At 44.1% G+C, this 71,161-nt stretch overlaps 3 protein-coding genes across 4 annotated transcripts; all 3 read left to right on the forward strand.

The window, feature by feature from the left end:
• The first annotated feature begins 11,275 nt into the window (after positions 1–11,275).
• Positions 11,276–24,661, forward strand: LOC114907971. 2 transcript variants are annotated; one of them, XR_003796828.1, is made up of 2 exons: positions 11,276–14,359; positions 21,844–22,294. XR_003796828.1 is itself a non-coding variant. In XM_029244144.1 (2 exons), exons 1-2 carry the CDS (start codon positions 14,257–14,259, stop codon positions 24,572–24,574), a joined length of 627 nt encoding a protein of 208 aa, XP_029099977.1. In that variant the 5' UTR covers positions 11,276–14,256; the 3' UTR covers positions 24,575–24,661. The 2 variants fall into 2 exon arrangements, 1 of the variants encoding a protein (XP_029099977.1); XM_029244144.1 differs by lacking the exon at positions 21,844–22,294 and adding an exon at positions 24,051–24,661.
• Positions 24,662–26,121: 1,460 nt separating this feature from the next.
• On the forward strand, positions 26,122–34,812 carry LOC114907941 (zinc finger protein 551-like). The gene is made up of 3 exons (XM_029244082.1): positions 26,122–26,824; positions 30,253–30,376; positions 31,769–34,812. The coding sequence occupies exons 1-3, from the start codon at positions 26,795–26,797 to the stop codon at positions 33,673–33,675; spliced, it is 2,061 nt and encodes a 686-aa protein (XP_029099915.1). The 5' UTR covers positions 26,122–26,794; the 3' UTR covers positions 33,676–34,812.
• Positions 34,813–59,378: 24,566 nt separating this feature from the next.
• LOC114907962 (zinc finger protein 154-like) lies at positions 59,379–66,250 on the forward strand. Its single transcript, XM_029244115.1, has 3 exons — positions 59,379–60,122; positions 61,637–61,763; positions 63,133–66,250. The coding sequence occupies exons 1-3, from the start codon at positions 60,090–60,092 to the stop codon at positions 64,464–64,466; spliced, it is 1,494 nt and encodes a 497-aa protein (XP_029099948.1). The 5' UTR covers positions 59,379–60,089; the 3' UTR covers positions 64,467–66,250.
• Positions 66,251–71,161: the final 4,911 nt, after the last annotated feature.

Consider the following 71,161-nt stretch of genomic DNA (forward strand, 5'->3'; position numbering starts at 1 on the left):
CCATGCTCTGTCTAGTGGAGTGTGTTTCTCTCTAAATAAATCCACTTCTTACCTATCACTTTGTCTATCACTGAATTCTTTCTGCGATTAGACATCAAGAACCTGAGCTTCATTAAGTCTTGAAGCCAGGTGTGCGATCTCAGTTGGAAGACTGTGGGTTTTGGCCAGGTTCAAGTCCCAGCACTTGGGTTCAAGTCCCAATCTGGGGTGCATGGTTTCAAGATGGCGGATCAGAGTCTTTGCCATCCTCCATTGCATGCAGGCTCGTGGACTTCTTGTGATCTTCCCCTAGATGTTATCTTGTTCACACAGTTTGTTTGTGAGATCATTGAAGGGGAATCTAGGGAAGAGATCTGGTCATCTATTAATTACTTATTTTTCATTTCTGCTTCTTTGATCTACAGAAAGAAATGACAAGTTAGGCAAGGTATTCTGTGATTAAAAGACTTGAAAGGTGTGCTTGGGCCGGAGATTAGTAGAGCATGGGTGTGCCTGGTTTAAAAGTTTGTTACGATATAACTTTGCTAAAATGACAAGAAAAGGGTCTTCCTGCTGAGGGCCTTGTCACTGGCAACTGGGCTAGTGGCTAAGATTCAGTGGTCTTGCTGCTGCAGCCTAACTGAATTCATTCTCTGGCCAGGGAAGGGAAATCCTGTTTCAAGCCACTGCGGGCCGTGGCCACCAGAGATCATAAGGATCAATAAAGTTTGCAGAAACACTTACTTAAAAAGCCCAAATTCCTCAATGGTTTTCTGGGAAGAATTTTTATAGGCAAAATCTGGGGGTGGGCTGCAGGGTGTGTAACCCTCCTCTGATTGGTTGGTGATGAGATAACAGGGTGGTCTTTCAGGAATCTCAGTCATCAGCCTTCTGGTTCCAGCCAGTCTGGGGTCCATGTGCTTGTGTTCAGCCAGAAGCTACAATCCTCCACATGGGTGGAGGCCTCAGATCCTGCAGAAGAACTCAAAAATATATTGTTATGTATATCCCTTGAGGTGGAACCAGGACCCTGCTTTATCCCTGCACTATTGTTTTCTTGACCTCTCCTCCTTTGTTTCTGCATTCCCTCCCTTCCCTAATTAGTAACTATGGATATGCCGTTTGGAACTCAGAAAAGGTCTAGGAGGCTGAAGCTTTTTTTTTTTTAGCCACTAGGCATGTAGGATTCTAGTTGCCCCGACCAGGGATAGAAGCCTTGCCCCCTCCAGTGGAAGCATGGAGTCTTAACCACTGGACCACCAGGGAATCCAACAAACATAAGGAAGAGTTTTGTACCTCAGAGGGCCCTGCAGGGTCCTGCTCGGTTTCGTTATTAGCATTTCTCACAGCAACCTACCTGGAGAATCAGATTTCTGGGGGAAATGCAGGGTCAGAGAAGTGAAGTGTTTTCCTGTATGATCAGGCCCAGCCGGATGGCTGCTCTCTTGCTCTCTGTACATCCCCTGCCCGATCAGTCCCTGCCTCACCTACACCCCACTCACCTGACTGACCTCCCTCTTAATCATAAAGCCTAATCAGTAAATGCCTACATACTCCCCCCACCCCACACCCCATCACCTCAGCTTGCAGGACTTTAGTTCCCCGACCAGGGCCACGATAGTGAAAGCGTGGAGTCTTAACCACTGGACCACAGGGAAGTCCCTGTTCTAATCTTTAGATTAGGACTATCTCCACTGTGACAGTTTATCAAAGGGACTGTGAGGGGAGTGCTCCTCTGCCAGTTTTCCTGGCAACCTGTGAACCAACCTGATGTCAGTTCTTCCCGGAACAGGCAACCTCCCTCTTCCCTGTGAGAAATGGAATATTTCCTGCCATGTCAATAAAGGATGTCACAGTCATCAGTGATTGCAGCCACAGCCTATGGTGAGCTGGTGAGCCCCGAGGGAACTCAGGAAGGAAACAGAGAATACCTGCCATCTAGCAGCCATCAGACTGCAGCCATTCCCCACGGTGAGCCCTGAGGGAACTCAGGTGGGAAAACACAGGACACTGGCCTTGGGTAGCTAAGGTGCATATCAAAGGAATGATTGCAATGAGCCCAGACTCTTGCATCTTCCCATACACAGAAAAGCGCTAAATTCCTTAACTTGAGATTTCTAATTTTCTTTTCTTTTTTTAATTTTTATTTTAAAATATATTTATTTATGGCTGCATCGGGTCTTTGTCGCTGGCGCGGACTTTCTCTAGTTGCGGCGAGCGGGGGCTACTCTTCCTTGAGATGCGTGGGCTTCTCATTGCGGTGGCCTCTCTTGTTGCAGAGCACGGGCTCTAGGCGCGAGGGCTTCAGTAGTTGCGGCATGTGGGCTCAGTAGTTATGGCGCACGGTCTTTGTTGCTCCGTGGCATGTGGGATCTTCCCGGACCAGGGCTCGAACTCGTGTCCCCTGCATTGGCAGGCGAATTCTTAACCACTGTGCCACCAGGGAAGTCCCTAGTTTTCTTAACAGTAATCTTTTGTTCCTACCACCTGCCCTTTGTTGCAAAACTCCTGTATATACTAGCTCCCCCCTCGCCTCCTCGGAGCAGTTCTTTCAAGGTTACTTGAGATGCTGCCACCCGGGCTTCAAGTTCGAAAAATTTCCACTGCATAAAACATAACTCTCAACTTTTAGGTTGTATGTATTTTTTTAGTCGACACCTGGTAGCGAAGACAGCTGCCCTGTCCTGCCCGCCATCTGCTGCACACAGTGGGGTGTGGCACCAAGAACTTTATGCTTCAGGTGGGTGAGATCCCCCCACATATTAGACATGTCTCTGCTGCTGACCTCAGGCATTCCTCAGTCTTGAGGCTGGGCAAGTACAGGGCTTGCAGGACTGCTGGATGCAGCCCAACACTTCCCCAAGGTCACACAGCAGGAAAGTTTTGGGGTCTAGAGGCTGAATACAAACTCCCAAGACTGACCACAGAGCTGGGTTTAAACATTTTATCAGGGCACGTGAAGCGCTTCACGCCCCACCAGGGCTGGTGGCAGACAGCAAGGACCCAGGGAGGCCCAGCTGCTGCTGCTGCTGCTGCTTTTTGCGTTGTTTGAATTCTAATCATGACCGTTTTCCCTCATTCCTCTGAATCCCAGAGCACTCACTGTCTGCCTGCACAGTCCTCAAGGGGACGCCATCGTCTGTCAGCTCCTCGGGCCACTCCCATGGGAGGCGTTTCTCTCAGCCACAATTTCATTATGTCCAAAGGCTGCGTCAGCCTCCACCTTGAGCCCAGCACACAGTCGGCTGACCAAGAAACTGGTCTGAAAGAGAACTAAATGAAAAGCAGAGAGCTCTTCACACGCATGTTGACTGAAAAAAAATGCACAACCTAAAAGTTGAGAATTCTGTTTTATTTGGCGGGTTTTCTGAGGACTTCAAGCCCGGGAGACAGCCTCTCAGATAGTTGAAAAGGTCAGGGAGGAGCCAGGATCTAGAGGAGTTTTTGCAACAAAGACCGTGTAGTCGGAACATCAAAAGATTTTTGTTAATTAAAGAAAAGCAGGACTTCCCTGGTGGCGCAGTGATTAAGAATCCGCCTGCCAATGCAGGGGACTTGGGTTCGAGCCCTGGTCCGGGAAGATCTCACTTGCCGCAGAGCAACTAAGCCCGTGCGCCCCAACTACTGAGCCTGCGCTCTAGAGCCCGCGTGCCGCAACTACTGAAGCCTGTACACCTAGAACCCGTACTTCACCACAAGAGAAGCCACCACGAGGAACCCGTGCATCTGCAAAGATAGAGCAGCCCCCGCTTGGCACAACTAGAGAAAGTCCTCATGCAGCAGTGAAGACCCAACACAGCCAAAAATAAATTTAAAAAATAAAGAAAAGCAGATATCTCAAGTTAAGGAATTTAGCGCTTTTCTATATATGGGAATAAGCAGGAGTCTGGGCCCATTGAAATCATTCCCTTAATCTGCACCTTAACTACCCAGGGCCAGTATCCTGAGTGCCTGAGTGGGGGGCGGGGGCGGGTCTGCTTCCTGCAAAAACAACTTAGGAATGTGTGTCAGGCCTTTATATCTTACGTGGCGGATTTACAGCCCCGCTTTTGTCCTTTGGAAACTATGTACATACATCAGTGGAACAGAGATAGAGCTACTCTTTTAGTCCTATGGGTCTCTGGTTATTGACTCAAAGACCAGAGCCTTGGGGAATTCCCTGGCAGTCCAGTGGTTAAGACTCCGCACTTCCACTTCAGGGGGCCCAGGTTCCGAAGGCGGCGTGGTGAAGCACCCCCCCACCCCGCAAAAAAAACAAAAAAACCCGAAGTCTTCAGGTGTTGGGCCTGTTTGCTCAAGGCCATCCCCCAGTCATTTTCCAAGATGGCCATGCTCTTGTCTTCCTGTCTCGATTATACATATATGTCTGTTTCTTATTAAGATATTTAATATGTCAAAGTGCTGCATTTGGGGATAGCATGTATAGGGAGTGTGAGTTATGCATGTCTCACCTGGATGGACTCTGACCTTTTGACCTGATGAAGTCATAGAGAACACCTGTCAGAAACTCAAGCTATTTATCTGACTCTTACCCTAAAATAACTCGGGATTCCTTAAGGACAAATATTTTCTGAGTGAGAGTCAATTACAATTCTCAACCAGGCAACTTTAAAAACCTCAGGGCTTTTTGCTTTATAAGCCCCTGACTCTTTTTCTTCCCTGAACACTCTTTAGGGGTTACCTGTATCTGTGTCTCCTGAATTGCAAGTCTTAAGACTCCAAATAAACTCTTTTTAAAATTTGAAGCCTCTTGCATTGTATGTATATATATATATTTTTTTAATTTATTAATTTATTTTTGGCTGCATTGGGTCTTTGTTGCTGCACGTGGGCTTTCTCTAGCTGCGGCGAGCAGGGGCTATTCATCGTTGCAGTGCGCAGGCTTCTCATCGTGTTGGCTTCTCGTTGTGATGCACAGGCTCTAGGCGTGGGGCCTTCAGCAGTTGTAACGCATGGGCTTCAGTAGCGCAGGCTCAGTAGTTGTGGCACAAGGGCTTAGTTGCTCCGCTGCGTGTGGGATCTTCCTGGACCACGGCTCAAACCCGTGTCCCCTGCATTGGCAGGCAGATTCTTAACCATAGTGCCACCAGGGAAGTCCCTTGCATTATATTTTTTGCTACAGGCATGTAACAGGCATTCTACTGTAAAAAGCAATTCGATAATGTCGATGAAATACTGGTAGTCAGTTTAAGAAAGAAATAGAGGGATTTCCCTGGTGGTTCAGTGGTTAAGACTCTGAGCTCCCAGTGCTGGAGCCCAGGACCCCTGGTCAGGGAACTAGATCCCGCATGCATGACACAACTAAGTGTTCGCACGACTCAACTAAATATCCCTCACGCTGCAACGAAGATCCTGCGTGCCACAACTAAGACCCTATGCAGCCAAATAAATAAATAAATATTTTAAAAAAAAGTAGAATATTGTGGGCAGTCTTGTGGGCATGACTGGCCCATAGACTAGTTGGTTGTCAGGCCCTGGCTTGTTTGGAGGCTGCCGTCTGCTGGTGGGTGGGACACCTAACCTCTACACAGCTAAGGGCCTGGGCAGAGGAAGGGTTGAGCTTGTGGGCAAAGATGGGCAAGATAAGAATTTTGAGAATGACCACTGCTCTGCTAGATCAGAGAAGGTTGCAGGACAGGCTGGGAACTGAGAACATCACTAGATTTACCTTTGTAGTTGCCATGTGTTTAACAGCAAGAGGAACTGGATTGTAATAATCTATTTTCCTGTTTAAGACAATTACTTATATTTGGAAAGTGAATCAATTAAATTGTTCAATGATGATAATATGTAGAAATGTCCCTTTGGATGTAAATGCCCAGGAAGCCCTGTGTTTCTCTCATTGTAGCCATATCATTGTCAGGACTTGAATATTTTATTCATTTGTCATCCACATGGCTTCCTTCCTCACTTCACTCTAGACTCATTCTGTATTCCCTCCTCTGAGAGGCCTTCCCAGGCTGCCCCTTCTAAAGTTGCCCCAGGGAATTCCCTGGTGGTCCAGTGGTTAAGACTCCATACTCTCACTGCCAAGGGCCCAGGTTCAACCCCTAGTCGGGGAACTAAGATCCCGCAAGCCGTGAGGTGTGGGGTCAGGGGAGGGGGAACTGCCCCAAACTCTCTAGTCTCTTCTGTTTTATTTTTGCTTTACTTCAGAATCCTTAGGACCAGTTTACATTTTCTTGATTGATTGATTGATTGATTGATGTGGGATCTTAGTTCCTTGACCAGGGATCGAACCCCTTTCCTTCTGCATTGAGAGCACGGAGTCTTAACCACTGCACCACCAGGAAAGTCCATTTATTTATTTATTTAAAATTGAAGTATAGTTGATTTACAGTGTTGTGTTAATTTCTGCTGTTAAGGACAGTGATTCAGTTATACATATATATACATTCTTTTTCATATTCTTTTCCATTATGGTTCATTACAGGATATTGGATATAGTTCCCTGTGCTATACAGTAGGACCTTGTGATTTATCCACTCTCTATATAATTTTTTGCATCTGATAATCCCGCACTCACACTCCTTCCTTCCCCCATCCCCCCTCTCCCTTGGCAGTTACAAGTCTGTTCTCTATGTCTGGTAGTCTTTTTCTCTTTCGTAGATAGGTTCAGTTGTGTCATATTTTATTTTATTTTATTTTATTTTTATTTTTTATTTTTTTGCCATATGTGGGCCTCTCACTGTTGTGGTCTCTCCCGTTGCGGAGCACAGGCTCCGGACGCGCAGGCTCAGTGGCCATGGCTCACGGACCAAGCCACTCTGCGGCATGTGGGATCTTCCCGGACCGGGGCATGAACCTGTGTCCCCTGCATCGGCAGGCAGACTCTCAACCACTGCACCACCAGGGAAGCCCAGTTGTGTCATATTTTAGATTCCACATATAAGTGATAGCATATGGTATTTGCCTTTCTCTTTCTGATTTACTTAGTATGATAATCTCTGGGTCCATCCATGTTGCTGCAAATGGCATTATTTCATTCTTTTTTATGGCTGAGTAGTATTCCATTGTATATACATGCCACATCTTCTTTATCCATTCATCTGTTGATGGACATTTAGGTTGTTTCCATGTCTTGACTATTGTGAATAATGCTTCTGTGAACATAGGGGTGCATGTACCTTTTTTATTTTTTATTTTTGTGGTACGCGGGCCTCTCACTGTTGTGGCCTCTCCTGTTGCAGAGCACAGGCTCCGGAGGCGCAAGCTCAGTGGCCATGGCTCACAGGCCTAGCTGCTCCTCAGCATGTGGGATCTTCCTGGACCGGGGCACGAACCTGTGTCCCCTGCATTGGCAGGCGGACTCTCAACCACTGTGCCACCAGGGAAGCCCAGGGGTGCGTGTATCTTTTTGAACTATAGTTTTGTCCGGATATATGCCCCAGGAGTGGGATTGCAGGATCATATAGTAGTTCTATATTTAGTTTTTTGAGGAACCACTATACTGTTTTCCATTGTGGCTGCACCAACTTACATTCCCACCAACAGTGTAGGAGGGTTCCCTTTTCTCTACACCCTTTCCAGCATTTATTATTTGTAGACATTTTAATGATGGTCATTCTGACTGGTGTGAGGTGGTACCTCATCGTAGTTTTGATTTGTATTTCTCTCATAACTAAGGATGTTGTGCATCTTTTCATTTGTCTATTGGCCATGTGTATTGGGTTGGCCAAGAATTCCTTTGGATTTTAAGTAAAAATAAAGGACATTTTTCATGTTCAAGAACTTTATTGAACAGTGTATTCACCCTTTTGTTCCACTACCTTCTGCCATTTTTCAGGCAACTTCATAATTCCACCTTCTCAAAACTTTTTATCTTTTTGAGCAAAGAACTGTTCCAGGTGCCTTTTACAGTCTTCAGGGAACTGAATTTTTTTCCATTAATAGAATTTTGTAAAGACTGAAATAAATGGAAATCCAAAGATTCAATGTCTGTTGAATATGGCGGATGAATCAGAACTTCCCAGCCAGGCTATAACAGTTTCTGCCTGGTCATCAAAGAAACATGTGGTCTTGTGTTATCCTGATGGAAGATTATGTATTTTCTGTTGACTAATTCCGTACACCTTCGTCGAGTGCTGCTTTCAGTTGGTCTAATTGGGAGCAGTACTTGTTGGAAATAATCATTTGGTTTTCTGAAAAGTGCTCATAATAGAGAACTGCCTTCCAATCCCACCATATACACGTCACCTTCTTTGGTCAAAGACCGGGCTTTGGTGTGGTTGGTGGTGGTTCATTTTGCTCGCCCCATGATCTCTTCCATTCCACATTATTATACAGTATCCACTTTTCATTGACCATCACAATTTGTTTTAAAAACAGAATGTTTTCATTACATTTCAGTAGAGAATCATGTGAGGAAGTATGGTCAAGAAGGTTTTTTTCACTCAACTTATGTGGAACCCAAACATCAAAGCGATTAACATAACCAAGCTGGTGCAAATGACTTTCAGCACTTGATTTGGATATTTCGAGTATGTCAGCTATCTCCTGCATGGTATAATGTTGATTGTTCTCGATATCTCAGTTTGATCGCTATCACGTTTAAGTGTTCTACCTGATCATGGAACATCATCCAGCGAGAAATCTCCAGCACGAAACTTTGCAAACCACTTTTGACACATTTGATCAGTCACAGCACTTTCTCCATACACTGCACACATCTTTCCTTTCTGTGTTTCATTTGCGTTTTTACCTTTCTTGAAATAATAAAGCATAATATGCCGAAAATGTTGCTTTTTTCTTCCATCTTCAATATTAAAATGGCTGCAAAACAATTCACCAATTTTGATGTTTTTTTCTTTAAATGCACTCTGATACGACAGCTCTCATTATACAATCTAACAAAATTGTTTCGAATGAAGTTAAAGACAACTAAGCACAATAAGAGCCATCTTAAGGAAAATACCGAACGAATTTTTTGGCCAGCCCAATTTTTTTTTTCCCCCTTTGGAGAAATGTCTATTTAGGTCTTTTGCCCATTCCTATTGATCACTTATTTAGTTTCTTTGTGAGAATATGACTCCATCCCTGAAACATGACCTCCTTTTCATTTCACCCAAAAATATGCCTTTTTGACATATTTATTTTGAACTAAAGAAAATTAAGAAGCAGTTAATGCAAGAAAGGCACTGTGTTCTCCTCCTATTTGCCTAAGAGCAGGACGTAAATTTACAAAGGACAAAAATTAATCACGAGAGACAACTTTAGACCCTTATTAGCCTGGAGACAACACAAGAGGATTTACATAACAAACTTTGCTAACTAGTGGCAAAAAACAAAATTCATCTGATTAAATTTGAAGATCTAATTGGCTCTATTGAATGATTCATGTATCAGGGACCATCCCATCTAGCGATTAGAAAGGAGTTCCAAAGGGCTATAGAAAGGGAAAGGTTTTTAAGGGCAGAGAGGGGGGTGAGACAAGGAGGTCATAAAGAACGAATTTGTGAATATTGATAAAGGGAAACCTCACTAATATGTGGTCAAGAGGCCAGAAGGGGAGCTCTCAGGAAGTATCACTGAACATCAACTACAGGAAGAATTGTCAATTATAAACTCCAACAGAAGAATCATCAACAGGAAAGAATCATCAGTTACATGCCCCAACAGAAAAAGATGTACATCGCATCTCCTACAAGAAACCTAGTACCCCAGCAACTCCACCAATGAGAAACACTCATTACCCTAAACTCTCGCTTTTCTCCAATAGACTTTCTTTCAAAATAATGCCTCCTGACTTCCTCCCTTTTTCTGTAAAATAACATCCCTCTCCTTTGTTGGACTTGCCTATGGTTTTTGCCATTGCTTACTTGTTCTGATTTATAATTCTCTGCTATTTCTGAATAAACCCATTTCTGCTGGTAAAATAACTGTTTTATTTTATTTTTTTAAAAAAAATTAATTAATTTATTTTTGGCTGCGTTGGGTCTTTGTTGCTGTGTGCTGGTTTTCTCTAGTTGCGGTGAGCAGGGGCTACTCTTCACTGTGGTGCACGGACTTCTCATTGTGGTGGCTTCTCTTGTTGCAGAGCACGGGCTCTAGGTGCCTGGGCTTCAGTAGCTGTGGCACGTTGGCTCAGTAGTTGTGGCTCACGGGCTCTAGAGAGCAGGCTCAGTAGTTGTGGTGCACGGGCTTAGTTGCTCCGTGGCATGTGGGGTCTTCCCAGAGCAAGGCTTGAACCCGTGTACCCTGCACTGGCAGACAGATCCTTAACCACTGCACCATGAGGGAAGCCCCTAACTATTTTATTTTTAAGGTCAACAGATTATTTCACGAAGGGCACTCTCCTTTGGGAGATAAAAAGCGTCTAGCCGGCAGATTACCTCACTAGTGCTGGCCAGGAAATTCAGACTGACTGGTTAAGATTACATTCTTAGGAGAAGCTAAAACTGCAGTTAGGTTCGATATTAAGTCTTGCTATGCTGACATGCGTTTAGCACAAGTGACTCCATTTGGGGCCAGTTGTCTCTTTTTTTTTAACATTAGCTCTTACCCAACGTTACTTTCCCACATTATTTGGCATCCCTAGCGACTCAAGTACTTTTTCCTTTCTTTGTTACACCTCAAATGTATTGTTCTTTGTCGAAGGTATTATATAAGATTGAATTCTAAGCCACTTCTTTTTCTTTTTTTAATGTCCTAAATTATTTATTAGGTAAGAATTTTACAAACATTACTTATATTAGCGGTAACAGTGGAGCCGGAGAGTAACTGCACCTTCTCCAAACTTGCGGCCCTTTCTAAGGCCGCGGTTCTTTCTGCCTGCAGATGTCAGCCCTCACATCTCCCTGTGTCTAACTCAATTCTTTGAGTTACTCAACCCTGTCTCTCTCATGTATGTATAAACATGTCAATAAAATCCTGTTTGTTTTTCTCTTGTTATTGCCTTTTGTTACAGAGCTTGAGCTGAAAAGGTAAAAACTGGGTAGAGGAAAGTTTCCCCACCTACATCTCTAAATACTTTACAGTGCTGAAGAACTGCAGACAACACTCCCCTGCAGTCCGCCTTCGGCCCCTTTAAGAGGAAAGGAAGCCCCTCCCTTCACTCTTGAAGCCTGGACGCCTTTTCCCAGCGTCCCTCGAAGTGCCTAGGGCTTTTGCTCCGCGGGAGCGGATGAGGAGTGCCCCTTCCCGCAGGCCTGTGGAGTTATGGGAACTACATTGCCCAGAACACACTGCACCAGAAGAAGGGCAGTGTTGCTCCAATGAAAGACCAGGACAGGGGCATTTCCGGTCTTAGGAAGCGTGTCAGGGCTGGACTTCCGGCTACTTCCTGGTTGAGGCCACTTTTGTTTCCCTCGGACTTGTTTACCGTGTCAGAGGCTGTATATCTCTGAGTAGAGGTAGGGACTGCTGCTCCCGGCCCCGCTCTGCCCACAGAGTCCGATGGCGGCAGCGGCGCTGAGGGACCCGCCTCAGGTAAACGCTCGTCCTGCGGGCCCTCACCGCCCTCCCCCCACCAGACACGGAAGACCCGAGTGCGGGGCGCCTGCTCACGTGCCCGCAGCCCAGGCCGCGGTGTCCAGGAAGATGGGGTTCCTATTTCTCACAGAGAGTGCGATGGCGCGTGGGAGAGGGTTACAGGCGGAGGTACCGGCATGTGTAAAGGCTTTGAGGTAAGACTGAGCCGGGAGGCTTCTGAAAACTTGGGGTCCAGCCTTTGTTTTTAGGGGACAATGAGTGTGAGGGAGAGTCACGCCTGGATTGGCAAACAGAGGGACCTGGGAGCCATGGAGAGTTGTGAATGGAAGAGGGACACAGTCTGTATTAGGGTTTTATTTATTTATTTATTTTTTGGTCGCACCACTCGGCATGTGGGATCTTAGTTCCCCAACCAGGGATAGAAACCAAGTCCCCTGCAGTGGAAGCGCAGAATCTTAACCACGGGACTGCCAGGGAAACCCCTATATTAGGGTTTTAAAAGTTTACCAAAAAGCTGCTCAGAGAGGGAGCAGTCGGAAATGTGCGTGATGAGAATAGTGAGGCACAGATAAGTAGAGTCCTTGTCCAGGGTCAGAGATCTGGTAATAGGCAGCTCTGAAGACTGAAACACAGAGGTTAGTAAATTAATCCGAAGTCACCTGGTTCCAGGGCTGGGTGGGGATACGGGGGAGTCCTGTGCACATGGAACCCAGCCATGGTTCCTTCCTCTTCCCACATATTCTGGAGGTTAAAAAAGAACTTAGGGAATTTACACAAGGAAAGAGAGTATGTCCCAGGTCCTCACTAGTCCTGACATCAGCGGTATAGTGTCTGAAATTTGGTGTCTTGAGGTACTTCGCGTGCTGATTTCCTGTCTCTTGCCTGTGGGGACCCTGGCAGTACCCCAATGCAGGCCAATCGGTAACATAGTGGTGTTCCTATTTCTGGCAACCAGTGTAAACATATGGTGTGGGAGTTATCTCAGGAACATATAGCAGCATGAGCAAATGTTCAGTGTGACTGAGTTGGGAACAGGGTACAGTAGGTCTCCATTCTTTCTGTTAAGAACAAAGAGCAAGGAATCAAGAATCAGGCCTGTAATGTGGCTGCCTGAGAATCTGGGCATCTATTATGGAGATAATGGGAGATTTGTATAAGAGAAAGGAGTTGGTCTTATTTAGGTTTAAAAGGCTCCACCTGGCTACACAGTGGAGAAGAGATTATGGGGTTAAGGCAGGTGGCAGGGAATTCAGGAGGAGGTTACTGCTATAATCCAGATGAGTGTTGATGGACCAGAGTTATGACCATGGAGGTGGGAGAAAAGGTTGGATTCCAGGTCCATTTTTAATGAAAGAGCTGAGTAGACTTTGGATGGTGTAGGTGAGGGAGAAAAAGGAGGAGCCAGAGATGATCCTAGAGTTTTTCATCCTATCAGCTGAAAGGATGGAAGCTCCAACAAACTGGGATGGGAAAGTTGGTGGTAGGTTAATTTTCCTTGGGAACATCAGAAGTTTTGTTTTGGTCTTGTTAAGACTCTGAAAAGTTTCAGAGAACAGTTAGTGGAGTGGGCAGTTGGACACACAGGTCTGGAAATCTGGAGAAGGCTTTCAGGAGGGAGACTTCCAAAAGTGGTGGATATTATGTAGACCAGGGTGGAGCTGTGGATGTTGTTTAGGAAGGGAATGCAGGTTTTAGTGACAACGCTATTGGAGAGTCAGAAGGACTAGTTTGCATACTAAGGAGTAGTTTTCTTCCTTGACACTATTGGGGTTGCTGGACCTCACAAAAAGAGACTAGGGAGAGGGGTGATAGTGGAAATGGTGTGGGTTGATCTAGCAAGTAGCCAAGGCTTCCATGGGATGAATGGACTGGAGATAGCTGCTCCTATGTCCAGGAGGCATAGGAGTAATTGAGACAAGATGACACTGAGACAGGGCTCCTGCTAATTCAGTACTGTATGAATTCAACAGGATTTGGTGGTGAGCTTTGATGGGTTGTAGGATGTTTCATTCTTGCTAGTGAATAAGGTCTGGGGCGAATATGGGCTTGGGAGAGTCACTGTGCCGGGCATGTGAGACTGGGCTTTTAATGAAGTTTGGGTGGAGAGCAGAAGGTTGTGGTGGCTGAATGGACAGCAAGTGCAGCATGGAAGTGGAAGAGGGTCATGGATATCTGAAATTCACATGTGGCTCTGGGTGGTTAATACTGAAACAAAGATCACAGGCAACATCAATCATCAAAGCAGCATTGAGAATTTACCTGGCTGTGGGATCCATCAGAGGATTGGGGTTGTACTAAATCATGTTAGTAATTTTCAAGCACTCTTCTGGATGCTGTTTGCCAAGTACATGGGTGAGTCCAGGGAGATGTCTGTGGTGTGGGGCAGGAAGGTGGCAGAGCTGGGGAAGTGCAACTGTGGGGTCTGAAGATGTGAGAGATGTGTCTACACAATGATGTGCACAAGGGGAGAATTGTGAGCTGACGGTCCACAGGTCCTGGAGTTGGGGCCTTAAGGGTGAAACATGAGCCCAAATTTGTGTCTTGGAGGCACAATCTGGGAGGCCCCAAGGGAATTGCTTGGCAGGCCCAGAGCTTAGATGGCATTTATGTGCTGCTGCCGCCCCCCGCCCCTCCATCTTTTGTTGCTGAGCACAGTAATCAATGGAACCCTGAGGAGAGCATGGGCATCAGTGGCACCAGGGCCTGGTATCTCCTTTGAGGTGGGGAGCTTTGAAAGAGGATGATCGTGGAGATGTGTGAGGAGTTGGATTGTGGGTTCTCAGAGAATATTCGTAGTTTCATTTGTACTAATCATGACAGGGTGGTGTGACCTTTCAGGACATTGCCATGTACTTCTCCTGGGAGGAATGGGGCCTCCTTGATGAGGCTCAGAGATGCCTGTACCTCGAAGTGATGCTGGAGAACTCTGCACTTGTATCCTCGCTGAAGAGTAAGTCCCTTACTCTTTTTTTTTTTCCCCTTACTCTTCCCAGTGACCTGGACTAGGCTCTTTCTTTCCTCCCTTCCTTTTCTTCAGAGGATGTTGTCTTATTCTCACATGTGGACCATGGGAACTGCTTCCTTGCTTAGCTTTCTGAGTAGTTGCTGTCATAGCCAGGGCTGGGTTGCTTACACTGCTTTCTCCTTTCTTTTGTAGCTTAATATCTGCTGTACTGATCTCTAATAGGTAATGATTTGAGGTATATAATCTTGTAGTGAGCCTAATGAAGTCTACCTTATTAGTGAAGAGCATTTTTCATATAACTGTGGGCTGTTTGTATGTATTCTCTTCACGTCCGTTGCCCATTTTTTAACTCTATTTTTTTTGTTATTAAGTCTTTTGAATACCTTGTATATTTTGGATGGTAACATCTTATCAGATACATGGCTTGCAAATATTTCCTCCCATTCTGTAGATTGCCTTTTTTTGTTGTTGATTGTTACGTTGTTATGCAGAAGTATCTTCATTTGGTGTAGTCCTAGTTGTTTATTTTTGCTTTCATTGCCTGTGCTTTGGTGATATCCAGAAAAATCATCACTAGGACTAATTTCACAGAACTTTTTCCTTAGTTTGTCTTTAAGGGATTTTACGTTTTTAGGTCTTACATTTAAGTCTTTAATCTATTTCAAGTTAGTTTTTATAAGTGGTATAAGACAGGGGTCCAGTTTCATTTTTTTTTTACCTGTGGATATCCAGTTTTCCTGACACCATTCAGAATTTACTCTTCCTGCCACCACCACATTTTATGTTTTTGATGTCACAGTTCACATGTTCTTATATTGTGTATCCATTAACAAATTATTGTGGCTATAATCTAATCCTTTTCTTTTAATCCTTTTGTTTTTAACTTTTATACTTGAGTGATTTAAACACCACCAACACAGTATTATAGTAATCTGAATTTTACTACATACTCAGTTTTACCAGTGAGTTTTGTATTTTCCTATGTTTTCATGTTTCTATTTATTATCCTTTCATTTCTGCCTGAAGAACTCCCTTTGGCTTCTTTTTATTTTTTTTCAAGTTTCAGATATTTATTAATCACTGTAAACCCCAACACAAAACAACAATGTGATTTCATGCATTTAGAGGGGAAATATTTCCTGGTTAAGTGGAAAATTGTGCACATGGCTTCTGGAAGACCTTCATTCTAAGAAGCATTATAGTGAAACATTTCATTTAGAAATCTGGAACTTCTTTCTTCAGTTTGCTGTAATCGACATTCACTGAGTAGAACTTGTATTGATCATTGGGACCCAGTTTGTTCCAGGGTTCTGGGTTATTCTTTCTTTTTTTCCTCATTGGCCATGCTGAGTGGCTTGTGGGATCTTAGTTCCTAGACCAGGGATTGAACCCCAGCCACAGAAGTGAAAATGCCAAGTCCTAACCACTGGACTGCCAGGGAACTCTCTGGGTTATTCTTTCTGTCCCAGCTAACATCTGGATTGAACAATTCCAGGTGCAAGACATACAATGCTGCTCCAGTACCTCCCACTCTAATAAATACAAAGAGGGGGATCAAGCTAGGATGCTTCTTGGCCTGACCAGTGATCTGGTGGAGCATGGTTGCAACAGAGGCCTTGAGTTCAGATGGAGAGAAAGAAAAATGTGCAAGGCCCAGGACTAAGTAGTCTCTTTTCCCTTTGGCATTTCTTAGAAGTCAGGCTGAGTGTCAATGAACTCCCTCAGCTTTTGTTTGTCTAAAGTCTTTCCTTAATTGTGCAGGACAGCTTTGTTAGGTAAAGTATTCTTGTTTGGCAGTTTTTTTCTTCAGTGTTTTGAATACAGTATCTACAGGATATTTGTTCCAGGAGCCCATGTGGATACCAAAATCTGTGGATGCTCAAGTTCCTTATATAAAATGGCATAGTACAGTGAACAGAGTGAACCCTCTATATCTGCAGGTTTAGAATTCACAGATTCAAAGAACCAACTGTATATCATCCCACTCTCTCCTAGGCTGCAAGACTTCTGCTGAAAAATCTACTGATAGCCTTATGAGGGTTCCCTGAGTGAAGGGGTTTCTTTTCTCTTCGTGCTTTCAAAATTCTGTTTGGGTTTTTTTGCTTGTTTACTGACAGTTTTGTTTATAATGTGTCTTGGTAATATCCTCTTTGGAATGAATCTGTACATGGACCTATAAGCATCATGAATTGGGTGTCCACATCTCTTCCCAGACTTGGGAAGTCAGACATTATTTCTTCAAACTTTCTGACACTTTTTCTTTCTATCTCTCCTCCTGGGACTCCAGTAATGCAAATATTGTTTTGCTTGATGGTATTCCATAGTTTACCTATGCTGACTTCACTTTCTTCCCCCCTCTGGCTGGATGATAAATGACCTGTGTTTGAGTTCACATATTCTTTCCACTGCTTGACCAAGTGTGTTGTTGATACTCTGTTGCATTTTTCTTTTCATTTGTTGTATTCTTCAACTTCAGAATTTCTGTTTGATTCTTTTTTATGATTCCTGTCTCTCTGAACTTCTTGTTTTGTTCCTGTATCATTTTCCTTACCATGTTGAGTTATCTATCTGTGTTCTCTTGTAGCTCACTGAGCTTCCTTTTTTTAAAAGTTATTTTATTTATTTTTAGCTGCATTGAGTCTTCGTTTCTGCACATGGGCTTTCTGTAGTTGCAGCAAGTGGGGGCTACTCTTCGTTGCAGTGCGCGGGCTTCTCATTGCAGTGGCTTTCGTTGCAGAGCACGAGCTCTAGGCGTGTAAGCTTCAGTAGTTGTGGCTCATGGGGTCTAGAGCACAGGCACAGTAGTTGTGATGCACGGGCTTTGTTGCTCTGTGGAGTGTAGGATCTTCTTGGGCCAGGGCTTGAACCCGTGTCCCATGCATTGGCAGGTGGATTCTCAACCACTGCAACACCAGGGAAGCCCCCTCACTGAGCTTCCTTAAAACATTTATTTTGAATCCTTTGGTGGTTCGTAGATCTCCATTTCTTTGAGGTTGGCTACTGGAAAATTATTATGTCCCTTTGATGGTATCATGTTTCCTTGTTTTTCATGTTTCTTTTATCCTTGTGTCCATGTGTGTATGTGTGGTGAATCAGTCATTTCTTTCAACATTTTGGGGTGAATTTTGGTTAGAGAAATAGCTTCACCTTCATGTGAATGCAAGGGTGCTGGCTGGGTATGGTATTGTGGTGTTGACTCCAGTGAAGACCCCAGGAATATAGTCTCTGTGCAGATCTGTCAGCTGAGATCAGAGTGGTGAAGACTGTAGGGGTCCTCAGTGACCATGGCAGCAGTAGTATGCAGTGGTGGCAATGGCTTTTGGAGTCTTTGGTGACAAAGACTGCTGGGAATCCACTGATCTCCTTTTCTCCCATTGAGGATGTTATGGCTAAGGGGATTTCCTTTGGAATCCATGCTGATGAACTCTACAGGATCGTCTAATGTGAAAACTGGGGATTCTGCTGCTATCGGAGGGGTTCTTTGTTGTCAGTGACAAAGCCTGCAAGGGTTCTCCACAGAGCAGGCCACTAGGGACCATGATGGCACAAGCCCAGTGGCTGACACAAGTAGTTCTCACGTACTTTGATCCTAACCATCCAGGCATCTCTGCTAAGCCAGTTTTCCCAGCGATCCTTTCTGTGCAGTTATTCTCCTTCTTTTGCTCCACTGTGTTGCTGTTTGTCTTAATTGGACACTTATGCTGTACCCCGCATCCACCCCAGGGCTATTTTTATTCATTGATAGCTGTCTAATTGTTTTTGGAAGGGGAATGAATGCTAGTATCTCTTATTCTGTCATCTCACTGACATCACTCACATAGATCCCTTTTCTCTGGTCGTTTTTTGTGCTGAGTTGCTCTGGGACAGTGCTGGCTATTCTTTTTTTTTTTTTTTTGCTGTACGCGGGCCTCTCACTGTTGTGGCCTCTCCCGTTGCGGAGAACAGGCTCCGGACGCGCAGGCTCAGTGGCCATGGCTCACGGGCCTAGCCGCTCTGCGGCATGTGGGATCTTCCCGGACCGGGGCACAAACCCGTGTCCCCTGCATCAGCAGGCAGACTCTCAACCACTGCACCACCAGGGAAGCCCCCTGGCCATTCTTTTGTGCTGTTTTTCTCTTAGGACTTGCATCATGTGTCCCAGGTACTTGCTCAGCTAGGAGTTGGGGGGAGAATCCTGTGTGCATCACAGGATAGACATGACTCCAGTCATGGAAGAGTGGGCTCAGAGGGAGCCTGGCCTTGGTGAATGGCAGTTGGTGAGGGTGTGACACCAGGGCTGTGTGTAAGACCATACCAGAGATCTGTCCCATTCAACCAGTGTTTTGTTTCCATTGCCTGTGTCCACATCCCATTGCCATTTGTTCTTCCACATTGTTGATACTTTGCCAACTTGTCAGTTCTAGTAGTTATCATTTCCACTCTGGCTTCTTTCCAGCAGTAATCTCCATCTCTCTAAACCCCACATCTCAACCATTTCTTTGACAGGTCTCCCTGTAATGTTCTCCAACATCAGGCCATACATGCTGTGCTTGGAGGTGTGCATATATCCTTATATTGAGTTTCAACAGTATCTACTCTGTTACAGTTGATTTTCATGGGATGGGTACATTCACATTCTTCTACACAGCCTCATGTCAACCAACAGGAATGGTTCTGTAGGAAGCCAATGACAGAGGAGTAAGTTGTAAACCCTACCTCTTTTCCTTCTGTTATACACTGTCTTTGTGTCCTTCCCTTGGTGGGGTTTCCACCATTCGGTGACTTTAGGAGCCCAGCAATGCACAGCAGCCATTTCTTCAGAGTTCAACCTGCTTGTCTTCAAAAGTATCCCTGGACCCATGCCTAGATATGACAGATGCACATTTGTGATGGGCTTGCCCCATTCCTATAGTGTCAACATATACTTCACCAGTATTTCTTTGGGTTCAGGTTGCTGCTGTGGAGCACAGGATGCAGAGGTACCCTTTTAACAAAGCATTTCTGTAGGAATCTCACAGGCCAGAACTCCCAGTCCAGCTCCATTTTCCCAGAAGACCCACCCCTGTCAGATGTGTGGTCCAGTTTTTTTTTTTTATTTTAAAAAATATTTATTTATTTACTTATTTATTTATTTTTGGCTGCGTTGTTGTGCACGGTCTGTGCACGGTCTTTCTCTAGCTGAGGTGCATGGGCTTCTGACCGTGGTGGCCTCTCCCGTTGTGGAGCACAGGTTCTAGGCGTCTGGGCTTCAGTAGTTGTGGCTCGTGGGCTCTAGAGTGCAGGCTCAGGAGTTGTGGCACACAGGCCTAGTTGCTCTGTGGCATGTGGGATCCTCCCAGACCAGGGCACGAGCCCATGTCCCCTGCATTAGCAGGTGGATTCTTAACAACTGCGCCACCAAGGAAGCCCTGTAGTCCAGTCTTGAGAGTCATTTTCCAGTTGGCTGAGCAGCAGAGAACACAACACAGCCAGAAACTCGAGGTGTGGGGCATGTGAAAAATGTTTTTATTTCAGGGCAAGCAAACAACACCAGAAGCAGCACGTGGGAGAAAAACCCTTCTTAGGCAGTGTAGACAAGGCTTCACTTGTGAAGAGCTGCAATTTCCAGGAGTCATGGAAGGCTTTTACCTGCAGGGAGCTTGGGAAGGACTTCCTAGTCTTGTCAGGACACCTCCAGCAACAGGCCACTCACTCCCGGGAGAAGCCAAAAAAATCTCTGAGTGTGGGGTGACTTGTCGAAGAAGAAAAATTCATTATACCCGGGGAGAATGCAAGAAAGCCTTCAAACCCCAAAACACACTTGATCAGGACCAGGGTGTCCACACTGGAAGACAGTGTTTTGTATGCCAGGACTGTGGGAAAGCATTCAGGTTCAAATCCTTGTATGTTGTGCATCAGAAAGTCCACACTATAGAAGGGCTTTACATGTGTGGTGAATGTGGCAAATCTTTTAAGTGGAGCTCGACCCTCAGTCAACATGAAAGAGTTCATACTGGGGCAAGGTAGTACAAGTACAGCAAATGTGGAAAATCCTTTAGCTGCAAATCTTTGCTTGTTTATCCCCAAAAAAGTCACATTGGAGAAAAATGATACATGTGCAGTGAATGTGCACAGTCTTTTAGCTATAGCTCTATCCTTACTCAGCAACAGAGTATTCACCCTGGAAAATGGTCTTATGTGTGCACTGAATGTGGGAAGTCTTTTACTGATAGGTCTGTCCTCCGTTATCATCAGAGAGTTCACACTGGAGAAACGCCTTATGAGTGTAATGAATGCAGGAAGTCTTTTACCTATAGCAAAAACCTCCGTTATCATCAGAGAGTTCACGAAGGAGATAGGCCTTATGAGTGCAGTGCACGTTGGAAATCTTGTACTGCTAGGTCTGGCCTCCATGATCATCAGAGAGTTCACACTGGAGAACGGCCTTATGAGTGCAATGAATGTGGGAAATCTATCACCTTCAGCTCCAGACTTCACTGTCATCAAAAAGTTCACACTGGTGAAACACCTTGTAATAGTAATGAATGTGGGAAATCCTTTAGCAAAAAATCTACTTTCTTTCAACATCAAAGAGTTCACACTGTGTAAAGGCCTTAGCTTTTTAGGAAATGTGCGATTGTCCTGTTGATTATAATGGCACTAAAGGAGCCATCTATCTGAATTCAGTGTTGTACAAATGTTCACAGTTAGGAGATCCCCTGTAAGTTTGAGTTATATGAAAGCATGTGTGGCTTCTTATACTCTCTGATCTGCTCAGGGCTCTTGCCAAATTTAAGTCACTGCCAATTTCTATGGCCAAAGACCTTTTACCTTTACTACCTGGCAGGTCCCCACAGTTTGCATCAGTCACCATCCCAGTGTGCTCAGGGAAGCTGACCACTGGTCTCCCATGTAAAGGTTTGTGGATCCCTGTAGTCTCTCACTGATATTCTCCTTAAGGCCGTTACTGCAGAGGCGGGAACACAAAGGTAGTGAAAATGCAGATCTGTAGTCCTGGGATGTAGCTTTGTGACCCAGTCTGTATTCCTGTTGACATGGTTGGAAACATCCTTCATTGCTCACCAATGTTGGCTTCCACTGAGGCAAGACTGATTCTCAGAGGGCATAAGGAGAGACATGGTGGTCATTATAGCATTCCCAAATTTATTTTCTTAAAAGGGATGCACAGATTTGTGAAATGTAAAGCCATTTTTTATAGCTTTATTTAAAGGTATAATTTACATTGAATTAAACTTTATACATTTTCTTATATACATAATTTAAAGTATGCTATTTGGTAAGTTTTGATGTAGGTATGAACCTGTGAAACTACCATCATAGTTATAATGGCCATATCCATTGCTGTATATTTACCTCATGTCCTTTTATAATCTCGCCCTGCCCTTCCCTCCCTCCAAATAATCATCAATTTACTTTCACTTAAAATTGATACCTTTGCATTTTGTAGAATTTATATGGTGGGAATCATTAAATATTTACCCCTTTTCCAGGTTTACTTTATGTTGTATAACTACTTTGAGATTCATCAATGACATTATGTGAATACTTCACCTTTTTCTTTCGGTGAGTAATCTTACATTTGGGTAAATCGCTATTTGTTTATTCATTCATCTGTTTATGGACATTTGGGTTATTTCCAGATTTTTGACAATTTAAAAATAAACGTGATACAAACATTTGTGTACATTTCTTAAAATGAATATATTTTATCTTTTTTCAATAACTTTGAGTGCAGTGTCAGAGTCATAGGGTAGGTGAATGTTTAACTTTTGAAGAAACTAACAAATTTTGATCTAAAATGACTACCTTTTTGCATTCATACCAGCAGTGTATGAGGGTTCCATTTCCTCACATCCTAGTGAATCCTGATTTAATTATTTTAATTTTAGCCCTCCTTTTAAAATTTATTTTTATTTATTTATTTATTATTATTATCATTATTTTGCGGTACACGGGCCTCTCACTGTTCTGGCCTCTCCCGTTGTGGAGCACAGGCTCCGGACGCGCAGGCTCAGCGGCCATGATTCACGGGCCCAGCCGCTCCGCGGCATGTGGGATCCTCCCGGACCAGGGCACCAACCTGCATCCCCTGCATCGGCAGACAGACTCTCAACCACTGCGCCACCAGGGAAGCCCAGCCCTCCTTTTTAAAAAAAAATTTATTTATTTTGTTGTGCCAGGTCTTAGTTGTGCCAGGTAGGCTTCTTAGTTGTGGCATGTGAACTCTTAGTTGTGGCATGCATGTGGGATCTAGTTCCCTGACTAGGGATCGAACCCGGGCCCCCTGCATTGGGAGTGCAGAGTCTTATCCACTCTGCCACCAGGGAAGTCCCCAATTTTAGCCCTTTTAATAAGTTTGTCATGCTATCTCAGTGTTGGTTTAATTGGATTTCCTTAAGGATTCATAATGAGCATTTTTTCGGATGTGTATATGCTATCTGTATGTCTTTGGTAAAGTGTATGCTCATATCATTTAGGCTATTTTCCTTTATGAGTTAGGGATATTTCCTTTTAACAAATAGGACAGTGAAATAAGAAAGATATATTGGAATTTTACCCATTTTACTCCTTGAATAACATAAGTGATTCTTTTGCTTTATGGAATAATTATTTTCAATTCCGGAAAAATATTTTTTAATTTTTGCAAATTTGGGGACTTCCCTGGTGGTCCAGTGGTTAAGAATCTGCCTTCCAATGCAGGGGACATGGGTTCGATCCCTGGTTGGGAAACTAAGATCCCACATGCAGTGGGGCAATTAAGCCTGCGTGCTCTAGAGCTTGCGCACCACAACTAGAGAGAAGCCCACGCACTGCAATGAAAGATCCTGCATGCCGTAACTAAAATCCCACGTGCCACAGCTAAGACCCGATGCAGCCAAATAAATTATTAATTTTTGCAAGTTTGTATGCTATACACAATGTAATGTTCATATTTATCATACACAATTAATTTGCATTATAGATTTATCTGCATTATTAACACACTTCATCACTTTCCTAAGTTAGACATTTAATAATATAATAAAGCCCTGCTTTGTAGTTTTCACCCGTTTTCCTTGTCTATCTTGGGGATTGGTGGGTTGGAGCAGGACTTTAAGGCGGACCAGGTGTGGGACTTCCCTGGTGGCACAGTGGTTAAGAATCCGCCTGCCAATGCAGGGGACATAGGTTCAAGCCCTGGTCCGGGAAGATCTCATATGCCCCGGAGCAACTAAGCCCGCATGCCACAACTACTGAGCCTGCACTCTAGAGCCCGTGCTCTGCAACAAGAGAAGCCACTGCAATGAGAAGCCTGCGCCCACAACGAAGAGTAGCCCCTGCCTGCTGCAATTAGAGAAAGCCTGTGCGCAGCAACAAAGACCCAATGCAGACAAAAAAAAAAAAAGGTGGACCAGGTGGTATTAAGATAGACATTCTGAAGCCCTTCTGGAAGCCAAAGAATAGGTCAGTGATCAGACTCCCCAAACGTGGGCCATACAATGTGGGTTTAAATCTCGTCACCGGCCATCACTGGGACAACAGGCAAAGCAATCCACTATCTGGGTTGTCTCCTGTGTAAAATGGGGATAAAGAGCAGCCCTGTGCCCAGGCCTTTGGAGGAGCTGAGGTGCCCGTTCTGTGTGCAGTGGCTACACCACCAGCCACACCTGCAGGTGATATCCCCAAGCCATATACCTCTGGGCCCTTCTGTCCCCAGGTGCTTCTGAGAAACAAATGGGGCTTCCTAGAACCCTCTGGTCCACTGGAAGACGTGTCTTCAGTTTACTGAGGTCTCATTGTGGAATCCCAGGGAATCTGTGGGCCACTCTAGAGTTCCCCAAGATTTACTTCACTGACTGTGACAGGGAGGTGATGAAGGTGTTCACCGTAGCCTCTGTGACGGTAAGTCAAAGCAACAAAATACAGCCTGTACTGGTACCAGAATTCCAGGATTTGCATTTTGAGAATTTCTTTTTAATTTTCACAGCACTCTGGGTATTGGGAGCTATTACTGTATTGCTGGGGAAATCCAGGATCACAAAGATGAAGTGGGTCCCCCAAGGTCACACTACAGACAAGTATCAGATTCAAGAGGCTGGATTCAAACCTGGGAGTCTAGCTGCCGAACTGGGGACAGTCCCTTTATCATGGCACTTGAAGCCTTCAGCCCAGGGCAGGTGCACAGTGAGGTTCATGGAGACTCAGCTGCTGCTGCTGTTATTGTTGGATTTATTTTCGTGATCGTTTCCCCATTCCTTGGATGTCCCAGAGCAGTTAATGTCTACTGTGGAAAACAGAATGGAGGTTTCTCAAAAAACTGAAAATAGAACTGCCATGTGATCCAGAAATTCCATTCCTGGGTATATATCCAAAGAAAACAAGAATAATAATTTGAAAAGGTACATGCACCCAATGTTCATAGCAGCATTATTTATAATAGCCAAGATATGGAAGCCACCTAAGTGCCCATCAACAGATGAATGGATAAAAAAGATGTGGTACACACACACACACACATGCATGCATGCCCACACGCAGTGGAATACCACTCTGCCATAAAAAATGATATTCTGCCATTTACAGCAACATGGATGGACCTGGAGGGTATTATGCTCAGTGAAAAAGAGAGACAAATACTGTTTGATATCACTTATATGTGGAATCCAACAAAGACAGCAAACTAGTGAATATAACAAAACAGAAACAGACTCACAGATACAGAGAACAAAGTAGTGGTTTCCAGTGGGGAGAGGGAAGAGGGGAAGGGCAAGATAGGGGTAGGGGACTTAGAGGTACAAACTGCTATGTAGAAAATAAATAAACAACAAGGATATATTGTACATCACAGGGAATTACAACCATTATTTTGTAATAACTTTAAATGAAGTATAATCTATAAAAATTTTGAATCACTATGTTGTACACCTGAAACTAACATAATATTATAAATCAACTATATGCCAATAAAAATAAGTGTTTAAATCAGGGAAAAATATTGAGCTCAGCTTAACTCATCTCTTCTCAGACTTTAGTATCTCCTAATAAAAATTATTGAGATCTTAACTTTTTTCACCCTTCTCAGATGCTTCCCCAGACTTATCTCTGCCACTATCTTTGACTAACTACATAATCATTATAAATAGTTCCTTATAATTCGCATTTCACAACTTTTTTTTTCCCGATATCATTTATTCCTCATTCACAACAGCCCCAACAATCACTGGAGAAATGATAACCCCCTCCCAGCAAGGAGATGAGATGATGGGGTTCAGATGCCCCTTTTGCACATGCCCTCTGCCTGAGAACACTATCACTCATTGAGCAGGCACTACACTGTACCAAAACAATTTCATAAATTGCTCTCCATTTGAGATAGATGTCAGATTCCTAAAGGAACGGAATATATCTTTGGTCATTGAGTAAGAAATATTAAGTGGCTAGACAGTTCTGCTTTATTGTTTAGACACAATCAGTGAGGATACAGGCATGACAGATGTTCTCTGGGAAACAGAGGCAGAGACAACTTCTTGTCCTATTTCAGGGAGGCCTAAACATCGTTACTCATCTTCCGAGTCATGGCCCTAACTAAACATACAGAGTTAAAAAACAACCAACACTTCTAACTGTATGTATTTGAATAGCAATAAAACGTTTATTACATTCCAGCTAAGAGCGGATGCATTTTGAGTCTGAATGAGAATATGTCCGCTCGCATTTGTAGCCTTTGGAAATAATTGGAATAATCTTTTTAGCCACAGGGGGCCATTTTGAGCTTACAGAGACCGGAATAATGTTTCTAAACAAATGATCCGTGGCAGACAACACTCCCCGGAAACCTGCGAACCGCCCCTTTAAAAAGGGATAATCACATTCCTTTCTCCCCAAGGTTAGTCATTTCCCAGCGCCACTCTCAGTGCCCCAGAACCTTTCTTTTTTTAATTTAAGTATGGCTGATTTACAATGTTATATTGGTTTCACGTATACAACATAGTGATTTAATTTTTTTTTTTTTGGCCCCGTCAAGCGATATGTGGGATCTTACCCTGCAGTGGAAGCGCGGAGTCTTAACTACTGGACCGCCAGGGGTCTCGTGATTCAGTATTTTTATAGCGTGTACCTCATTTAAAGTTATTACAAAATAATGGTTATACTTCTCCGTGCTGCGCAGAACGTTTCTTGGCCAAGGTAGACTCCGGGAATCTCCTCCTGCGCAGCTGTGGAAACTACACTACCCAGAGGGCAATGCGCCCAATGGTGGCGGAGTTGAGCCAATGAAAGCCCAGGGCAGAGGTACTTCCGTGCGTGGGCTTCGCTTCGGGGCGGGATTTCTGGCGTCTTCCTTGTGGCGGTCATTTTGGCCTTTCTCAGGTCGGGTCGCCCAATCAGAGGCTCGGGGCCAGGGGTCCTAAAAGAGAAGGCGTCAGAGGCCTCCACAAGACTCCGCTTCGTCCACAGACTCCGATGGCGGCGGCGCTGAGGGACCCGCCTCAGGTAAACGTTCGTCTTCCGGGCTCTCACCGCCCTCACCCCCCCCAGACACTAAAGACCCAAGTGCGGGGCGCCTGCTCACGTGCCTGCAGCTCGGGGCGCGGTGTCCGGGACGGTGAGCCGGTCGTGGGTAGGTCTTTTTCTGACAGTGTGATGGCGCGTGGGAGAGGGTGGCAGGCGGAGGGACCCGCAAGTGCAAAGGCTGGGAGGTCGGACTGAGGCGGGAGGATCCAGGAAACCTAGAGTCCGTCTCATGTCTGCAGGACACAAAGACTGAGGCGAAGTTGTGCCTGAGGAGATTTACTTTCATTCTGAAGGGTGTGAGCAAAAGAGGGACACTGAGATAGGATTCTAAAAGTTTTCCTAAGGCTGCTCAGAGGAAGAAGAGACGAGAAGAGAGATAATAGATACGGGAAAGGTCGAATCCTGTAAAAGATTACACAGCTGGCAAGAGTCTGCTCTCAGGACTGAGGCCCGGAGGTAATTCAGACATCTCGAGGTCACCTGGCTCCTGGGCTGGCCAAGGGTACTTAGCGGTCTGAGCCCAAGGATGCTGGCCGTGGTGGTCAAACTCTCAAACAACCTCTCTTTTTCCACAGATTCCTGTAACTACGGAATCGCTTAGTGATACTGGTTTGTGGAGTTTATTTCAGGGTCTCGTTAGTCCTCACCCCACCCTTGTGGTCTCTGGGGTAATAGCGTCCTGGTACTGTTCTGCCACTCTTCCAGGCCTTGGGCCTGGGGGCCTTGAACAAACACCAGGCCTAGAGTTATGTAGGATGGTTCCTATTTTTGACAACGAGTGGAATCAGATGAGGAAAGTACCAGATCTGGCATAGGTACCAGAATGTGCAAAGGCCTGGAGGGGAGGTGAGGGAGGGTTCAGGGACGTGCAGGTATCTTTTCTTTCTCATGGTAGCTGAGAGCAGTGGAACAGGAGGTAGGTCTGGAACAGCTATTTTTTTTTGGCTGCGTTGGGTCTTCATTGCTGCGTGTGGACTTTCTCTAGTTGCAGTGAGCGGGGGTTACTCTTACTTGTGGTGCGTGAGCTTCTCATTGCAGTTGCTTCTCTTGTGGAGCATGGGCTCTAGGTGAGCTGTGCTCTGTGGCTCAGTAGTTGTGGCACACAGGCTTAGTTGCTCCATGGCATGTGGGATCTTCCCAGACCAGGGATTGAACCCATGTCCCCTGCATTAGCAGGCGGATTCTTAACCACTGCACCACCAGGGAATTCCCTGGAACAGCTTTGTGAGAAATTGGGTGTCTCTTCTGGAGGTGATAGGAGCAATGAAAAATTTGGAGCAGTGGAGACAGGTGATCTGACCCAGGTCTCAACAGGCTCCCTGTGGCTGCAGCATGGAGAACATATTGGCATAAAGGAGGTGATAGGAAGACCAGGGAGAAGGATACTCCTATAGTCTGGGTGAGTGTGCTGGTAGCTGGACCAGGGTGGTGGCCATGGAGGTGGGAGATGTGGCTGGATTCTGGATTGGTGTTTTAGGTATGGCAAGCTGGATTTCCTAATTTTGAGGTTGAAAGAAGGAGTCAGGGATGAAGTGAAAGTATGGATTTTGCATGTGGAAGGATGGAAGCTCTACCAACTGATATGAGAAAGTCCATAGTAAGAGTAATTTTCACTGGGGATATCAGAAGTTTTATTCTTGACCTCTTAAGGATATGAGGTGTTTCAGAGTGCAGTTTGTGGGCATCCTCCCCTGAGGAGGAGTTTGGGATGGAGACTTATCCAAAAGGTAGTAGACAGTGTGGACCAGGGAGGAGCTGTAGATCATTTTAGTATAGGGAGTCCTGGTCAGGAGGATAATGGTAATAATAGCCTAGGAAGAAGAGAATGGGTCTGCGGACTGGGCTTCCTGTTTGGACCCCTGGTTGTGGGAGGTAGGTGTCACAACATGGGTGAAGGAGTTAGTCACAGAGAGGGTTATAAGGGTAAATGGTTTGGCATGCAACCAAGGCTTCTGAAAGATCAGTGGACATGAGATGGATGCAGAGGCATCATCAGGAGTAATTCAGACAAGCTGGTGTTTATTCACTGCTCTACCAACTCACTAGGGTTTTGTTGTAACCCTTGGTGGGACCTGGGGTGTTCTAGTCAGGCTGGCAGATTAGCTTGGGGACACAAGCGGTCATCTGGGAAACTCACAGATGATGTAGAGGGCCAGGCGCTGAGCCTTGAATGAGGGTTAGGTGGAGAAAGGAAAGCTATGACTGGTGAGGGTTCATCAAGTGCAGCACAAGTGGAGTAGGGCCATGAGTATCTGAGATCTGATGTGGTTCTTAGTGGGTAAGGTTGAAGCAAGGGACAGTCAAGGAAGGAGGCCTTCATAGCAGGATTCAAGGCTGCCTTTGTCAGTGGGGACCATCACCATCTAGGGTCGTACTTGATCATGTTTGAATTTGCCAAGCATTCTGTGGATCACATATACTGAGTAATGAATAGAGAGGCTGAGGAGATGATTTTGGTGTAGGGCAGGAGGGAGGCTGTGGCTGTGGGAGTGAAGTTGTGAGACAGTTGTGATGGAAAGAGTGATGTGCACATGGAGAGGGAGTGTGAACTCATGGTTCCAGGGCCCTGGTGTTGGCATAAGTGTCAAGGGTGAGCCCAAGTTTGGTGGTGTCTGGGAGAAATGATCTGGGGAACCCCAGGGGAATTGCCTGAGAAGAGTGGGGTGTTGTGGCTTTATGTGCTAGGTCCAGAGCTTAGATGACATCTGTCTACCCACCTGCCTGTTATTGAGGGCTGATACAGTGATCAATAGGACCATGATGAGACAATGGGTATCAGTGCCACCTGAGCTTGGAAATCTTCATGAGTTGGGGAAGGGAGAGGGGTAAGCAACTGATAGATTGGGGAGGTGGTGAAATTAGGATCCTAAGGGTAAAGCTGGTCATGAAATGAACTATCCCCATCATGGCAAGGCTGTGTGACCTTTGAAGTTGTCCCTGCGGGAATGCAGCTGTGAGAGCGAAGTGTGGTTCAAAGAAAGATGTGCATGTGAAGAGGTAGTGTGAACTAATGGCCCTAGAACCCTGTTGTTGGGGTCATAAGGGTGAAGGAAAGACCAGTGTCCGATCACTCACACCCTCCCTGTGGCCAGTGTCTCTCCCTAACCTATGTTTGTGACACCCACCTTATTGACAAGAGGCAATGTGGCCTACCTGCAAGACCCAGAGGTCAGATGTCACCTGTCTGCTCATCTGCCTATTGATGTGGGAAGACACAGAATCAGTGGGAATATAAGGAGAGAGTGATTCTAATGGCACCAAGGTCTGGTATCTCCTCTGAGGTGGGGAGTAGAGTGAGCAGAGGATAGATTGGGGCTGGGGGTGGGGGGAGTGGGGAACGTGGCATGATGATCTTGGAATCATAGGAGAGAAGCTGATGGTGGAATGAACTGTCTCCATTATGACAGGGTATGAAATTTGAGGATGTGGCCATTGACTTCTCCCAGGAGGAGTGGGGGCTCCTTGATGAGGCTCAGAGACTCCTGTACTACAATGTGATGCTGGAAAACTTTGCACTTGTAGCATCCCTGGGTAAGACCTTCACACTCTTTCCAGTGTTCTGAGATGATGTCCTGTTTTTCCTTTTTTCCCTGGAGTTAGCATTGTCTTTTCCACAGCTGGATCATGGGCTCTGCTAATTTCCTCTACTTTCTTGTCAGATGTGCTGTGGATGCCAGCACTGAGCTGTGTGTCATGCCCTGAGTAATGGACTCCCCAAGCATCCGTAACACCTGTTGCCTCCAAAAGTGCAGAGATGGGTCTGGGAGTCAGGAATCTTGTAGTTGGCTTAATGAATCCCAACTTGCTTGTCCTCTCCCTGGTGGAGTGACTATGTCCAGATCCATGGCCTCCAGTTCTTCCCCCTTCTTCTAGCTAAAGTTCTTTGTGACTGCCTGTGCCAGATCATGGTCATTACTTACATGATCCATGGGCTGTTTTTGTAAGACTCTCCTTTAGTTGTTTTTTGTAATGTTTTCTTTTTCTTCTCCAGGAATATCTCATTTTATTAGAGACTTTTTTTAAAAAATGAACTATAGTTGATTTACAATGTTGTATTAGTTTCTGGTGTACAGCAAAGTGATTCAATTATATGTAATGTTTTCTTTACTGAATACTGTCATATGGCAAGTTGTTCTAGGCCAGTGCTGGCCACTCCCCTATGTTGTTTTTCATAAGACTTGCGTTATTCAGGTTCTGAGTAGTTGTACAATGGAGGGTGCAGAGAGAACCCTGGTTGTTTCACAGAGTAGACATGGTAAGATGGTCTCAGAGGAGAGCCTGCCTGGGCCTGGTGAGTGACAGCTGGGGGAGGATATGACATCATGGCTGTTTTCATATTAAACCAGGAGCCTGCCCAGTGACCAGTAGTGCCACTGACTTCACCTCATTTCTACCTTTTCCCCATACTTGACACTTTGCTGACTTGTTAGTTCATCTGTGACTTCCAGCTCCTGACTGCCTTCACCTTTGTGGCTTCCATGGGTCACCTGTTCCTCTGTACTGCTCTCTCTGCAGTGTTCTCCCCCACTGACCTGCACATGTATCATGAGGTGTGCACATATCCTTAAATATTCCTTGAATGCCAGCTACTTGATTCCATTTGGATTTTACTGGGGCAGGACACAACCAGCCTGCCCCACATCTGAAGGTTGTTGGGAGAGGAATGAGTTGGAAGCCTTGCCTCTGCTCTGTGTGGTGCAACCCATCCTTGTGTCCTTTGTCTGGTGCGGTCTCCCCTATTTGTGATCTTCAGAGGCCTGCCCACTGCTGCCAAGCAACTACTTCCTCAGCTTGCCCCCAGCTTCCTTGTTTTTAGAACAAACCCATGGCTCATTCTTTGTTGTGTCTGACACACCTTTGTAATGCGGCTTCACTTTCCCACCAAAGTAAACATGCATTTCCTCAGCGTTTCTCTGCTTTCAGGTTGTTGCCATGGAACAGAAGATGAGGAGGCCCCTTCTGAGCAGAGTATATCTGTAGAAGGAGAGTCACAGGTTAGGGCTTCTAAGGCAGGTCCATCCACCCAGAAGACCCACCCCTGTGAGATGTGTGTCCCCATCTTAAAAGATATTTTGCAGCAAGCCGAGCACCAAAGAGTATACCCTTTGCAGAAACCAGACTTGGGTGGCACATATGTGAGATGCTTCTGTTTCATTGCAAACCTTCGCCAGCAACAGAAGCATGACAGTGGAGAGAAGCCCTGGAAGAGAGATGTGGACAGGGCCTCGCTTGTAAGGAGCTGCAACTTCTTTGTGCCAGGGAAGCCTTTCACCTGTGGGGAGGTTGGGGAGGACTTCCCAGCCACCTTGGGCCTTCTCCAGCACCAGGCCACACCCAACAGTGAGGAACTACAGAGTGGCAGCAAGAGTGGACAGGCCTTTCACAGTGAAAAAAGTCATTGCAAGTGGGGTGAATGTGAAAAATTTGCCAGCCACAGCCACACACTTGTTCAAGATAAAAGTGTCCACTCTAAAGAAGGGCTTTATGAGTGTAACAAATGCAGGAAAGCCTTCAACTGCAACTACAGACTTGTTCAGCACCAGCAAATTCACACTGGACAAAGGCCATATGAGTGTGGTGAATGTGGGAAATTCTTTAGCCATATCTCTGGCCTTGTTAAACACCAGAGAATTCACAGTGGCACAAAGCCTTATGGATGCAGAGAACGTGAAAAATTATTTACCCACAACTTTAGTCTTAGAAAACACCAGAAAATTCACACTGGAGAAAGGACTTATGAATGCAGTGAATGTGGAAAAGTCTTCAGTCACAAATCCAAACTCATTCACCACCAGAGACAACACACTGGAGGAATGCATTTTGAGTGTGGTGAGTGTGGGAAATTCTTTAGCTACAAATCCAACCTCATTGAACACCAGAGAGTTCACACTAAAGAAAGACCTTATGAGTGCAGTGAATGTGGGAAGTCCTTTAGACAAAGTTCTAGCCTTTTCCGACACCAGAGAGTTCACACTGGAGAAAGGCCTTATGAGTGCAGTGAATGTGGGAAAGCCTTTAGACAAATATTTAATCTCATTCGACATGGTAGAGTTCACACTGGAGAAATGCCTTATGAGTGTAGCGAATGTGGGAAATCTTTTAGCTGCAAGTCTGAACTCGTTCAACACCAGAGAATTCACAGTGGAGAAAGGCCTTATGTGTGCAGTGAATGTGGGAAGTCCTTTAGACAGTTCTCTAACCTCATTCGACACCGGAGTGTTCATACTGGAGAAAGACCATATGAGTGCAGTGTTTGTGGAAAATCCTTTAGTCGCAAATTTATCCTCATTCAACATCAGAGAGTTCACACTGGAGAAAGACCTTACAAGTGCACTGAATGTGGAAAATCTTTTACCCGCAAATCTGACCTCATTCAACACCAGAGAATTCATACTGGCACAAGACCTTATGAGTGCAGTGAATGTGGGAAATCATTTAGACAACGCTCTGGGCTTATTCAACACCAGAGAATTCATTCTGGAGAAAAGCCTTATGAATGTGGGGAATGTGGGAAATCCTTTAGCCAAAGTGCTAGCCTCATTCAACATCAGAGAGTTCACACTGGGGAAAAACCATATGAGTGTAATGAGTGTGGGAAATCCTTTAGCCAAAGTTCTAGCCTCATTCAACACCAGAGAAGGCACACTGGTGAGAGGCCTTATGAGTGCAGTGAATGTGGGAAACTCTTTACCCACAAATCTGACCTCATTCAACACCAGAGAGTTCACACGGGAGAAAGACCTTATGAATGTAGTGAATGTGCGAAATCCTTTAGCCGCAAACCTAACCTCCTCAGACACTGGAGAGTTCATGCTGGAGAAAAGCCTTAAGTGTGCAGGGAATGTTTTATTTCCTCACTCAGTATAGCAATACTGGAGGAGACTGTGTGAGAGCCATTTAACTGAATTTAAACCTCATTTATTCAAACATCCACCATGCAAGATTGCTCATAAGTTTCAGTTACATCTAAGGCTTTAAGGAGATGCATTATACCTTGTAACCTGCCCAGAGCTGCTGTTAGATTTATGTCACTGCCACTTTCTGTGGCTGAAGCCATTTCACCCCTGTACATAAGGCACCACTCCAACAGGCTCAGGAAAGCTGAACTCTGTTCTCCCATCTGCGTGAGGAAATTATGAATAGCCCAAACCCTTAGCAGGATCCTCATTTCTTTCTCTCTGATGTTAGGGAATGGACCTTACCCAGGTTGGGTCCAAAGGACCTATCCTCAGCTTGCTAAGAAGGACTACCTTTTTCAGGGACATCATTGTTCTCACATCATACTTGTGATGAATTTTTCCAGGTTCTAATTTACCAACGTGGAAACTGCTTGCTGCATGTTGCTCTGGTTTGTGATCTTTTGTAAAGGCCTCCTCTTGCATTTTTAATTTTGGTGGTTCTTTTCTCTCTTCCATGGGGGTTTGGAAGCAGAATTGTGATCTGTTAGCATGTAGAGGTGAACAGATTAATTTGCATTGCTTCCCAAGGCCTTGAAAGGAAGACTGCAGGTCTCTGTGGTCCTAATTGGTGGACTGGTGCCAGGATTTTCGGAGAGGTCAGAAGCCACCCTGAAGAGGAGGCCTTTGTTGTGAGAACCCCCAGTGCTTCTGTGACCAACATGAATTTTATTCCCTTGTTCACATAATTCCCAGCACCATTGAGGGGACCTCGTCCCCAGGTCCTATAAAGGAGCCATGTGCCACGATATACAAATTTTCAATGACATTTTCAGTGTCATTTATTGTTAGACTACAAGGGTCAGGTAGAACCATAATTTGTGTTACTGAACCAAACTCAGGTCCACTTGCCCATGTGCAGCACAGCCAATCTACTGACGCAAGGTTGTGATGAAGTGAAGTACAGCATTTACTGTAGGGCATCAAGCAAGAAGAATGGGCAGCTAATGTTCAAAAGACCTGAACTCCCCAGTGGTTTTCAAGGAAGGGTTTTTTTTTTTTTTTTTGCTGTATGCGGGCCTCTCACTGTTGTGGCCTCTCCCGTTGCGGAGCACAGGCTCTGGATGCGCAGGCTCAGCAGCCATGGCTCACAGGCCTAGCCGCTCCGCGACATGTGGGATCTTCCCGGACCGGGGCACGAACCCGTGTCCCCTGCATCGGCAGGCGGACTCTCAACCACTGTGCCACCAGGGAAGCCCACAAGGAAGGGTTTTTAAAGGCAACATTTGGTTTGAGTGTTGCAGCTCATGGACTTTCTTCTGATTTCTTAGTATTGAGGTAACAGGGTGATGTTTTAGTTATCTTATCTTATCTTATCTGGGGTCTATGTGCTTGTGGACAGCATGTAGTCGCCATCTTCCACCTGGGTGGGGGTCTTGGTTTCTGCTGAACAGCACAAAGATATGTGTCAGATTGTTGTTATATGTATCACTTGAGGAGGAATAAGGACTCTGGTTTATTGCTGAACTATTGTTTAAGCTGTCATTACTTTTCTTCCTTGACTGCTTTTCCTTTGTTTCTGTATTCCCTCACTTCCCTAATTAGGAACTGCTTGAGTCTGCTCTTTGGAACTCAGGGAAGACCTTGGAGACTAAAACCTCTTTCTACTAACAAACAAGGGTTACATGGAGGGGCTTTTGTACCCAGGAGGGCCTGCAGGGTCCTGCTTTTATTTGATACCCCTCAATCCTGAGGGGAACAGGGTCAGGACAAGAAAAGGAATACAGTTTTGTGTAGAGATGTTAATCATAAATTTACCAGGGGCACTTGGTTTTTTTGGGGGGGTTGGTTTTGTTGGTGCAGAAACACTGGATTAATAGGGAGTTGAGGAGACTGCAGTAAATTAGATGGAATGTACCTCTTCTAAAAGTTCATCCACAAATGCTCCAGTGACTATTCCTGTGTGATCAGTGTGTACAGAAATTCTCAGGATCTCCATAACTGTATTTCCTGTAGCTGCAGTTTGTGGATTCCTATAGCCTTTCTGGGCTGTTCCCTCAAAGGCATTGCTCTACTGGTGGGAAAACAAGGATAGAGAAAACGGCAGTCCTGTAGTCCAAGGATGTGTCTTTTGTGACCCAGCGAGCAGTTCTGTTGATTCAAGTGGAGCAGCCTTCATTGCTCGCCAGTATTGGCTGCCACTGAGGCAAGGCTGCACTTCCCAGGGCATAAGGAGAGAGATGGTAGAGACCATATAGGGTTGCCAACCTAATTTTCCCAGAGAAGTGGGATATCTACTCTTTTATTTGGAACCACATTTTAAGGCTTTCCTAAGATTTAGCAAAGGTTAAGGTAACCCTTGAACAACATGGGTTTGTATAGTTGATGTGCAACAAAGTGCACTTACCTAATGGGTACAATTTGATAAGCTTTGACATACATATAAAGCTGTGAAACCATCACAATCATGAAAGTAAATTTATCTATCACATATTTACCTCATGCCCTTTTGGAATCTCATTCCCTACTCTCCTCAGCCCTACAGACAATCATTGATTCATTGATTCACTTTCCTTTACAATAGGTTAGTATGTATTTTCTATAATTTTAAATAGGTATCATAAGATGTATACTCTTTTTTAAAACTGATTTACTTCATGCTGCACAATTATTTTTAAATTCAACAATGATGCTTATATTAGTAGTTAATTCTTTTCATTGCTGAGTAGTCTTCTGTTCTATGGATAACGTCTTTGTTTATCCATTCATCTGTTTATGGACATTGGATTATTTCCAGGTTTGGGGTATTATAAATAAAGCTGCTTAAAATATTTGCATTCAGTTATTTATATGGATATATGTTTTATTTCCCATGTGTTAATAACTCAGACTGTTGCAGTGTAGGTAGATGTTTAACATTTTAAGATATGCCAAACAGTGATCTAAAGTCCTTCCCTTTTATCTTCCCATCAACAGTGTATGAGAATTGCAGTTCCTCTACAATGTAGCCAACGCTTGATACGGTCAATGTTTTAAAATTTTAGCCCTTGAAATAAGTGTGTAGTTTTAACTCTCTTTGGTTTTAATTCCATTTTCCTAAGAATTCATGATGCTGAGCATTTTTTCATGCATTTGTTTGCCCTCTGTTTATCTTCTTTGGTAAAAAGACTATTTATAACTTTTGAGTACTTTCTTTTTATGTAATTTATTTATTATTTTAACAAGTAAGACTTATGTTGGAATTTCACTTATTCTTCAGTGATGTGACCTCTTTGCCTTATGGGACAATCATTTTTGAATACTGGAAGGAAATTATATTTCCTCAATTTTTTGCCCTTTGCACAACTGAAAGCCCACGTGCACCATATTTTTTTTGTTTAATCTGCACTATTAACATATTCTCCACTACATTCTTAAGACTCAGTATTCAATAATACATTAAATCACACCTAGGTTTGTAGTCTTTGTGCTGATTTCCCTGGTGTAAATACCCCTGTTATGGTCAATTTCCTTTCTTATTTTTTTTTCCTTGTCATGGTCAATTCTGCCAAAATGGTGTCACTGAACATGAAGTTGGTAAGATATTGCAGTAGCACACTATTTTTTTAATTTTTAAAAATTTTTAAATTTTATTATTTTTGGCCATTTTGGGTCTTCATTGCTGTGTGCAGGCTTTCTGTAGTTGCAGTGAGTGGGGACTACTCTTCGTTGCAGTGTGCGGGCTTCTCATTGAGGTGGCTTCTTGTTGTGGAGCATGGGCTCTAGGCACGTGGGCTTCAGTAGTTGTGGCATGGGAGCTCAATAGTTGTGGCTCGTGGGCTCTAGAGTGCAGGCTCAGTAGTTGTGTCGCATGGGCTTAGTTGTTCTGTGGCATGTGGGATCTTCCCGGACCAGGGCTCGAACCCATGTCCCCTACATTGGCAGGTGGATTCTTAACCACTGTGCCACCAGGGAAGCCCCAGTAGCACACTACTAATTATATTTCCAACATACTGATACAGTAGCCACAAATAACCTCAAAAACAGACAATAACAAAAGAGTCAAATGATTAGGAAGTGGCAAGTTTTAAATATTTTTTTGTTTGTTTTTGTTTTTGCGGTATGCAGGCCTCTCACTGTTGTGGCCTCTCCGTTGTGGAGCACAGGCTCCAGACGCACAGGCTCAGTGGCCATGGCTCACAGGCCCAGGAACTCCGCGGCATGTGGGATCCTCCCAGACCGGGACATGAACCCGTGTCCCCTGCATCGGCAGGTGGACTCTCAACCACTGTGCCACCAGGGAAGCCCAATATTTGCTTTTTAAAAGCAGCTTGATTTAAATACAGTTAACTTTGGGAATTCCCTGGTGATCCAATCGTTACGACTTGGTGCTTTCACTGTCGTAGGCCCAGGTTCAATCCCTAGTCAGGGAACTAAGATCCCACAAGCTGCGTGGTGTGGCCAAAATGTACACACACACACACACACACACACACACACATACACACACACGCACGCACGTGATACATATAATTAAACTGTACATATTTAAAATGTACATTTTGATATTTCCATACATGCTTGCATCCCTGAAACCAAGTTTTCTCCTGGCCACTTCAATTTATGTTTCTCAATATATCAAATTATAAGCACGTAGTCTACCATTTGTAATGGCTATTTTCAAATGTATCCATAAATGGAAAAGACTGTTATGAAATCCCATGAACCCTCTCCCTATCTTCATCATGGTATATATCATTTCATGGTATTCTTTATCTCCATGTACATTAGTGTGTTATATTACTTAATAATCCCAGATATGTCAATGTATAACCTCTTCAGAATGCATTTCTAAAACGTAAGAACTCATAACTGATCATTTGGCACAGTCTTCATACTTTCAGCTCTTTTAACTGTAATTCAGCCTTTTTTGGCTTCAGTTTGAAGGATAGCAGTTGTTTTTTCATAATTCTTTTCAGGATCATCAAAGGAAGTATGGGCAATCCATCTTGATACAGGCTGCTTAAAATATTCCAAGCGTTCAGGGATATAGCCTTTTGGAATTTCTGCTAACTCAACTTCACCAATGAATACATTCACCAGAGTAATCCCAAATGCTACTGGAATCCCAGTCAACAAAATGTGGGATTTCACTAAATTCACAAAATCCATGTCATACAAATATCTAATCATCCTGTTGTACACCTGAAAGTAATATAATGTATGTCAATTATATCTCAAGTTTCTGGTTCTGTTTAGTATGTTTACCGTTTCCCCATATTTCCCCTTTAGTATACTAGATATTGATGAGGTGGGTGCCTGAGGTCTTTTCCAGATGGACAATTCTGTGATGGTGACAGACCTGGAAATACAGTGTGTCTTTTGCTTCCACACTTTGTGCAGCCCATATGTGCCAGGTATGCAGCAGACGGTGACACTGCATCACAGCCCAGAGATCTGCAGCACACATCTGTGGAACACAGTGAGTTAGGTGTGTGGCACAATTTGAGAGTGCCCCACAAACACTCTAGGGACACAAGTGTAACAGGTATGGAATGCTGATGCCCCTCAGCCTGGAGGCAGACTTGCACATACCACATCCACAATAGAAAAGATGTATGGCAAACATGGACCACACACACTGGCATATGTAAAGCACACCAGGCACCTGTGAGATGCATGGAGGCACTATTACCACCTCAGTCTCCACGGAAATTGGACAGACATGTGATAGGGACGCCCAATGGTCATATGTGGGCCACGCACAATTGCACAGTTCCCATAGACCAAGTGAGATGAGGTCAGCACAGTCTGGCCTGTGGAGGACACACCTGTCCCCTACGTACACCCCATCACTGCAAGTTTCATTATGGGCTGATGGGAATCCAGATCAGGAGCCTGATGTACATCCCTGCACAACCCAGAGATCAAAATGTGAGCAGTGGTTTGATCTAAGCAGGAGAGCAGATTTTCATGAGTTTTACAGGAGGGAACATTCACTCGTTTTCAGGAATGGTTGATCAAGTGTGTTCCCTAGGAGGACGACAAGGGCATGTTCTTGGGGATTAGCGTCACAGTCAGTCATTGATTTGCATTTCACCTAGAGGGGTGGGAGGTGCGGTCATTACCAAGATCACCTGTTAGGGGGAGTGAGGAAGAAAAGCCACAGGGACCCCAGCATATGAGGGCCACAGTGGAGATTCTCAGTCCTTCAGTGTCTATTCCAACATCCAAAATAGTGATGGAGGTTACCAGGTGACAGCTCTGTCTGCATGTACTGAGTGGCGGGGGGACCCTAAGGTGGTGTTTAGAAGGAAAACTGACAGGACCTTGGAAATGAATCATGAGTGTGGCAGTGAGGGCCAGGGATGCATTTGAGATGACATCAGTGGCAGTGTCAGGGGTGTCCTGCTGGTGGTGGTACCATCCATACTAAACACTCATGGGTGGGAAGCGAGTTGCCAGAAGGCCTTTGTGGGGAGCTACTTGAGGTCTGAGAAGGAGTCTCCTGTTTTAAAGGAGAGTCTGGGGAGCACATGACACCTGGGGATGGATTCCACAATGCAGGCGAATGAAACTGCTGGAAGAAGGGGCCAGAGGGGATGTGTTAGGTGGTAAAAGAGTTGTATGAGTTAAACGACTACATAGAAGGGGACAAACATGGCTTTAGAGGGAGAAACATCATCTACAAATCCACAGAGGGCACACCCTGGAGTTCACTGTCACTCTTAAAAGTTCTTCCAATTATGTAATATGTTCAGTGACTCTGTTCTGTCTCAGCCTCTATTTTTAAAAATTATTTATTTATATATTTGGTTGTGCTGGGTCTTAGTTGTAGCAGGAGGGCTCCTTAGTTGTGGCATGTATGTGGGATCTAGTTCTCTGACCAGGGATCAAACCTTGGGCCCCCAGCATTGGGAGCTCGGAGTCTTATCCACTGCATCACCAGGGAAGTACCATCCTGTCCCAGTCTCTGATGTACTAGTTTTCTTCAACACCTAAGACGTGACCTCTTAGATATCACCTGATTCTCAAATCCATGAACTCCCCCACTCCACCCCATTTATCCATCTGAATCGGGTTCTCCTGTTCTTCTCTGCATGGTTCTCTTGGTCAATACGTCCAGTAAACTCCTGTCTCAGATCCTAGCCCCATTTTAGTTCCATTTTCCTCACTAGGAGAAACACCAGTTCTCCAGTTCCTCTCTGCCTGCCATGAGGCAGTTTTATGGGGCTGTAAGATATCAGTGACCTGCAGATTGTGAACAGTAAAATTTCATAGTCCCGAACCTCTGTTTTCTAAGCTGCTGACTCAGTTTAAATTGTGCCAAAATCTATAGTATTTTACTAAACCTTGACAAAACCCTCCCTCACTGCTTCATAGAAAAGCCTCCCAAAGAGGGAGGAGTTTATTCTCACAGCTGAAGAGTAATGCCATGTCCCTACTGGTCTTTCCAGAAATGCCCCTTCAATTTTGCCCTGTCTTATTTCTGCCTAAATTCCCTTCCCTCTTCATCTACAGTTATATCTCATGGATTTTATTGTATTAATATGGTTTATGAGACCCAATTATTACTATAGTTTATTTTTATTTATTTTTAATTGAAGTATACTTGATTTACAATATTAGTTTCAGGTGTATAGCATAGTAATTCAGTATTTTTATAGGTTATTCCATTTAAAGTTGTTAGAAAATATTGACTATATCCTCTGTGTTATCCTACATATCCTTGTAGCTTATTTATTTTGAGCATAGTAGTTTGTTCCTCTTAATCCCCTACCCCTATCTTGCTCCTCCCCCTTCCCTTTCCCCACCGGTATCCACTAGTCTGTTTTCTATATCCGTGAGTCTGTTTCTGTTTTGTTATATACACTCCTTTGTTTTATTTTTTAGGTTCCACATATTAGTGATACATAGAGAGTATTTTTTCACTAAGCATAGTACTCTCTAGGTCCATTCACATTGCTGCAAATGGCAGAATTTCACTCTTTTTATAGCTGAGTAATATTCCATTGTATATATGTATCACATCTTTATGCATTCATCTGTTGATGGACACTAGGTTGCTGCCATGTCTTGGCTCTTGTAAATAATGTTGCAATGAATATTAGAGTGTGTATATCTTTTCAAATTACTGTTTTGGAGTTTTTTTCTCCTTTTTCTCTTCTCCTCCTCCCTCCTCCCTCTTCCCTCCTTCCTCTTCCTTCCCTCCTTTCTTCCCTCCTTCCTTCCTTTCCTCTTCGTCTTCTTTTGAGAAAATTTTTGAAGAAGAAAAGCTGGTCCTGGGTCCTGGTCGTCCCTCTAAACTGAGACCAGATTTCTAAAGTTTGGTTTTGGTTACAGTCATTGCCCAGTTTGTCATCTCTTGTACTCTCAGTACTGTCTCCCAGTACTCTGCTCTCCCATGTGATACAAAGTATCTTGGAAGAAAAGTCCCCAGGCAGGGCTGTGCTTAGCCTGATGTCAAGTGCTGAGTGGGGATGGAAGGAAATGGCAGGATTTTAGTGCATATTTCTTCAGGTGTTCTTCAGCCCTGAACCCACCTCAGGGATGCATCAGTCACCTGATCATTGATACTTGTTTGTGTCTGTCTATTCCTCTGTCTTGGAGCCTTCTTCATTCCCATCGCTGCTTGATTCAGGCTTCTGTGAGTAGTGCCATTGATGTGGTGACTCAGGAAAATGTACTCTTCACAAGGCAGGTGATATTCTATGCCAGTCATCCTCCAGATCTCATTAAAATGTTTGAATTGTTCGTACATTTAGTTTTCTCTACTGGGGATTCGTACTTGCACCTCATTCATCATAACTAGTTTTCTCTAAGCTTGTTTCTTTTTTCTTTAAAGCTTATATTTTATTCAATGTTTATCATAAGTTTTTTGCCTTGTTTTCTAATGTATTCATTTTATTTATTTATTTTTGGCTGTGTTGGGTCTTCGTTGCTGTGCGCGGGCTTTCTCTAGTTGCGGCAACCGGGGGCTACTCTTTGTAGCGGTGAGTGGGCTTCACATTGCGGTGGCTTCTCTTGTTGCGGAGCACAGGCTCTAGGCATGCGGGCTTCAATAGTTGTGGCTCGCGGGCTCTAGAGCGCAGGCTCAGTAGTTGTGGTGCACAGGCTTAGTTGCTCTGCAGCATGTGGGATCTTCCCAGACCAGGGCTCGAACCTGTGTCCCCTGCATTGGCAGACAGATTCTTAACCACTCTGCCACCAGGGAAGCCCTCTAATATAGTTTCTTATTATATTCTAGTTTAGGTTTGTGTAAATCTGCACTCTCTACGTGTGTATGATTCTTTTAACTATGAAGCTTTTAGAAAATATTGCTTGAATGAAGGTAGACACATAATATCTATGGATCCCCCTCTTTCAGGCCACTTACTCATGATGTTCCTCTGAGTTATGACATCTCCCAGGGAATTAGGTGTTGGAGAAACCCCTGTGAGTTATCCCAAATCTGAACAGAGCCAAATAAATGGCTTCCACTATCTTAATTGTCAGACTTCCATGCCTTCTGCTTCCCTCCCTGTGATAACCCTGGGCACTTCAAGGACTCTTGGAAAAGTCGCTCTCCCACGTTCTCCCAATTGCTTCTTTGGATATTGTCACATGAGTTGTACTTGTTTTTAATGATAGTTAATTGGGGCAAAAATTATTTAAAAGTTATTCTCAGTACCCGATCCAGCCACTGTCGTACATTTGCAGACTTGAAAATGAGTGGCCTGGTGGGAAAGAGGATTAGGGAATACTAAAACTATAGCTCAAGGCTTGGGTTCTTCATCCAAATCACAAGACAGACTCGACTTGTCACCATGGGCTTTCCCTTGTGGTGTCAGACAGAGATGGGTATCTTTTCCTTTTGTATCAAGATGTGAGTTAAACAGAAACTTAAGGAATAGATAAGATAGGGGAAGATTACTCTGTTACTGGTATTGGAAGTGAGACTCTAAAAAACTTTATACATAAAGTGAGGGGCTGTTTCCTGTTAGATGCAGAGTGTGCTGTATCCACCCCATCCCACCTTGTACAAACCCAGTTCCTTCTACAGGCTGCTAGAGATTCTCCTTGATACCATCCTTTTTTTTTTTTTTCCCATAGAAAGTAGAAAAATAATTTATTCCAAAAGAGGGCAGAAATAAGAAATTCATCCTGAAAATATACTTTGGTATAATTCTGGTGGGACACATTTTCCCTCTGAACATGTTCCCCTACTGATTGCCCCACTGGAGTCTTGTTGTCATGTAACAGTTTTTAAACACTTCGCTGATTCTCATGTTTTGAGCAGGCAGGAGCCATCTTCACATCCACAGGTTCTAAGGAGAGAGTAACGTTATTTCTCAGAAGAACAGCACTTTCTATCCCGTAAGAGTACATTAACATTTTATAGGGACTTCCCTGATGGCACAGTGGTTAAGAATCCGCCTGCCAGTGCAGGGGACACAGGTTCGATCCCTGGCCTGGGAAGATCCCACATGCCATGGAGCAACTAAGCCTGTGTGCCACAACTGCTGAAGCCCATGTGCCACAACCACTGAAGCCTGCGCACCTACAGCCCATGCTCCACAAGAGAAGCCACTGCAGTGAGAAGCCTGTGCATCGTAACAAAGCGGAGCCCCTGCTTGCTGCACTAGAAAAAGCCTGTACACAGCAATGAAGACCCAATGCAGCCAAAAAAATGAATAAATAAAAAAGAAAGTAGGGGCTTCCCTGGTGGTGCAGTGGTCGAGAGTCCGCCTGCCGATGCAGGGGACACGGGTTTGTGCCCCGGTCCGGGAAGATCCCACGTGCCGTGGAGCGGCTGGGCCCCTGAGCCATGGCCGCTGAACCTTCACGTCCAGAGCTTGTGCTCCGCAACGGGAGAGGCCACAACAGTGAGAGGCCCGCGTACAGCAAAAAAAAAAAAAAAAAAGTAATGGTAAAATAAAATTAAAAAAAAACATTTTATAGAGGCAACACAGTTTAGATTAAATAAGCACATCATTCATCAAAGTGCAAAAAAAGGTGACAAGAAAAAATGCTGCATTGTAGAATAATATATTCAAATGTGGTGTGAACATTTAAGGCAGCCGATGGCCAAAGTGAGCAAGTCAAGGAGGGTGGTCTGGGTATGGAGGTGATTTTGCATCTAGAGGAGGTCTCTTCGTGAAAAGAGATAGCAGCAAACTGAACAGATTACCAACATGGTGATGATAACTCCCTGGTTGGGACCCTTAAGGATGAACAAGGGCGCCAGGAAGCCGACCAAGCCCCAGAACATGCTCATCATGATGAGAGGCACGGTGAGGCCGGCATATGCCATGATTGCTGCGAGAGGTACCAGCCCCTGCCCCACGGCCTCACTTTGGTCCCACCCGGAAGTGTCAACCTGATACCATCCATCTTTAAGTTTTTATTCTCTTCCTTTTTCTTCCCTCCTTCCTTCCTTATTCTTTACTCATGTGCACAAAAATGAATATTTACATACCTACTTCTCAAAATGTTTTAACTAATTAAATGAGATGAAACCTATCAAAAATATGAATTATCACACTTCTTAGGAGCAGATTTTACATAGTCAAATGGGAAAAATGTGTATGCTTAGAAACATGGAAAGCACATAATGAGTGTGAGTGGCTCTTCTTTCATTTTGGACTCTGGCTGAGAATCAATGTGGAAAATAGGTTTGTAATGAAAATTTCCTTCAGTTAGTAACTTGAGAAAAGGTTTTAGGCACAATCCATATTCTCCCCCTTTAGATTGTGGGGTATCAGGGGGAAGAGTTCGTTACTTTTTCTTAACTCTTCACAGTAGGTAGAACAATTAAAATAGTTCTAGATTGAAATCCAAATGGAGTAAGCTGTTTGTTAACTAATTATCATCCCTGATGTCCTCTGAATCTAAGAGTTTTAGGATATAAGGTCATGATTCTAGAAGGAAGGTGCAGGAGTGTTCTAGTCACATGCATTCAGATCCCCAGTGCATAGCCCTGCCATCTCTTCCGCACAGTAATAGAACCTCAGATGTCCTGATGGGAGGGGGAATGCCAGGCTTATAGCCCAACATGGACTGAGATTCAGAGAGTAACACCCCAGCACGGAGCACAGCAGTGCCTGGCTGCCTGGCCGTTCTTGTAACTACTCTTTCTGAAAATATTTTCTTTGTGAATCCACTGCATTCATGCACTGCTCCTGTCAACTCTCTTTATGTCAGGGCTCATAGACCAAGCTTGCCGGCTTAGAAAACTAAACCTTTATAGGAATTCTATTTTGATGATTCTCTTTGGAAGTCCATCTCATTAAAATTTTGTTAGAAAATGAGCTTACATTCAATTCCTGACCTGCATTTATGTCTGTCCTTAATTGTCATTGTTGAAGACGTATCCTACTGTCCCATCTGTCTCAGAATCTGGATTTTCTTGAATCTAGATTTTAGTTTCTCTTTTTTTTTTTAAGATTTTTTTGATGTGGACCATTTTTAAATTCTTTATTGAATTTGTTACAATACTACTACTGTTTTATGTTTCGCTTTTTTAGCCATGAAGTATGTGGGATCTCAGCTCCCTGACCAGGGATCGAACCCACACCGCCTGAGTTGGAAGGCGAAGTCCTTTTTTTTTTTGGCTGTGTTGGGTCTTATTTGCGGCATGTGGGATCTTCGTTGAGGCGTGCGGGATCTTTCGTTGCTACACAAGGGGTTCTCTCTAGTTGTGGCATGTGGGTTTTTCTCTTCTCTAGTTGTGGCGCACAGGCTCCAGGGTGCATGGACTCTATAGTTGTGGTGCGTGGGTTCCAGAGCGCGTGGGATTTGTAGTTTGTGGCACACAGTTTCTCTGGTTGAGGCGTGCGAGCTCAGTAGTTGTGGAGCACAGGCTTAGTTGCCCTGCACCATGTGGGATGTTAGTTCCCTGAGCAGGGATTGAACACACGTCCCCTGAATTGGAAGGTGAGTTCTTTACCACCAGACTTGCCAGGGAAGTCCCAGTTTCTCTCTTTATAGCTCCTCCCTCCCCTCCATTCTTTCTGATGAATTGCTTCTCTTATACCTTGAAGAAACTATAATGTAAGCTTTTTGTAAGCTTTCCATATTCAAAAGTCACATCTGTAACTCTAGCAGTCTCTTATTTTCCAGAATTGTGCCACTTCCTTTTCTTTTTTCTTATCTGCAATTTCTGAAATGATTCTTTCTCTCTCTCCCTCCTCTCCACTGTGTCCATTTAGTGACTCTCTTTTGCTTTGCACTGTATATTTGCTCGCTGTCTCCCTGATCCATGGTCACAGATAATTTTTTCAATGTGTGTATTGGCCCTGTATTAAACTTCCACAAAAAAGAGCATGGGAGGGGCTTCCCTGGTGGCGCAGTGGTTGAGAGTCCGCCTGCTGATGCAGGGGACATGGGTTCGTGCCCTGGTCCGGGAGGATGCCAAATATCGTGGAGCGGCTGGGCCCGTGAGCCATGGCCGCTGAGCCTGCACGTCCGGAGCCTATGCTCCGCAACGGGAGAGGCCACAACAGTGAGAGGCCCGTGTACCGCCAAAAAAAAAAAAGAACATGGGAGAATGATATGCCATCTAGTTTGTGTTCCAAGACTTGGAATCTTTATGTGGATTTATTCCTGGCAAATGATGAGAAAGTGTTCCTCACTGAGTTCAGGACAAGATCCTGAATGCCAGTCATATCATATCTCTTTGTTTCTTTTATTATTCAGTGGACGCCTCAAGGATAAAGTTCAAGTTTTGATACAGTTATGAAACCTAATCTTTATAGTGCAATTACGGACCGTATATCTGTCTTTCGTCTGCTCTTCCAGCTGCCTTCTGGAGACCTCATGTTGCCTCTTCACATTGCAGAGCTATGGGCATTTCTATAGTGCACTCTTGCAGATGATGGTAGATAACACGGTATGTGAGAAATTCCTGATTCATGCAGAGACTCCACATCTCATGACACCATCTTGAATGTGGTTAATGTTTCCCTGAGAGAGCAGGATATACTTAAGAAATCAGGATTGTGCTTCCGTAGGAAACCTACTTCTGGAGGTTCTCTGAGAATCCTCCTTTTGAAGTCCCATATAGGAGTAGCTTGCCAATTGTGTGGAATTCGGAATCTTTTCTTTAGTTGTGAAATGTGAACCCAATGAGTGACTCCCTGGAGTTTCACTGCTCCACTTGTCAACAGAACCCGAAGGGTCCCTTCCAAAGAGGTTCAAGAGTAGTTATTCTCTGATGTCTCTTCCAATAGATGAAATCTACTAGCTGAATATCACGAAGTAGCTGTTTAAAAGATATTTTCAGGAGGTGGCCTTAACGAGTTGGTGATTGGGACTGGGTGTAATACATGAGTTCATTGGAATATTTTGCCATGTCTGCATATAGCAGGGCAGAGTCTAGTATTGGAGGTGAAATCCCTAGACACATGGGCCTTCCAGTTAGTAATTCATAGGGGGTAACTGATTTGTCAGTGGACTACGTGAGTGTAAGGGCTAGTGGGAGTACCTTTGGTCAGGGAGCTCAAGAGTTTCTGAAAGTATTGCTGATTTTAATTTAAGAATGCCATTGATCCTTCTGACTTTTCCAGAAGATTGTCGGTAACACGGACAGTGTAGTTTTTGAGTCAGGGGAAACACCTTACAGGGTTCTTTTACAATGGTTCCCATGTGACACAGTCACTTGATATAAACATTGGGATAACTCAAGTTGGAAACAAAATCAGTCAGCTTTTTTTTCAAGGACTGTAGCTTTTCAGCAGAGAAATGGTTTAATCCAGCCTGAAAACAGACAGTAACTAAAACATAGTCAAATTGCATGGAGGGTAGAAGCTGGATACAATCCATCTGAAGGTGTTCAAATTCTTCTTGGTGGTGCCTGGGCAGGCAGGTCATGCATGCATCCCCCCATCACCGCCTGGGGACTGTCCACTGGGGATCAGAGCTTCGGTAAGAGCCAGCTGTAAACCCCATCCACCCCCTCACCCCAACCCCCAGCCCCAGTGGCACTTGGCCCCTCTCTCCAAAGGCACGGCTGCCCCTATGCCCCCCTCCCCTCAGGACGATCAGGACCCTAAGACTAGCTCCTCACTCCAAGCCCCTTCCCTAGGCCTACGAGCTATTAAGCATCCTCCAACAGCCCCTGAGGCAGGTCTGCTCCCTCTCCCCATTTCTTACTGGGGGAAACTGAACCTGGGGTGGGGGTTAGAGGGAGAGTCTCTTGTTGCAACCCCCAGAGAGGGGTGGGGATCCAGGAATCAATCCCAAGCCCACAACCCAGTGTCTCAGGGAGTCTGACCCACTGTGTCCCCCTTCTCTCATGGCCTGTTTCCACCCCAAGAAAGCCCCTCCTTCTGGTTCCCTCAGGCTCCTCTGAGTGTTCTTCTTAGCCTCCCCCCTCCCTGGGGTGCCCTCAGACCTTCTCCTTCCTGGATGCTGACGGCCCCTGTAATAGTTTGCTAAGGTTGCCATAGCAAAGTACAGCAGACTGGGAAGCTTAAACAACAGACATTTTCTCACAAACATGGAGGCTAGAAATCTGAGATCAAGGGGTTGACAGCATCATTTTCTCCTGATGCTGCTCTCCTTGGCTTGTATATGGCCATCTTCCCCCTGTGTCTTTACATTGTCTTCCCTCTCTGTGTGTGTATCCTAACTTCCTCTTTTCTTTCTTTGGCTGCATTGGGTCTTAGTTGTGGTATACGGGACCTTTCACTGCGGCACGCGGGCTCTTGGTTGTGGCGTGCAGGCTTCTCTAGTTGCAGTGCGCGGACTTCTCTCTAGTTGAGGCATGTGGGCTCAGTAGTTGCCCTGAGGCATGTGGGATCTTAGTTCCCCAACCAGGGATTTAAACCGAGTCCCTTGCGTTGGAAGGCAGATTCTTAACCACTGGACAACTAGGGAAGTCCCTAACTTCCTCTTCCTTTAAGGACAACAGTCACGTTGGATTAGGGTCCACCCTAGTGACTTTATTTTACCTTTTTAAAGACCCTATTTCCAAATACAATGACATTCTGGGGTACTGGATGTTAAGACTTCAACATATGGATTTGGGGACATACAATTCAGCGCACAACTGCCTGCACCCTTCTTTTCATAGGGAGCTAACATTGAGGAGCTCTCCTGAGGAGTTCCTCATTTACCAGCTCCCAAATTATCCAGCAGAGGAAAAATTTATTACTTCCACTTCTCAAAGGAGGGAGCTGCAGCTGAGAGAGGATGACTTTGACAAGGGCACACATCTGCCAAGTGGCTGAGTTAGGGAAGATTTAGTGAACACTGCTCTGATTCAACTCACCTACTTCCTTTGTTTTTTCGTTTTTTTTAAGATTTTTAAGTTTTTAAAATTTTTTATTTTTTTATTTTTGGTTGCGTTGGGTCTTCGTTGCTGCACGTGGGCTTTCTCTAGTTGCGGCAAGCGGGGGCTACTCTTCGTTGCAGTGCACGGGCTTCTCGTTGCGGTGGCTTCTCTTGTTGCAGAGCACGGACCCTAGACACGTGGGCTTCAGTAGTTGTGGCATGCGGGCTCAGTAGCTGTGGCTCGCGGGCTCCAGAGCACAGGCTCAGTAGTTGTGGTGCACGGGCTTAGTTGCTCCACGGCATGTGGGATCTTCCTGGACCAGGGCTCAAACCCATGTCCCTTGCATTGGCAGGCGGATTCTTAACCACTGTGCCACCAGGGAAGCCCTCACCTACTTACCTTGTATCCGCTCCCTGACAGAAACATCTGGGGACTCCAACCACACCCCCAGATACCTCTCCTGTGAGATCATCTGCTGAGCACTGAACCATCACACCCTGACATTTCAACCTGAGGAACCCGGCCCCTTCTCCATGGGCATGCAGTGCCTTCCCTGCAAACTCACTTCTCTCCTGTGAATAGTATTCTCATGGACAGCAGCACCATCACCCTGGTATCCCTAACAGGGTCATCAATGTCACCCCACACACATCACTGGCCCTCACCTGAAACTAATATTGTAAATCAACTATAGTTCAAAAATATATATATGAAAAATTTTCACTTCCTAATCATTTCACATTTCATTATTTTCTATATTCTTGAGGTTATGTGTGGCTACTGAATTAGTATGGTGGAAATAGACTACATTGGTGTGCTACTGACAACTTTTTCCAACTCCATGGTCAGTGAGTTCATATTGACAGTTTTAAATTGGCCATTGATGGGAATATATACACCAGAGAAACTGGCAACACTACAAAGTATGGCTTGATTTATTGGGGTTTTTTGTTTTTTGCTTTTTGGTTTTTTTGCTGTGAAGTTTGCAGGATCTCAATTCCCCTACCAGGGATTGAACCTGGACCACGATGGTGAAAGTACGGAGTTCTAACAACTGGACTGCCAGGGAACTCCCCTTTATTTATTGTATTGTTGAATATTTAGACTTAAAGTAATGGGAAATATATTAAAAATGCAGATTAAACTTAAAATTAGCTGTAAGTTATCTGTGGTCATTGCAATGTACCAAAGAAAATAACTAAATAAATAAATAAGGTAGGGTAGATATCTTCCAATATTCCAGAATAGTAAATACAATTATTCCTTAGTTAAGAAGTCACATCACTGAAGAATGAAGTTGCAACATAAGTCTTTATTGTTTCACTATCTTCTAATTGGTTAATGAAAAGAAAAATAGCCAAAATTCATTTTTAAAAAACAGGCAAAGGATATGAACATTCTTACCAGACATACAGGTGGCAAATTAACAAATGAAAAATGCTCAACATCATGAAACATCAGGGAAGTGGAACTAAAACTACAGTGAAATACTGTTACACACATTTATTAAAAGGGTCAAAATTGAACTTTGGCACGGTGGTTAAGAGTCCGCCTGCCAATGCAAGGGACATGGGTTTGAGCCCTGGTCCAGGAAGATCCCACATGCCGCGGAGCAACTAAGCCCGTGTGCCACAACTACTGAACCTGCACTCTAAAGCCCGCAAGCCACAACTACTGAGCCCGTGTGCCACAACTACTGAAGCCCGCACGCCTAGAGCTCGTGCTCTGCAAGGAGAAGCCACTGCAATGAGAAACCCGTGCACTGCAACAAAGAGTAGCTCTAGCTCACTGCAACTAAAGAAAGCCCGTGTGCAGCTACGAAGACCCAATGCAGCCAAAAATAAATTAATTAATTAACTTTTTTAAAAAAAGCTTTAAAAAAAAAAGGGTCAAGGGGCTTCCCTGGTGGCACAGTGGTTAAGAATCCACCTATCAATACAGGGGACACAGGTTCGATCCCTGGTCCGGGAAGATCCCACATGCCGTGGAGCAACTAAGGCCTAGAGCCGGCTCTGCAAGAGAAGCCACGGCAATGAGAAGCCCGCACGATGAAGAGTAGTCCCGCAACTATAGAAAGCTTGTGCACAGCAATGAAGACCCAACGCATACCAAAAAAAAAGGTCAAAATTTAAAAAGTCCCGCCATACACACCATTGGCAAAGATACGGAATAACTAGAAGTCTCTCACTGTTGGCAGGGATACAAAAGGGAACAATTGTGCTAGGTCACAGTTTGATTCTTCTTGAAAAGTTATACATTTATCTAACCTGTAACTAACGCGCTCTGAGGTATTAGCACAAGAGAAATGAAATATATCAGTATTGAAGAATTGTACTAAAATGTCTATAGCAATTTTGTTTGATATAGCCAAAAACTGGAAACAATTCAGATATCCAAAAAACAGATGAAGGAATAAACAAATTGTGATATATCCAAGTATATAGTGATATACTCCTCAACAACATAAAAGGAATGAACTACCCACATAAGAACCACTGCTGAATCTCAAAATAAATACACTGCCTGAGGAGGACACCCGGGGGAAAAAAGACTAAATATTTTATAATTCCATTCATATAAAGTTATAGAAAATACAAAATATTTTATTATAGAGTAAATCAATGCTTGCCTGGAAGACCAGGGAGGGCAGAGAGAAAGAGATTATTAAAGGGCATGAGGTAAATACTGGGTAATGCATAGCTTAATTATCATGATTGTTTGATGGTCTCATGGGTTTATATGAATGTCAAAACTTATCAAATGGTACAGTATAAATATGGACAATTTATTATTATTTTTTTGTGGCTAGTTTGAGTCTTTGTTGCTGCACATGGGCTTTCTCTAGTTGCCGTGAGTGGGGGCTACTCTTTGTTGCAGTGCACAGGCTTCTCATTGCAGTGGCTTCTCTTGTTGAAGAGCACGGGCTCTAGGTGTGCGGGCTTCAGTAGTTGTGGCATGTGGGCTCAGTAGTTGTGGCTCACGGGCTCTAGAGTGCAGGCTCAGTAGTTGTGGCGCACGCGCTTAGCTGCTCCGTGGCATGTGGGATGTTCCCAGACCAGGCTCGAACCTGTTTCCCCTGCGTTGGCAGGTGGATTTTTAACCACTGCACCACCAGGTAAGTCCCAATTTATTGTTTATTAACTGTACCTAAAAAGCGTTAAGAAACAAAAAAATTCTTACTGTTTTAGAAAAATAAAGTTTAGCAAACCTATGTTAACACCACCATATCCCTTGTAATACCCTGGGATTGGTGCCTAGCCTCAGTAGTAGCAAATATTGGTGAGCAATGAAGACCATTTACAACTGAGTCAGTAGGAATGCAGGCTGGGTCACAAAGGCCACATCATCGGACTAAGAGATCTTCCGTCATTCCCTCCCTGTTTCCCTGTCTGTGCAGCAATGGCCTTAAGGTGAACAGCCCAGAGAAGCTGGGCTGTTTATAGGAATCCATAAAACCATTAGATTATTTTCTGAGAAGGCCCTCAACTATACAAGATACACAGTTCTGAAGGTCCTGAGAATTTCTGCAGTTTCTCATCCTTCAAAACCATGGTGCCTGGAACACTGTGGATACCCTTTTAAAAGAGGCATATTCCAGCCAGTTTGCTACAGTCTTCTGTGATCTCTACTAATCAGCTGTTCCTGTAACTATTATCATTCCCCCTATAATCTTTCAACCAGGGATACTACCACACATACAGGATTCTGGATGTTAGGGCACATGGCTCCGCTGCAGGATCTAGGGAACAGACTTCCCTCACCAGTGCTAAGCAGGATGCAATATCTCCTGTGAATAAGAGAACAATTTCATGTTGTTCCCAGAAGTACTGGAGGTTGTCACAACTGCTCCCTCCTCAGGATAAGCTCTGTCACCACAAAAAATACTAGCATTCAGCCTCCAAATTAGGACCAAGCAAGCAAACCAGGCCCAGACCTGCAGGAGCACTGCCACCATTCCATCCACCCATGAGGCACACGAGGGTCAGGATCCCACAAAATCTGTTTCTTTTATTCTGGCAGAACCCAGTTGTTCTCAAACTACCCCTTAAAATGAACAGAACCCTTGAGATTAAAAGTGACGGAAACCTTAATGCCTTTGTTATAGCAGAAAACCAGAACAATGTAGGCAGGCTGTTCCTGGGTCAGTGACTTGGAGGCTGGAAATTCCATCACAAGAGTCATGTGAGACCAACAAAATCCCCAGAAAAGGTAGTCCATCTTTACAAGTCACCAGCAGAACTCAGATGGAGTCCTCTTGGTCACAACTGGGTCAAGCCCCTGCTCTAAATAATCAGAGAGAAAGGAGAGTACTCCAGCTTCTCATGAAGTCCCTGAGAGAATGAGTAGACACTGAGGTTTCCTGCCCCAAACACACTGGGTTGGGTACATGATGTACAATCTGGGCATCTGCCAGGTGGTGGAGGTGAATGGCTTCTGCCTTAGATCTGACAGGACAGTAATCTGACAAGAGCTCCAGTAATCTGGAAGGTTAAAACATGAAGTGCGCCTTCCACATATCTGAAATTTATGTTGATGTTTGGATGTATGAGGTTCACTTCAGGCAGATGGCACCCTCAAAAGGCACCTCCTTGAGTGTTGTTATACTGAAGGAGGACATATGACGTTTCTGCATGTCTAAGTTGCTTTTCCTTTGTGAATTTTGTGGTAATCAAGAAGGTAAAGCCTTTGGCTTATGGATTTCTCACATTTAACACACCCATAAGGCCCAATCCTGTATGAACTCTGGTGTTGAGTGAGGTTGGAGCTGTGGCTAAAGACGTTCCCACATTGGTCACACTTATAAGGTCTTTCTCCTGTGTGAACTCTCTGATGGTCACTGAAGTTGGAGTTTCAAATATGTGGGGTTTTTAACACCAAGCAATTCTCTGCACACGCCAACTGGGTGTCCTACAATTTAATTCAGTTCTGAAACTAGGTGCTCAGACTTAGCACAGACCCCACAGCTTAAGGGCTCCATCCTACAAGACTGCCCAATCCAAGGTGGATCCCTAGGTTACCCACACTTCTGTCCAAATTGACTACAAATCAGGGGGTTCCCATGACCACCCTAGCTCGGTTTTGATAATCTGCTAGAATAGCTCACGGAGCACCAAGGAAACACTATTACTTACTAATCTGTTTATTACAAAGGCTATTTCAAAGCATACAAATGAACAGGCCAGACAATGAAGTACAGAAGACAATGTCTAGGAAGGTCCCAAAACAGAAGCTTCTGCCCTGAGAAGCTTGGTATGCACACCCTCCTAGCCCATTGATGCATTCTTGCTTACCAACCAGGAAGTTCTCTTAACCCCATCCTTTAGGGGTTTAATGGAGGCTTTGTTATCTAGTCATGATTGATTAAATCACTGACCATTGGAGTTTAACTGAAACTCCAGGTTCTCTTCCAGGAGGTGGGGGGAGAGAGGGCTGACTGTTCCAAACTCTAATCACAAAATTGGTTCCTCTAGCAACCAGTCACCAACCAGAGCTTTCTAGGGGCCTTTGAAGGGGTCTCCTCTTTATCATGCTCCAATATGAGAGGCTTGAAATGTTCTCTTCAAAATATCATCAGGTTATTTTTATCCGCCCAGAGTTTGGGAAACATAGCTCCAGGCCACTCAATGTGATGATCTCACACTTAGTTTTGATCCACTTGTCATAAGAGACAAAAACAGCATGAAAAGCTTCTCCAATTACAGGACAAATTCCACTTCACTCTGTTATCAAAGCTACAAAATATAGTAAATCCCACACAGTAGATTGTCCCAGGCCCCTTACATGTTTGTGACTAAATCAGTAATCTGAGGTGGGCAGGAACATTAAGGGCATCATGCCTCATAGCAAGTTCTTACAAAAGGATTGCTCCAAGATACATAGTTTTGTTTTGTTTTAATAGTATAAATGCTCTTACATATGGAATCTCATCTCTTTTCCCTGCTCTTTTTTTTTTTAAATAAATTTTTTAATTTATTTACTTTTGGCTGCGTTGGGTCTTCGTTGCTGCACTCATGCTTTCTATAGTTGCAGCGAGCGGGGGCTACTCTTCCTTGCAGTGAGCAGGCTTCTCATTGCGGTGGCTTCTCGTTGTGGAGCATGGGCTCTAGGCGCACAGGCTTCAGTTGTGGCATGCGGGTTCATTAGTTGTGGCTCACAGGCTCTAGAGCACAGCAGGCTCAGTAGTTGTGGCACACGGGCTTAGTTGCTCCACGGCATGTGGGATCATCCCAGACCAGGGCTCGAACCCTTGTCCCCTGCATTGGCAGGTGGATTCTTAACCACTGTGCCACCAGGTAAGTCCTCCAAGATACACAGTTAAGTGAGAAAAGCAAAGTGCATATCTTTATATGAAATATGACTTTATTTTTACTAAGAAAAGCAGCTTGTATAGGACTATATTTTAACATATAGATAACACACAGATAGCAATCCATGTGCAGAAGCAATCCTAAACTGATCCTATACTGCAAGCTTTGTTTTTCCTCCAAGAGGTTTAATTATCTGACACTTATGACATTCTATTTTATAATTGTATATGGTGTAGGACATCTTCATAAACACTACAAAACATTTTATACTTTTCTTTTTTTAGGAATCAAATATGTACTGATCCAGTTTTTTTTCCAACTTCAGCCAAAAAATCCTACATATTTAGACAGAACACCTGTAAATTGCAAGAAATGCAGGTATATGTCTCTGCAGAATACACAGCAGAAAGATACATATTTCTTGAGCATGTATCATTATCACTTGGAAGCTTGTTAAAACACAAATTCTTTGGCCTGGCCCACAGAGTGCCTCATTCAGGTCTGGGTTCAGAATTGAGCATGTGCATTTTTTTCTCTTTTTTTTGTGGTACGCGGGTCTCTCACTGTTGTGGCCTCTCCCGTTGCGGAGCATAGGCTCCGGACGCGCAGGCCCAGCGGCCACGGCTCACGGGTCCAGCCACTCCGCGATATTTGGCATCCTCCCGGACCAGGGCACGAACCCGTGTCCCCTGCATCGGCAGGCGGACTCTCAACCACTGTGCCACCAGGGAAGCCCCATGTGCATTTTTAATGAGTCCCCTGGTGACACTGATGGTGAAGGTCCTGGGATCAAACTCTGAAAATCAGGGTTCTAGGAAAGGTGAGCATGCCTGGTTTCAGGCCCCAGTTCAACATAGTGGAAATTTTCAAGCTCTGAGAGGCAGAGCCAAGACTTTCTACCCACATGCCCTGAGTGTCTCTGCAGTGAGCAAAGGAGAGGAATGGCCAGCTGGGCTGGTGTCCTGCACTCTGCACTGCTGAGGAGACCTGTGAAGCCTCCACCCACTGAACAACCTGGTCACCTGCTTCTTCTCCCCAAAATTTATTGCAGAAGTACCCAGCGGGCTCATCTCTTACGTCCTTCAAGTGTTTTCTCAAAGTCCCTCTTATTAAAAAGATTTCCCTTTCTGTGCTGTGTAATATTATACTCCATACTGTACTTCTCAGGATACTCACCTTGCCTTCTTCTCCCAATTTGTCTGCCACATTATAACATATTATACAATTAGTCTTTTCTGTTTCTGGTCTTTCTTCCTTGAGTACAATGTAATTCCTATGAATTCAGGGTTTTTTGTCTCTGTTATGACCCAATGTCTCCCATGTACCTACAGTAAATACCTAAAACCAACTGTTTGTTCATTGATCATTAGTGAGACCAGGGACTAAATATGACATCTGAGCTTCCCTGTATATTTTTACAACTCTGGTTATTCTGAATGTCTCCTTTAACTCTCTCCTTCCATGCTGGTATTGCTCAAAAATTTCAAGAATAAAAGAGTCAGGACTTCCCTGGTGGCGCAGTGGTTAAGAATCTACCTGCCAGTGCAGGGGACACAGGTTTGATCCCTGGTACGGGAAGACCCCACATGCCGTGGAGCAGCTAAGCCCGTGCGCCACAACTACTGAGCCTGCATGCTGCAACTACTGAAGCCCATGCTCCTAGAGCCCGTGTTCCGAAACAAAGAGAAGCCACTGCAATGAGAAGCTCACACACTGCAACGAAGATTAGCCCCCGCTCACCGCAACTAGAGAAAGCCCACGCACAGCAACGAAGACCTAACACAGACAAAAAATTAATTAATTAATTTTTAAAAAAGAGTAATGGTAGTATTTAAAAAAAGAATGAAGAAGAGTCACATTTTGGAGATAAAACCTTCAGAGTGACCATTCTAGTCATGTAGTCATAGGCTCAGCTTAATTCTATGTCTTCTCAGACATCACATCTAAAACTCTGAGGCCTGACCTTTTTCTATCATCCACTGATGTTTCACCAAAACTATTTCTGCTACTACTTTGAATCACTACATAGACATTATGAATAGCTATTTGTAATTTGCATTTTACAACTATTTTTCTGAGATAACATCAGTTCTTCATGCAAACAGTCCCTGCATCAAAAAAGAAATGATAATCATTTCCCAGCAATGAAATTGTAAATTTAAGATACTCCCAGTATCTCCAGGGCAAGAGTACCCTTTGTATACATCCTCCAACTGTGAACACTGCAGCCATTGTACAGTAAAAGTAGCATGTTTCTCATTGTCCTTTTTTTGAGATTGATGGTAGATTCCTAAAAGGAACTGAATATATGTCAGCGTATCAAGTAAGAGATATTAAATGGTTAAAAGTGTTGTTCAATGTATTAGACAGAATAATTGACTCTAAAGGCAGGAGAGATGTTTTCTTTGGAAACCACAGACTGATCTGTTAAAGAAAAATTACTCAGACGCTTGTAAAAAAGTTGGGATTTGTAGCCAAGGAGGAAGGGGTTGGTGTCAGTGGATAAAAAATTACTAAGAGAGCAGGGAAATTCTTCCTAAACTGACCTAAACAATTCTTCCAGAAGGTGTAGGTCAGTGTGATCAGTTATTACCTGTGTGATGGTGAGGGATGAGGAAATTTCGTCAGATATCAGTGGCTATCAGACATTTAGGATGGGAAATTCTTGCCAAACCCACTTAGCAGAATTCTTGCTCTTGAGGACAAGGCCCAAAGACTGGGTCTAATAAAATAAAAAATAAAATAAAATAAATAAAGAGAAAAAGCTTAGAGGGGCTTGACTAAAATTTAGTCAAGGAGAGGCTCTGTTAGATCTATTTTTGTACTCCTGATTGAGGGTGGCTCAATATCCTTCCTCTGTCTTCCTTGACAGAACACGATCTGGAGTATTTTCTCTCTTGCCCCTGACCAAATGTACATAGACTGGAAAACTAACTTTATGCTTTGGAGTGCATGAATTTGAATTGAAATAAGATAGTGTTTATTAGCTTCCGCTAACAAACACATTTTGTGTCTGATTCTATAAAAATATGTTCGTTTGGTTTTGTAGCCTTTGGGGGCATCTGAAATTGTTTGTTTGAATCTCTCTTCCCCACCCCCCCCCCCCCCCCACCCCCACCCCCGTGCCGTGCCCCGCGGCTTGCGGGATTTTAGTTTCCCCATCAGGGATTGAACCCGTGCCCTCAGCAGTGAAAGCCAGAGTCCTAACCACTGGACCTCCAGGGAATTCCCTGAAATAGTATTTTTAGCTTCTGGGAGCATGCCAATCTTCACCGAGTACGAAACTCTATGTCTCCAAACACTTGGGTGATCAGCTGCAGAGAGCATTTGGCAAACATAGGATCACGATACCTTTAAAGGTGGGGTGAAACTCACCTGGATATATCTTTTCCCAACTCCCCTCCTGGCAAAGCTAGTCCTTTCCAGCAGAAAGCCCAGTCTCCTCAGTGTGTGGATCTGTTGGGACTACATTACCCAGAATGCTCAGTATCGAGCGGCAGGAACGCTACCCAATGAACGCTTAGAGACAGGAGGCCGCATGATGTCAGGGCGGAACTTCTGGCTTCCTTTTCACAGCGGCCATGTTAGCTACTCTTGGTTTTGTTTGACCAGTGTGAGAGATTTGGGAATTGTGGGTCCATCTCGAGGTGACGGAATTGAGAAGGTCCGAAAGGAGGGGCTGTCTCCGCGGCATAGAGGCGGGTCTGAAGTTCGGCGACGCCCCCCGGGGGCCCCGCGCCAGGCCCAGGAGAGGGTCCGCCGTCCCTGCGTCCCGCCTCTCCCGGCCCCGCTCCGCCCAGAGTCTGATGGCGGCGGCGGCGCTGAGGAACCTGCCTCAGGTAAACGCTCGTCCTCCGGCCCTCACCGCGCCAGACTAAAGCCCCGAATGCGGGGCGCTTGCTCACGTGCCTGCAGCCCAGGCCGCGGTGTCCGGGATGGTGGTGGGGCGTGGGCAAGGGTGACAGGCGGAGGGACACCTGTTAAAAGGAGAACCGATCACTGAGGAACAGAGGTTGAATAGCTACCCTGAGTCCCAGTCTTCAGGGTCAGGCAGGGGTATAGGGAGGTCTGAGCCCATCGAACCCCGCCATAGACTCATTCCTCAAGACTTGGCTTTTTCCACGTTTCCCACGGCTGCAGAGGCGCATTTTGGAAACAACACAGCCAAGTGGAGGGTGCCCCATTCCCTCACTGTCCCTGACCTCCACCCACATGTTCTCTGGATTGTGGTTTCTTGCGACTCGTAAGTGCTGTGCCCCCACTTTGGGGTCTGGAAGCCCTGGAGAAACCCTAAGGCCAGGGTTATGGGAAGGTGTTTCCGTTTCTGGCAACCATTGTAAACAGGTGTGAAAAGTTATCCTAGAAACTGGTAGCACATGCTTGAGGTAAAACTTAACTGGGAATTTCCAGGAAAGGAAAAGTCCCTTTTCTTTCAGGTGGGAATAAAGATCAGGGGACAGTAATTAGGACTGGAATGACTGCTGAGAAGTTGGTGATTGATGGGAGGTTTCAATCAGAGGAGGGAGGTAGTATTACCAACGTCTTAACTGGCTACATCTGGCTGTTGCATGAAGTATAAACTGTGGGTTAGAGGAAGGAGTAAGGAAGATGGGTATGGAGGCTACTGCCATAATCCAGGTGAGGGTCAGTGGACCAGAGTCATGGTTTAGGAGGTATGATTGGATTCTGGATGTGTGTTTTTAAAAGTGACAACTATATTTTCTGATGTGAACCATGAGGGAGTAAAACAGGACTCAGGGATATTCCTAGGGTTGTTTTTTTGTTTGTTTGTTTTGTTTTTTTAGCAGGTGTGGGAATAGAAACTCTATCAACAGAGATGAGGAAGTTGGTAGTAGGAGTAATATTCCCCAGAGATATCAGGAGCTTCTGAGATGTTTCCTAGAGCAGTAAGTGGAGGCATTAAGTGAGCAGCTAAATACACAGGTCTAGAAGTCTGGAGTGTGGGACAGTGAGGTGGTGACCACCATAGTCATGGGCTGTGGGATCCAGTCTCAAGGATTATGCGTACTTGAAGAGGGAGTATGCTTGATGACCCCAGGGCCCTGGTATTGAGGCTTTTGTGACCTTGGCCACACCAGTGGAATAGCCTGGCATGAGTGTGTGGATCCCTCTATGCCAGGTCCACAGCTTAGATACCTACTTGCCAACGCACCTCTTGTTGATGGCTGGTTCCAGTGATCAATGGGACCGTTTGAAGACAGTGACACCAATGGTACCAGGGCCTGGTTTCTCCTCTGAGTTGGAGAGCTTGGGAGGAGAGTGGGCATGGGGCATGGATTGTTGTCCCTGAGAAAGGGGCTGTTTGTGGTTTCATCTGTCTCCATCTTGCCAGGGCAGTGTGACCTTTGAGGATGTGGCTGTGTACTTCTCCTGGGAGGAATGGGATCTCCTTGATGATGCTCAGAGATGCCTGTACCACAACGTGATGCTGGAGAACTTGGCACTTACAACTTCCTTGGGTAAGGCTGTCAAACCTGCCTCTGTGCCTTGAACTAGTCTCTGCCCTTCCTTTTTTCCCCAGGAGCAGTCTGTCCTCACATCAGGACCATGGGCACTGCTTCCTTCCTTAGTTCCCTGGGTTGGTGCTGTGGTTCGTTGGGCTGAGGTTTGTGCACTTCCCTCTCCTTCCTTTAGCATGCCCAACATTATCTTCCTTGTTGACTTAACAGTTCTTTTTTTATTATTATTCTTTTTAAAAAATTCTTTATTTTCCATTATGGTTATGATAGGATATCGAATCCCTTGCTTCTTGTATCATCAAGGTGCCATGTATTTGATCAGTGAGGGAGCGGGATTGGGTTGGAGAGCCCACAGAGGTTCACAGTATGTATATGAATCAAGCAAGATGACTCAGAGGGAGCCTGGTCCTGCATAGTAGCACATAGAGGGCATGATGACAATGCCGTATTCAAATCATGCCAGAAACTTACTGTGTTTGACCAGAATTTTGATGCCAGTGGCCACACTTCATTTCTGTCTTCCCCTTTCTTGACACTTGGCCAATTCGTCATCTCTATTGTCACTGCTACTCTTAATTTCCAACCTGAGGTTAACCTCACATCTCTGGACTCCTCTCTCACCCGTTTTTCTCACTACTCCAACTGCAGTGCTTTCTGCATTGGCCCCTATGTATTCTTTTTTTTTTTAACTTTAAAAAATTTATTTATTTATTTTTGGCTGTGTCAGGTCTTCATTGTGGCGCACGGGCTTCTCTCTAGTTGCGGCGGCACATGGGTTTCTCTCTAGTTGTGACGTGTGGGTTTCCTCTCTCTCATTGAGGCGCGCAAGCTCAGTAGTTGTGGCGTGTGAGCTTTGTTGCTCCGTGGCATGTGGTATCTTAGTTCCCCGACCAGGAATAGAACCTGGGTCCCCTGCATTGAAAGGCAATTCTTTACGACTGGACCACCAGGGAAGTCCCCCTATGTATTGTTTCATGAGGTGTGCACACATTCTTAAACAGTCCTTAAAGACTAGCTGCCCTAATATAGTATTTTCTTGGGTCTTGGCACAACCCTTTTATACAGTGTTCATGTGTCCCCAGCAGACAGGTTCCTTTTCAAAGTTCTTTGTAGAAGAAGGAATTGCATACCCTGTCTCTTCTTTTTGTGTCCACCACAAGGTTGTGTCCTTCACCTCATGAGACCTCTCCCATTCTGTGATCTTTATAGCTCAGTAGTGCTAAGCAGCCCCATCCTCAACTGCAACCAACTCCTTGCTCCTGCAAACAATCCCATGGACAGGTTCCTAGGTTTGTTATACACACTTTTGTAGTAGCTGTCCCCTCCGACCAAAGTCAATGTGCACTTCACCAGCATTACTTGCTTTCAGGTTGTTGGCATGGAGCAGAGGATGAAGAGGCACCTCCTGAACAGAGCATTTCTGTAAATAGAATGTCACAGGTCAGTACTCCCAAGGCAGGTGTGTCCACCCAAAAGGCCCATTTTTGTGAGATATGCGGCCCGGACTTGGGAGACATTTTGCACTTGACTGAGCACCAGAGGCAGAAACTGTACGATATTGGGGCATGGGAGCAGCAGTTGTATTTCAGTGCAAAACTTCAGCACCAAAAGCAGAACATTGGCGAGAAATGCTTCAGAAGCAACATGGACAGAGCCTCATTTATGAAAGACTGCAAATGTTTTGTGTCAGGGAAGTCCCTTTCCCATGGGGAGTCCACATACATGAGGAAGAAGTCAAACAGGGGAACTGAGTGTGGAGCTGCCTTTCACAGGGGGAAAACTCATTATAACTCTGGAGAATGTACTGAAGACTTTAGTTGCAAACACATGCTTTTTAAGCACCAAAGAGTCCCCACTAGAGAAAAATGCTACATGTGCAGCGAATGTGGGAAATCTTTTAGCAAAAGCTACAGCCTCAATGACCATTGGAGAGTTCATACTGGGGAAAAGCCTTATGAGTGTGGGGAATGTGGGAAAACCTTTAGGCAAAGCTCTAGCCTCATTCAACACCGGAGAGTTCACACTGGAGCGAGGCCTCATGAGTGTGACGAATGTGGAAAATTATTTAGCAACAAATCCAACCTCATTAAACATCGGAGAATTCATACTGGGGAAAGGCCATATGAGTGTAGTGAATGTGGGAAATCCTTTAGTGAAAGCTCTGCACTCCTTCAACACCGGAGTGTTCACACTGGAGAAAGGCCTTATGAGTGCAGTGAGTGTGGGAAATTCTTTACCTACCACTCCAGTCTTATAAAACACCAGAGAGTTCACTCTGGATCAAGGCCCTATGAGTGCAGTGAATGCGGAAAATCCTTTACTCAAAACTCTAGTCTCATTGAACACCATAGAGTTCATAGTGGAGAAAGGCCTTATAAGTGCAGCGAATGTGGGAAATCTTTTAGCCAAAGCTCTGCACTTCTGCAACATCGGAGAGTTCACACTGGAGAAAGGCCTTATGAGTGCAGCGAATGTGGGAAATTCTTTACTTACAGCTCCAGTCTCTTGAAACACCAGAGAGTTCACACTGGATCAAGGCCTTATGAGTGTAGTGAATGTGGGAAATCCTTTACTCAAAACTCCAGCCTCATTAAACACAGGAGAATTCACACTGGAGAAAAGCCTTATGAGTGCAGCGAATGTGGGAAATCTTTTAGCCATAGCTCCAGCCTCATTAAACACCGAAGAGTTCACACTGGTTAAAGGCCTGATGAGTGCAGTGAATGTGGGAAATCTTTTACCCATAGGCCCAACTTCAGTGACCACTAGAGTGTTCATATTGGAGAAAGGCTTTATGTGCATTTGAATGTGGGAAATTCATCTCCAGACTCCTAAAACACCATAGTGTCACATTGGAGCAAAGCCTTATGAGTATGGCAGATGGGGGAAATCCTTTGGCCAAAGTCTAGCCTCAGTACACTCCAGAGAATTCACAGTGGAGAAAGGCCTTATAACTTATAAATTCAGTGAGTGTGAGAAAGCCTTCCGCTGAAGAACGTACCTCATGGGATACCACAGATTTCAAATGGGAGAACTACCTTCAATGTGCAGGTATATATGATTTCTTTGTTCAGTGCAACAACACAGGAGGAGATCCCTTATGAAGATGCCATTTGCCTGTATTGAACCAGATACATCCAAACATCTACTTAAATTCCAGGTATGTGGGAGCTGCATTGCACTTTTTAACCTGTCCAGGGCCCTTGCCAGATTCATGTCACCGCCAGTTCTGTAGTAGAAGTCATTTCACCTCTAACCACCTGGCAGATGCCCATAGTGTGCAACATTCACCCAACCTAGTGTGTTCAGGGAAGGAAACCCCAGTGCTCTCCCACTTGCGGGATGATTCATGAGTAGCTTGAACACTTAGTCTTTCCCAGGTTTTTTTCCTCCCTTATGAGTTAAATCATGGGCCTTACCCAGTTTTGGCCTAGAGGACTCCGTTGGTGATTTGAAAAGATGGACTACATTTTTCAGTAATATTATTGATCTCATGAGACTCTAGTGATGGGATTTTTCCAGCCTCCAAGTCACTAGCCTGGGGAACAGTCTGCCTCCCATTGCTCTTGTTTGTATAATAATAAAGGTCTTATTGTTTAAGACACCATTAATCTTAGGGGTTCTGTTCACTGTATGGGGTGGTTTGTTGTAAACTGGGTTTGTTGGCTTGAGATGAACTGCTCTGGTCAGGATCCCAAACTGTGTGCCTCAGCAGGGACAGTATGATGACAGAATATGCCTCTCCAGTTTTGGCCTAGGTTGCATTGCTGCTCAAAACCTTCAAGGAAAGACTGCAGGGCTTTGTGGTGTTAATTTTTAGATGACATACCATGATGTTTTGTAGGTTCAGAGTTCAAACTGAGGAGGGGGCTGTTTCTGGTTGCTGTGACAACCTTTAGTGCTTTTGAGAGCAACATAAACTTATTCTCTTGTTCACAGGCGACATTTCATCGTGCTCAGCACTGTTGAGGGAAATCTGTTCCCCAGGTCCAGCAGCAGAGCTATGTGCCCTGATGTCCTGAATTCTGTAGGGTAACATCAGTGATTTTAAGATTAAAGGGGCCAGGGAAGTGATAATTGTTACAGAAACACTGGATTAATAGAGAGTGGAGGAGACTACAACATAATGGTTGAATGTGCCTCTTTTAAAAGGTCACTCACGATGTTTAGTCACTATGGTTGTGAAGGATGAGCAGGTACAGAAATTCTCAGGACGTCCAGAACTGTATATCCTGTGTAGCTGAAGGCCTTGTCAGAGAAAATAATCAAAACTTTTTGTGGGGCTTCCCTGGTGGCGCAGTGGTTGGGAGTCCGCCTGCTGATGCAGGGGACGCAGGTTCGTGTCCCGGTCCAGGAGGATCCCACATGCTGCGGAGTGGCTGGGCCCGTGAGCCATGGCCGCTGGGCCTGTGCGTCCAGAGCCTGTGCTCCGCAACAGGAGAGGCCACAGCTGTGAGAGGCCCGCGTACCAAAAAAAAAAAAAAAAAGTTTTGTGGATTCCTGTGGCTTCTCTGGGCTGTTCATCTAAGGCCATTGCTGTGCAAACAGGAAAACAAGGATAGAGAGAAGAAAGATTCTTAGTCTAGTGATATGGTATTTTTGACCCATCCAGTATCCCTGTTGAATGAAGTGGAAATAGTCTTTGTTTCCACTTCAAAAATTTCTCACTTATTTTTGCTGCCCCTGAGGCAAGTGCTGAACCTGCCCATTGAGTCAGTATGGTTGGCAAAACTGATTTTCTAGAGTAGGAAATCCAGAATTTTAAGTTGAATCATATTTTTAAAGTTTTAATAAGGTATAAATTATATGCAGTAAATATCTATATTTAAACTATAAAATTTGATAAATTTTGATATCTATATAAATCCATGAAACCATCAATCATTATAATAAACGTTTCTGTCACCTCCATACTTACCTTTAATAATCCTTTAATAACCTCTTTGTCCTCCAAGCAGCCATTGATTTGCTTTTCGTTATAACAAATTAGTTTGCATTTTCTAGAATTTTATATGATTGAAGTCATAAAGTCTTTTCTTTTTTTTCCTTGGGTCCCCTCGCGTGGCATATTTATTTTGCAGTTCATGGTGCTTACATGAGTAGTTCATCCTTTTTATGTTATTGAAAAGTGTGTTGGATTGTTATTGCACTATTTATTTATTTATTCATCTGTTTATGGATGTTCTAATTGTTTCCAGTTTTGGCTATTGCAAATAAAAGTGGTACACAAATTGGATACAGTTCTTCGTATTGACATATTTCCTTTCTCTTGTGTTAACACATCAAAATGCAATACCTGAATCATAGTGTAGGTAATATATAACTTTTAAAATTTATTTTATTTATTTTCTTTGGCTTCATTTGGCTTTCGTTGCTGCGCAGGCTTTCTCTAGTTGCAGCGAGTAGGGGCTACTCTTCCTTGCGGTGAGGGGACTTCTCATTACGGTGGCTTCCCTTTGTTGCAGAGCACAGGCTCTAGGGCACGTGGGCTTCAGTAGCTGCGGCACATGGGCTCAGTAGTTGTGGCTCACTGGCTTTAGAGCGCAGGCCCAGTAGTTGTGGCACATGGGCTTAGTTGCTCTGTGGCATGTGGGATCTTCCCGGACCAGAGCTCAAACCTGTGTCCCCTGCATTGGCAGGTGGATTCTTAACCACTGTACCACCAGGGAAGGCCCTATAAAACTTTTTAAGAAACACCAAATTGTCCTCTAAAATGATTGTTTCCTTTTGTATGCCTATTAGCAGTGTATGAGAGTTCCAGTTCTCCCATATTCTTGCTAAAGTGGATATGGTTAGCTTTTAAAATTTTGACTTTTTTAGTAAATATATAGCATTATGTCACTGTGGTTTTAGTTGCATTTCCCTGCTATTTCATGATGTTGAGCATAGCTTGTGTACAGGAAATATGGAAGAAGAGTGAGCATGTTAAACATTTTGAAAGACTCAATAAACCAAATTTAGATTGTGGCAAATTCTAATGAACAAATGGCTTAGCAGCTTCATCAAGTGAATAATATGAACTAAAAAATGGTAAGTGGTACATAGAGGTTAAAAAACATGCAAGACACACCTAATTATTGCCTAAGATAAATTTTGTATCCAGATTGCAATCAATCTGCATCAAATAATACAGTTGACAAAATTCAGCACTTACAACAGTTTATCATAATTTTAAGTATTTTGATTTTTTGCAACAAAGTTATTGGAGTTATATAAGGGCCTTTACATTTTAGAAACACATCCTGAAGGGGTTATATGTGAATTGACATGATGTCTGCGATTATAAATAAACCACTAAGTGCATTGTGATATAGAGAATAAGAACAACCATGAAATAATAAATAATGACAGAATCATTACTTCTTACTAGTCTTTTCCATTCTGGAATATATTTGAAAATAGCCATTACAAAGGGTAGAGTATGTGCAGGTAGGGTAATTTCATATGGTGAGAAGGATAAATTTAAAAGGCCAGGAGGAAACTTTTAGTTTTGATACTCTAAGTGGATATTTTAAATATGAGCAGTTTAAGTCAATCATGTCTGAACTAAACTGTTTAAAAAACAAATCTTCAAAACTTGTCACTCCCTAATCTTTTTGTTTTCATTTTCATAGATATTTTTGTATGTGTGTCTGTGTGGCCATATTCCATTTTATTTGATCTGATATAGAAAATCCTACATAGGTTTTTGTTTTGTTTTGTTTTGTTTTTTTGTGGTACGCGGGCCTCTAACTGTTGTGGCCTCTCCCGTTGCGGAGCACAGGCTCCAGACGCACAGGCTCAGTGGCCATGGCTCACGGGCCCAGCCGCTCCACGGCATGTGGGATCTTTCTGGACTGGGGCACGACCCCGTGTCCCCTGCATCAGCAGGCAGACTCAACCACTGCGCCACCAGGGAAGACCCTACATAGGTTTTGAGGGTGTTTGTAACTTTAAAATAGAAACAATTAGCATTATCCATAGAAATTTAGAACAGGAAAAAACCTTAGATGTCATGAGACCAATTTTTCTTCTTTCGCAGATAAGTAAATTAGGGCCCAGGAAGGGGAAGTGAGTGACTTGCACAGCTAGTTAGTAGCAGGATTGGAAGTAAACCCAGGTTTAGTAACCCTTTGGTCCAATGTTTTGTTTTGTTTCATATTTACATTTTTAATTTTTTTACTTAAAGACTTTATTTTTTAAGAGCAGTTTTAGGTTCATAACAAAATTAAGAGGAAGGTGCCCTGCCCCTACACATTCATCACCTCCTTCATTATCACCATCCCCTACCAGAGTGGTACTTTTGTTATAATCTTATAATCGATGAACCTACATTGATACATTTTTATCACCCAGAGTCTATATAGTTCATATTAGGATTTACTGCTGGTGGTGTATGTTCTGAGTTTGAACAAATTTATAATGATATGTTGCATCACTATAGTGTCACACAGAGTAGATTCACTGCCCTAAAATTCCTCTATTCTCTGTATTGATCCCTGCTTTGTCCCCACATTACCTGGGAACCACTGATCTTTTTTACTATCTCCATAGTTTTGCCTTTTCCAGAATGCCATGTAGTTGGAATCATACGGTATATAGCTTTTTCAGATTGGCTGTTTTCACTTAGTAACAAGCACTTAAGGTTCCTCCATGTCTTCTTATGGCCTGATAGTACATTTCTTTTTTAAAACTGAATGATATTCCATTGTCTGGATATGCCACCATTTATACATTCACCTACTGAAGGAGACATCTTGGTTGTTTCCAAGTTTTGGCAATATGAATAAAGCTACTATAAATAATTATGTACAGGTTTTTGTGTGAACATAAGTTTTCGACTCCTTTGGGTACATACCAAGGAGCAAAATTGCTGATAAGAGTATGTTTGTTTTCTATGTCTCTTCCAAAGTGTCTGCACTATTCTCACCAGCAGTGAATGAGAGTTTCTGTCGTTACACATCCTCACCAGCATTTGGTGTTTTCGGTGTTCTAGATTTTGGATTCTAATAGATGTGTAGTGGTAGTTCATTGTTGAGGATTTTTGCATCAATGTTCATGAGCAATATTGGTCTGAAATTTTCTTGTAATGTCTTTTGTTTTGGTATTAGGGTAATGCTAGTCTCTGAAAATGAGTTAGGAATTATTCCCTCTGCTTCTAGCCCCTGAAACAGGTAGTAGAGAATTGGTATAATTTCTTTCTTAAATGTTCACTAGAATACACCAGTGAACCCATTTCAGTATGGTGTACTCTGTTAGGGGAGATTGTTAATTACTGATTCAATTTCTTCTGTTGCTTTATCTTTATCTTTTTCTGTTATTCCTGTTACTCATAATTTATAGCTTTTGTAGTTGTCTAACAGTTCTTGAGTATTCTGTTTTGTTTTTCAATCCTCACCCCTCCCCGTTTTGGGGGTTTCTATTGAGATATCCTCAGGTCAGATTCTTTTCTTAGCTGCGTCCAGTCTATGAATTAAGCTCATCAAAAGCATTCCTCATTTTTGTTACAGAATTTTTGCTCACTAGCATTTCTCTTTGGTTCTGTTTTAGAATTTCCATCTCAGTTTACATTGCTTGTCTGTTCTTGCATGCTGTCTACTTTATCCAATAGAGCACTAAGCATATTAATCATAATTGTTTTGAATTCCTGGTCTCTTAAGTCCACATCTCTGACTTGTCTGAGTTTGTTTCTGATACTTGCTCTGTCTCTTCAAACTTTCTTTTTCTTTTTTCTCTTCAAACTTTTAAAAACATTTTTATTATGCCTTACAGTTTTTTCTTGATAGCTAAGTATGATGTGCTCAGTAAAAGGAACTGCTGTAAATAGGTCTTTTAAGTGATTTTAAGGTGTGGGGAGAGGGGAAGTGTTCTATAGTCCTATGATTAGGACTCAATATTTCTTTTTCTTTTTGCATTATAACTTCCTCTTTAACCTATTAGGTCTCTAGAAATGTTTTCTTAAAAATTTCCAAACTTTGGACGTTTTGTTTGTGGTTTTAAGTTTTCTGTAAAAAAATATTTTAACTTGACACATAATGTAGGTCCCAGTGTTTTAGTGAGGTTCTCCTACTGGACTGTGAACTTCACATGTGCCTATTCAGTCTCTCCTCTATCTTAGGTGGAAACAGGATGGCTAGAGTGGGCTCGAGTTGGGTATTTTCCTTCCCCCCAGTCATTTAGGCTCTGATAAAACCTAAGGCTCTGCTTTAAATTTTTCTCCTGGAGCAGACTTTGCATAAAGAACAGAATGCTTTGGCATATTTGAAAATGGTTCCTTTTCCTTTCTCCCTGCTGGGAGTATGACAGGATTTTTCTCGGATATTCACTGCGAGAAACAGGTAGAACTCTAGGAGATAAAACTCAACAGAAGTGTGGGTTTTCTTCCCCATGACTGGGCTCCCCTGGAGTTCTTCTCTCTC

The sequence above is a fragment of the Monodon monoceros genome, unplaced genomic scaffold, assembly GCF_005190385.1.
Source record: "Monodon monoceros isolate NGI ecotype Baffin Bay Population unplaced genomic scaffold, NGI_Narwhal_1 Super_Scaffold_10, whole genome shotgun sequence".
Taxonomy (NCBI): domain Eukaryota; kingdom Metazoa; phylum Chordata; class Mammalia; order Artiodactyla; family Monodontidae; genus Monodon; species Monodon monoceros.

Coding starts and splice junctions, on each gene's coding strand:
- LOC114907941 (XM_029244082.1), top strand. CDS start 26,795: ATGGCGGCGGCGCTGAGGGACCCGCCTCAG. Junction 26,825..30,252: donor CGCTGAGGGACCCGCCTCAG/GTAAACGTTCGT, acceptor CCATTATGACAG/GGTATGAAATTTGAGGATGT. Junction 30,377..31,768: donor TGCACTTGTAGCATCCCTGG/GTAAGACCTTCA, acceptor CTCTGCTTTCAG/GTTGTTGCCATGGAACAGAA.
- LOC114907962 (XM_029244115.1), top strand. CDS start 60,090: ATGGCGGCGGCGGCGCTGAGGAACCTGCCTCAG. Junction 60,123..61,636: donor CGCTGAGGAACCTGCCTCAG/GTAAACGCTCGT, acceptor CCATCTTGCCAG/GGCAGTGTGACCTTTGAGGA. Junction 61,764..63,132: donor GGCACTTACAACTTCCTTGG/GTAAGGCTGTCA, acceptor ACTTGCTTTCAG/GTTGTTGGCATGGAGCAGAG.
- LOC114907971 (XM_029244144.1), top strand. CDS start 14,257: ATGTACTTCTCCTGGGAGGAATGGGGCCTCCTTGATGAGGCTCAGAGA. Junction 14,360..24,050: donor ACTTGTATCCTCGCTGAAGA/GTAAGTCCCTTA, acceptor TTCTGTCCCCAG/GTGCTTCTGAGAAACAAATG.